The sequence below is a fragment of the Trachurus japonicus genome, chromosome 6 (genome assembly GCF_045865225.1).
Source record: "Trachurus japonicus isolate A0001 chromosome 6, Traja_1.0".
Lineage (NCBI taxonomy): Eukaryota > Metazoa > Chordata > Actinopteri > Carangiformes > Carangidae > Trachurus > Trachurus japonicus.
Genome location: NC_140912.1, coordinates 5,478,777 through 5,531,372, shown reverse-complemented (window position 1 = coordinate 5,531,372; position 52,596 = coordinate 5,478,777). Strand labels below are relative to the sequence as shown.

The following is a 52,596-nucleotide window of genomic DNA, read 5'->3' as shown; positions in this document are numbered from 1 at the left end:
GAAATATCAAACAGAGTAGGCTAATAACGTGACACCAATCATTTTAATACGGTTTTATCTACTTACCAACAACTCCACCACTGCTTCCTGGCTCGCTGGCGAGTGGCGACCATGACTTGCTTGCCAGAAAGACGTCGTTGGTGTAGACACTTGTCACTCAAACATGTCTGACCAATGGGGAAGCACCCGCCCACTGCGGTACGTTTGTGTCAAAATGATTAAAAAAAAAAAACGACTTCAAAACTTTTTTCACTTCATTCAAAAAAAAAGAAAGTTCAATCAAAAAAAAAAACACTTCAAATGATTTTTTTTTTTTGCATTTAAACAGTTTTTTCTTTGATTGAAAATATTTTTTTTTTGATTGAAAATGTTTTTTTTTTGATTGAAGCAACTTTTTTGGGATTGAATAATTAAGACACAAATGTCCTACCCATAACATGGTCCAAACACAAAAAAGATTACTTCAATCAAAGAAAACATTTTCAATCAAAAAAAAAGTGTTCAAGTGCAATTTTTTGAGTCTCAAATATTTTTTTGCATTCAAAAACATTTTTTCTATGATTGAAAAGGTTTATTTTTTGATTGAAGTGATTTTTTTATTGAAAATATTTTTTGTTTGTTTGAAGCAACTTCTTTTTTGATTGAATTATAAAGACACAAATGTCCTACCCATAATATGGCCCAAACACAAAACAACAATACTTCAATCAAAAAAGTTGCTTCAAACAAAAAAACCTTCACTTCTATCAAAAAAAACATTTTCAAGCAAAAAAAAATAGTGTTCAAATGCATTTTTTTGAGTCTCAAATATATTTTTGCATTCAAACACTTTTTTTCTTTGATTGAAACGGGTTTTTTTGATTGAAAATATATTTTTTGATTGAAGCAACCTTTTTTTTGATTGAATAATAAAGACACAAATCTACCTCCATATTCATTCCCCCTCTCTCTGCCTCCCCCTTTCCTGTCTATCTCACTGTGCTATCGAATAAAGGCAAAAAAGCCCCAAAAATATACTTAAAAAAAAAAAAAAATGGCGATGCAACATGGCCGCCTCGGTTCGGTGCGTCGCCCACTGATGTATTTGTAACGACTTGTAACAACTCATTCTAAGGTACGAGAAAGCTTTCATTTGTATGCGGGTGTGATTCAACTTAAGTGAAATACGCAAAAGCAATAATTGATTTTTGCTGATAAAAAGCCAAATAAGTTACATACTGGGGCTTTAATATTTTTGTTCTAACTTCTTTAGATGTCTTATGGTGTGTCCCAAATCGCGCACTTGTGCACTTACACTTAATATTTTGAGTGCATAAGTGCGTTCACACTGAGCAGTGCGCTATGCGCACTCAATTGGCGCACTCAAACGGCCAGAAAATTGAGTGTGGATCGATGGACACTTTCCACACTTAACGGCCGCCATCTTGGTGACGTGGCGGAAACACGTCACTACTTTTCAAACGGCAGCGGTTGCTTTGAGCAGCGACGGAGCTGACACCGGCGTAAATGTCTTTAAAAAACACTAATAACAGCACAACAACAACACTAACACAATAAAACACAACTTAATAGCTCGTTTTGATCGGCAAAAAGCGCTGTCAAGTGTCGGCGATAGGGCTCCAACGGCCGGTTGCTATGGTTGCAATCAGAATTTAAAAAATAGAAGAAGCAGCTGTCGAGTCATTTCCGGTAAGTGCGCAGCAGCAGTGTTTGATTTGAGACGGTACTAACCTGTCGAAATTTGTGCACTGCACAAGGCAGTGCACTGCTTTACAGTGTACTGTAAAGCAGTGCACTAAGAGAAGTGTGCGATTTGAGACACCATCTTGAACCCCAAGAAGCTCAATCTAGGTTCTAAGAACAAGAAATGAAGCGAATCCTCAAAATTGAGGACTTTTCTTTTCTTCAAAAAACTAAATTATATATATAAATAGCTGCAAATTAATCTTCTATCGATTGACTTACAGTATTGATCTATTAACTAATTGCTATGGCTCCTGTCAGAAGCGGTAGATGAATGAATATTGGAACTCCAATTCATTCATTCATCCCTGCAGTAGGGATTATTACAAAATACCAAATACAGAGAGGGACTTCACAAGAATCTTGAAAACAACTTCAAATTGGACATTATTTTGTGGTTTATTAAACTTTTATTTTCCTTAGACGTGATACAAGATGAGAACCGTAAGAATGTATTACATGAAAGACAAACAAATTGATATTTGATTCAATATGTGTGGACAAATTAACAAAGAATCTAAACATAGACTGACATGTGCCATTGTATCATTATGACGATAATGTAAAAATGACTTTTGTAAGTCATTACAGTCATTACAAAAGTCATTTTTACATTACAATTATGTAAAAATGGCCGCTTATTCAGGCATGTTGCCATAAAAAAATTTTTAAGATTATGACGGGACTGAAAAGGATGTTGAACATCAGTTGTAGTCATTTGATAATAATATCACTGCTGAAGGTGTCGGTGCAGGGGAGCAGTATTTGTCTTTATTGACAAGAGAACAACACAGTTTGTGTTGCTGTGTGCTCATTAATAGCAGATGCCACACTTACCTGGCAGAGAGACAACGCTGTGTGTTTAGGGAGAGGATGATGACACAGCAGCGTACAGGTAACTCATGGTTTTTTTTAGCAGCGTCTCATCAACCTCTTGGCCTTTGACTGGGTAAGACGAGCTGGGCCGACCTGTTGACCTGCTTCTTTTAAACCTGCTGTGTGTGTATGATTTCATATAATCTGTGCAATTAAACAGGATGCTGGTAAACAATGCTGTGGAAGGAGGCCAGCTCCAAACTTGGCTCAGCCATAAGTCAGACGGTTTCAACTGAAAAATGAATAACTTCATGCTCTGGCAGGAGTGCAGCACAGTCCATGGGGGTTGCAGGGTTTTTTTTTTTTTCCAAAGAAACACTTGTGTTTTATATTTGCGCCTTGCCACACATTCTTTTGTGTTCATGGGAGAGGAAAAGGATGAGACACTGACTTTTGAAGTCTTTCTGTCTTGTCACGTAAAGCATTCCTCATAGATAGAGTAGGACCACGAAGACAACCAGTCACCTCACTACATCCTCCTTACAGTTCAAATTGGGTTGAATTTGACTAAATTCTCTGTTCTTGCTTGTTTCCGTGCATCTGTGTTCACCCATAGCACAATCTCTTTTTTGTTTGTTTTTGCCTTGCTGCATTTATGTGTGTGCATGAGCAACATGCTATTTTTAAACACTGGCATTTAGGCTTGTAATGACTGTGACTCCCCTGCACTTTTCAGTGTGTGTGGTGGTGGGAATACCGTGCATTGTGGTAGTGGCATGTATTTGTGTGCAGACTTTTATTTGCATATAGTTTTTTTTTTTTTTTTTACATGTATCTATTCATAACCTCTAACTTCTAAGAATAAAAGTACAATTGGTAGGTCAGAGTGGCACATGGTTCACCTTTAGCTGTGTTGTCAAAAGATATTTATATCTGGAACGATCAATTGAGAAAATGGGTTTGATTTCCCTGCTGCGGCCTCGGGCTCGACCTTCCTGTGGGTGCAGAGTCAACCTCAGTCAGATGCACTGATTGGAGCCAGATCCTTTGTCCCAAATTCCGTCTCCTTGCACCCTTGAACCTCACGAAATCTCTAAACTAAAACCTTCAGTCATTGGTGTAAGTTCCGCATTACACAAATCCAACTCTAATGTGAAATGTCAGGAGGGTGATGTGGAGAAAAAGTGCCGGTGGACGAGAGAGATGACGTGCAGGTGAAATAAGGTTGAAGGTTAAATTCCACCAGTGAGGCAAAAGCCACTCTTTACAGTACTAGTCACTGTAGTTGGTGTGAAGTGGAATGCTGCTGTTAATTCCTGACTCTCTGGACCCACTTTTGGTGTTTTTCATTTTTATGAGGTGAAGGAGGACATCTGTTTATGTCATTGACCCTTACAGGAATTCCCTTGGAACCTTTTAATCTTCCATAGAGATGTTTAATGCGAAGATGCGGGGATGTGCTATTTTTGTCTACTCTCTTGCCAGATGCTTCACTGAACCATTAATACGACTGTATCATACCCCAGAGGTCCATGATTTGTCATATGCGATACTATGAAGGGAGGTAAATATTCTGCAGGCATTTTATTTTACTGTCCCACAAGTACCCCCCCCCCCCAGCTCCTCAGCCTCCACAGAGAACCCTCTTCTTCCCTGAATTCCTAGCACTTTCGAACCCTATATATTGAATTCCTTAGACGCCGCTAGACACTTTGTATCACAGATGCTCTGGTGCTTGCCCCCCCCCTCCCTCCTCCAACACCCTAACTCGAGACCCCCCCTCCACCTTCTAAACTGCTGCTCACACACACACATACCCCCAGCTATGGATTCCAGATCGGGAATTTAATGCATTTCTGTTTCGCATCACCTCCCAGGAATGCGGCACGCGTGCCACAAGCCTCATAACCTCAGGCTGATGAGTGCGAGGATGTTTAAAAGAGAGAGGGATGATGGGATACAGACGCTGCTGGGGGTTTTGGGGGCTGAGGGGGGGCTGAGAGGGATGGGAGGCAGGGGGGTTGACAGAGCGCATCCGGCGCGGCACTTGGCGTTAATGACAGGCCATCTTGTTGCATAAAGCTATGTTAGTGCAGCTGAGGTATGCGCCCAGCGCATCTGGAGCACAGATTTTTGGGAACATATTCTGTGTGTGTTTGTTTGGTCTGTCCCGTCTCACTCAAATTAACAACTGTTGCACGATACAGAGGAAGTATGGAGTGAATTAACTTAGTTGGGGATCTTTTAGGGATCTTTTAGGGGGGGGTGTTGATCTAAAAGAGGAGATTTTAAAGGATGATCTATTTTGAATAATGTTCAGATACTGTTTTCGGTTCTTATTTATGCATATTTAATTCTGTCGGGGGAGATCATCGTCTGTTCGTTTCATATAAGGAGAGTCAGTCAGTTTTACAGTTCATTTTCAGAGTGAAACTGTGTGGAGCATCTTTATCATATGAACATATTTCAACAGCAGCTTCATTTGTTTTACATCATTTACAGTCTTAAGATACGCCATGCATTATAGTCCCACAGTGATCAAACCAATCCACTTATTTTACTCCATCACAGTGCATCCACATTGATTTACATGATAATGTCGTCCAGGATATTAAAGGGCTGGGTATCCAACAACTATGTGTGTGTAGAATCAGGGACCAAACAGATTTATTTGCATTCAAGTAACACATATTCAGAGTCAATTTTATACCTTTATAAAGTATCATAAAGTGTTATCTGTAAAGCCTCTAGAAAAAAGAAAAAAAACTTCTGCAGAGACACCGCTCTGAGGGTGGATATTCTTTGCCAAACCTGCTTCATTATCACTTGGCAGCTATTCAGAAAATCATTTTCTGGGTCCAAAAGCCTGAGCTGTGTGAGTCTGAAAACCATTCATGTTCCTTGACCTCCCTCCCTGCCCTGGTCACCTCCAGTCTCCCTCTTTCTCCCTCACAATACACCTTCAACCTTGTTGTTATAAACACTCTACAAATTTGGTCTCAATTTTGAATCCACTTCACCTTGAAAAACTTCTCTAATCGGGCCCCTGTCTCTGACAACCATATTTTTATCCCTGCAAGAACAGACAGTACCTTCAGCTCGTGGAAAAGACTCCAAATTTAAAGATTTTTACTTGCAATTTCTCTACCTTTACCCATCTCTCCCAAAAATTCAGCCTCCCCCACTCTAGTCATTTTCAATACCTTCAGATACAACACTTTTTTTGTGTGTCTACACGAAAACGCTGGGGCGGTGTTTTCAGATTTTCCCACTTTGGAAACCGTTTCTTCGCCCCCCTAAAACGCTGTTTCTGTCTGGACAACACGCCAAAACAATAAAATACGTATGCGGATTAATTAAATACGTATTCATGTGGACGGGCTCTTACAGACATGTCTGTGACACTCTTCGGTCAAAATACCCCAAGGATCCTCTCTAAACAGCCCTGTTCAGAACGGCTGGTTTCAGTGTCTGTCCCTTTAAATGCAAATGAACCACTGCTCGCCCCGCCCCCTCTACTGGTACCAGTACTCACAGGTAGGGGTGGTATTATGCAAAATCAAAAACTAATGACATCATTGTATGGCAACGGAGGGAACAACTCATAAAACCACATGGATTTCAACCTGAGCCTGCACATTACAGATTTTTTTTTGTCAATTCTCACATTTTGGGGGGCCAGAAGGCAAGACAAACACCTAAATATATGTTTAAGTGTTTAAGTGATATTTCCGGGGAGTCGTTTAGCTCAGTTGGTAGAGCAGGCTATTAGTCCTCGCCGCAGCAGACCTCGTATCGAATCCTGACTCGGGCGGCCCTTTGCTGCATGTCATTCCCCCTCTCTCTGCCTCCCCATTTCCTGTCTGTCTCAACTATACTATCTATTAAAGGTAAAAAATATTTCCATAATATGTCCCCTTTAAAGGCCTTATCTCGAGAATTTATGTCCTCGACATATCTTCTTTGAGAGACAACCCCCTTAATAGAATTAAAGAAAAATGGGAGGGAGAACTCTGGTTCTGAGGCGGGTTAATGGGAGCACATCATGTTTAGACATTATACAATTTAAGGTTTTCTACAGTATCCATCTCTCCAAATCTAGGTTAGCCACAATTTATCCCAACATAGATCAGAGTTGCTGTCGATGTCACATATATTTTGGCCATGCCCCTCCCTCGCTGATTACTGTACGGGTCAGCAATTTTTAGAACCCTCTCAAAGCACTAGAGCTCGGCCTGCAACCTAATGCTTATTCAGCAATGTTTGGAATAGCACCATGACAGGCAGATTTTCAGAAAGACGTAACAGCCTTCAACACTTGACTTGCACGTAGAAGGATTCTGCTACATTGGTTGCTGTGGATGAGCAACCTTATGCTCCATGTAGGTCTAGAAAAGATCAAATACAGACTCACGGGTTCCAAAGACCGTTTCTACTCCACCTGGAATCCAGTTACGTATCTCTTTCATCAACAAACTAAAAACCCTCCCTGACTGTAATAATCATTCATAATGCCTGATTTGAAGGGATGAAACACAATGACAAGCAGCTCAACACATGCAGCCACCTTTTTCTTTCTGTTACTTTATGCTTATTATACCTGCCTCTCGATGCACCATCAGGGACTCTTTGGGTGGGTGGGGTCAACTTGTATGCTTGTTCTGTGATAAAGCAAAAAATCATACTGTTCCATATCTCCGTCTATATTACCACTGCTCCCAATAAAAAAGAAAGTTAAAAATAAGTGTTATCTCAGTATCAACAATAAAAAAATCTTATGTTGTATCAAAAATATACCAAACCATGCCCAGCCAGTACCCAAGTTTAATTATTAACAGTCATTAGTGAAGGGTTTGTTTAATTATTGACACATTAACTCAGTGGGGACATACTGTAAGTTTGGTGGGTAGGTTTCCTTTATTTCCTCATCTCCCCTAACACTGACCTTAAATGACTACAGATTCCTCTTTCTCCAGATATTACAGCAAATGTATTTAAATTTAATTATTCATCACTGCAAGTATATGAACCAGTGAATGATAATACATGCATCCTATGCAGCCAGGAGACAGTGATCAGCTTTATTTTGGAGAATAGAAGTTCTAGACGGTGAAGTCATAGAAATCAGGTCAGTGTTTCACCACTCTGTCCCCAGATGATGCACAGTCAACACATTTACTACTACTGCCTCTGACGCTCGTCTTCTGCCATCAGAGCAGCGCTGCACTTCTCTGACCTCTTTGTGCAGAGACGTGGTGTTTGTGGCAGTGCAGCGCCCCCTGGTGACGCATGGCTGCAAATGCTGAAAAAATGAACAAGAAATGTCCATCAGAGTCCAAGATGAGGTTTTGTCCCATCAGCTGCCCACACCCTTAAAGCCCCAGTGTGTAACTTATTTGGCTTTTTATTAGCAAAAATCAAATCTGTCTTTCATAAATACGTATTTCACTGAAGTCGAATCACACCCGCATACAGATGAAAGCTTTCTGGTACCTTAGAATGAGTTGTTACAAGTCGTTACAAATACATGTGGGCGACGCACCGAACCGAGGCGGCCATGTTGCATCGCCATTTTTTACGTTGAGTGGCAGCGTGACCGTAGGTAACCACGGAAACTCACCGGAGCTGTCGGCTCGGGGAGAAAGTTTTCCAGGTAGCGCCTGTTAAAACTGTCACCACTGTGTAGTGTGAGGAAGGACGGAGGCACTGGTGTTGCATTCAGGTGCAGTCAGGCAGACGGCCGTCGGCAAACCAACCGGATGTCATTTTACTCCACGAGAGAAAGACGGTAAAACGTGGGTCAGGTAAACAATACCACATCTCCATGACAACATATTGTCACGCCTGTATTGTTTTGCCTCGTGCTGGCGGATCACTTGTTTACATAGACGCTTGTTTATCCTGTTACATGCAGCATCTGTTGTCTGTCTGACATCTGCCAGATTTCACGTGAATGCAACATCAAGAATACGTCGTTCAGATATGCAACCGCACCGCTAGATGGGGGGAATTCCTACACATTATACCTTTAAGACATTTAGTCTAGTGACACAAAAGAGAAGAGGGAGTCTTCATTATTGAGAGGTTGAAACTGCTCTTCTTTTCTGATCATCAGTATCAAATGACAATGTAAATATATCTATATTTAAATCCTCCCTTGTTCCAGTGGGCCGTATTCCTCCTTCAAGCTCAGCTCCTCTACCAGAGGCCTGGGAGCTTATCCTGGTTGTTCCTTGGACTGCACTCTTCTGGACAGAGACCTCAGATGTTGTTCCTGGAATCTGCTGGAGCCACACTCTCCCAGTTTGGGGGTCACAGCCCAAAGTGTTGCAGTTACCATGGGGACCACTGTTGCATCCATTTTCCTCATCCTTTCTAGTTCTTCTTTCAGCCCTTGGTATTTCTCCAGCTTCTCATGCTCCTCCTTCCTGATGTAGGGTCACGTCCTTCACCGTGTGTCCATCACTAGTATGTCCAGTTAGTTCACCATCACCAGTTTGTCCCATAGTCAGTACAGATGTTCCTGCCTACTAGGCCAGCCACTTTTATGGCGTGTGTGTGTGCGCATGCGTGCGTGCACTATGGTTCTGATCTTTAGCAAGGAAAATTAAAAACACACAGAAAGCTGTCGTTAAAATATTTACAAAACCCTTTTATTTCATGTAAAAATGCTCTCAGAGAGTTCAAAGTCAAATTGTCACAAAAGAGAGTTTGGAGAAGTTTCAGTAGCTCAAACTTTTTTAAAGATAGAACAGAAGGCTAGATATGTTTGACCAGCTCCTTATTTACAACAGTAGACTCCTTCAAACCAAGTGTTGAACTGGTCAGAGTTAGTGACGGTAAGCACAAAGTGGAACACAATAATGACATGGAGTTGTGTGCACATTTCTACTCATGACTCAGAGTAAGCTGCATCTTTAAACTCAACAGGCTTCCATTATGTATACTGTTAAGCACAGTCATAAGCTGTGTCTACTTTAATGAGGCTGAGTAATAAATAGACTGGTAGCTTCTACACTGACCTGCTTCTTAGTGGACAATGTTAAACCAGCAAACGTTTAAGGAGGGTCTGTATTAGAGTTATTTTAATGCTCCGTAGCCCAACATGACTTTTATATACTGCATCAGTGGTGGTTGTTAAACATCAACTATTCAAGTGGACTTCTGCCTGTACAACACATTTTAAATCCTGTACACCATTTGAGAGAACTCTTACCCACTGGACCTGATACTCACTAGCAGTTGTTGTTCCAGAAGCTTTCCTGGTGTTGTTGCCGTTTCATCCACTATTGGATCCTTCTAAAACAGCTGGAACTTCCTCCTTACAAAGTGAGGAGTGACTGTTGTTTGAATCTGTGGTCTACAATGACAGAGATGTATTTAGAGATACAGTCTATAAGTTCTGTGGCACCCAGTCACTCAGCTGGTAGAGCGTCTACCTTCACCGTCACAGATCTGGATCAGGGTCTTTGCTACACGTCACTCCATCTCCCCTCCCTGCTTCCTGTCTCTCTCACTGTCCATAACAAAGTCTTTAACAGTAATGCCCAAAAAATAAATAAAAATCAGGATTCCATTGACATGTGGTGGTTTCTACGTGGCAGCATTAAGGATTCATGAAAGCGATTAACATAATTGATTACTCAGTGCCACCATATTATATAATGTGCCTTACACTATCCTTGAAAATCTCACATTTTGATTCCACTGAAACTCGTGTCACCAAACTGAGTTTCCAGCCACTACATAGAAATGTGATGTTATAGACAATATGCCAGCAGCCTTCTCCGGCCCTCTACTCTCAGTCTAGACACAGACAAGGTTCAGGTCTTGCAGCGGCTTTACTGAGCCTGGTTCTTCATCTCTTGCCATTTCTTCTCCCTCAGACTCAGCTCTGCGTCAGAAAAGGCCGCCGGGCCCCAGTTGGTGATCCTCGCCTGTCCCTTTGAACCTGGAGAGGACAGAAAACAAAACAATCAAGATCAGGGAGGACATCAGTGTGGATGAACACTGTGAATGAACACTGCCATAGATCACCTACTGACTGGATTACTGAAACACAGTCCTGTTTGGTTCGCCCAACATTGCTCTGGACAGACTCTAGTACGTACAGAACTCAGCTGCCTTTATTTTTATTTAATTTAATTAATTAATTGATTGATTGATTTTTCACTTTAAAGTGACCGTAGGTTTCTTGAAAGGCACTATACAAACTGAAGTTGTTATTATAATTATTAAGAGTAGAACCATGTTCTAACCCTGGAGTGTCTGGTTATAACAACACTTTTTCATCTACAGTACATGAATACTTTTAGAGGTCTCTGTTGTAGTTATTTCAATAGCCACAATTGTATCTCCAGCCCACAGAGAAAGCCTTTTACCACTCTATTATAGAGTGGCAGATACATTATTCAACTAGTGCAGAGAAGTTCTGACCCGGTCTGGTGTTTTACCTGGTTGGATGAGCCGCAGCAGTCCCTCATGTTCAGCCACCTTGTGCTTCCAGGTCTTTGTGTTGTTGGCTGCATCTTCCAGCTTCTTCATCACCGTCTGGCTCAGACACAACACACAGCGTAGGTATATCAACAAGAAATAATACAAGGTGAGTGTGTTTTTTTGTTGTTGTTTTTTAATCTTTCCTTTAGTGGCATGTAAGATTTTAGTAGAACACCTTTTGATAATTCGTATTAACATGACTGTGGTTTTCTGCTGCCTCTCATCCAGCTCATTATTACACCATGATACTACTTTTCTTTTTCAGGAAATGCACAGACTGAGTTAAATATCAAGTCATATATTGCTTTACCTTAGTCACTGAATCAGCATTTAAATAACAGCATCTACATCTAGACAGCGTTAGAACACACTGTTTGATGTGAGGGTCTAAGGACAGAGGATGTTGTCATGATAAAGCCCTCAAGACAAACTGTTTGTAAAAATGGGCTATACAGATAAAATTGCCTTGCCTGTTTACATCATTATATTATTACAGCTGTATGGTTATCATAAGCTGTCAATTGCCATGAAAAATAAACATATCTTGTAATTGCATCACGTTTGAAATATCTTTCTTTTTGATCATTTATCCTCTACGGCAGTTTGTTGATGTTAGTCATAGATTGATACTAGTGACAATAAGTGAGTTGTGTTAGCCTGCAGGGTTGTACTGCTCCTCTCTCAGCTGACCTGGTACTGCTCTAGAGCTCCCTGCCTCTCCTGTTCCAGATGGTCCAGTTGTTTCATTGCAGCCTGCAGGGCGCTCTCTTTAGCCTGACGTTCTCTCTCCAGCTCCTGTTTCTCAGCCTCTGTTTCTGAGATGGCCAACTGCTGCCGCAGGTGGATCTGCTCCAGCTCTGCTCTCTTAGTGGCCTCCTCCTCCAGTAACCTACACACACACACACACACACACACAGGGGAGAGGAAGGGAGAATTCTTCATATACAGTGCCCGTGCAAAAAAAAGTCACACACTCTAATATTCCATTAGACCGACTTCAGCTTTGTTTATGGCATGCACTCACTGTGGCATCGTTTCACTAAGCTTCTGCTACGTCACAACATTTATTTCTGTCCAGAGTTGCATACATTTTTCAAATATTCTCAGTGGGGTTCAGGTCTGAACTCTGTGTTCACATTGGACCACGTTTCTTCCTTGAAGATGATGGTTCCCTACTATCCTTCCAGTTCTTAATCATGCGTTGGACAGTTCTTAACCCAGTTTTAGTCTCAGCCGTCTCCATAGATGTTTTATTTGCTTGATGCCAATAATTTGACCCTTCTGAAACAGATGAACATCTTCTCCACGACCACAGGATGTGTCTTCTGACAGGGTTGTTTAAGACATGAGACTGCATCAGTTAGGGTTAAATAAGTTGTTGCCAGCCGAAACATAATCAGTACATACATACAGTAATTATCCAATGGGAGGCTCTTACTGTACCTATTAGCTTAGTTAAAGAGATAGTTCACCCAAAATAGACATTTCACTCATTATCTACTCACCCTCATGTGGACTAAGGGCTGGGAGAAGTTTCAGAGTCCTCCGTGGCTTCTCTGAGTTACAGGGGGTCTCGGTGTAGCAGTGCATGTCCATATAACGGTTGCAAATGGATACCAACTGTCTTCGTAACAAAAAGACACATCAAAAAACAGTAGCAGAAGAGCTTCCGCTACAAAACAAGCTTGAAATATAGACTTATTTAATTTTTTTCGGAACAATTTCGCATTTCGGGGCTTCAATACAAGACGGACATTACATACGAGCAGCATGGAGGTATTTGGATGTTTTTTGGTGTGTCTTTTTGATACGAAGAAAAGTGGTATCCATTTGCAACCGTTATATGGACATGCACTGTTACGCCGAGACCCCCTGTAACTCAGAGAAGCCACGGAGGACTCTGAAACTTCTCCCAGCCGTTAGTCGACATGAGGGTGAGTAGATAATGAGTGAAATTTCTATTTTGGGTGAACTATCCCTTTAAATCCAAGTGGTGACGGGTAGTGTATGTGTACTGTATATATAAATACCAGGCTTCTCATTTCCACAAGACTGTCTTTGTCTTATAACACAGTTATGTTACATGCTGAAGGATACAATACTGTAAACTGAGGGTGTATCCATAGATTTCTGAAGCTATTATACATTGAAACATTTTAATTTATGTAAATGTAAATTCAATGACGCAAATAATTTATGAATTTACAATACCTTGTAGTGATACGGCAATGTGTCAGAAGGTGGCGCTGTAGTACTGTTGTGTACTAATTTAAGGCTCCAGTAAATGTAACTACAGACTGCTACAAAGCAAACACAGCAGCACCTTGTAGAATCCGGCAGCATGCTGAACAAAGCAGGAAACTAAGTTGGTTTAGTTCATGTTTTGACATGAACAACTTTCTCATCTCTACTGCTCATCCTCCCGGTCTGGGACAAGAGTCCATTACTTGTTATTGCAGGTTGGTGGAGAGAGACTTGGTAACAGTTCAGTAGGATCATTCCACCTCCACAATGAACAACACTGGAAACTAGCGGCTACACTCACAGAGCTGTTAGTCAAACGTGAGGTGGAAAGTTAATGTCAGCAGAGAGGAAGGAAGGACAGGGGAGGAAACATGGTGGGGAGAGGGAAGCAGAAGTTGAGTGTCCGTCCCTGTGTGTGTATGTGTGTCATAAAAACTGGGTTTATGTGACAGGTCTGTAAGGCAGTTTACCATGCTGTAAATATCAGTAAAATAATAAACTGTCTCACATCTGGGGACAAGCCAATAAGAGGAGGCTGCAGAGTCTGATGCTTATCTGAGCCATGACATCATCACCCTGTTGATACTCATGATCTAGCAAACTGTCAGAGCCGTGGGACCGTGGACTACATGTTCTACTAGTCTACTAGGGCTGCTCACCTCTCTCCACAGCCAGCAGCTAAATAAGGCTTCATTACTTTGAAACATATACTGTTTTTATGAAATATTAAAAGACTGATTATTATATATTTAGTCTGTTTGTTGTAACAGAAGAGAGTTTGGTTGAACACAGGGAACCTTCACCCTCAGCAGTCATCTGAATGATGACCATACACACACCAGGGTTTTCCCTCCAACTACTCCTGATGGCGAGGTGGCACTGTTGAAACTGAAGGTGAGCTGAGGTGAAGTAAGCAGATAACCTGAAGATTACCAGCGTTGATGTGAACTACACATAGTTACTAGTAACTCAACAGAAAGCTGTCTGTGTGTCGTCTGAGTTTGAGTTGATTAATAAACATGAGGAAATGCTTTTAGAATTAACCAGGCGCTGTGTAGTCTGTAATTTAGTTGAATCAATGAAATTAAAACACATTTAAAAAAAGACAACTCACATATATGTTTCTGAATGTATTGGCAAGTGAATGCATTCTGTCATATTACAGATAAGCATTACCATCTTTAGTTGAGACTACAGCCTAATGTATATGTTATAGACATGTCACTGTTGTCACTGCCCCCCTCAACAAAAAAGCAGCAGGTTTAATATTAGATTGTCTGGTGGTTGAAACAATGTGTTTACCTGTTCAGTGTTCATGTCAGATGACTGAACAGTGAACCACACAGGACAGAAAACGACTGCAGCACTCCAACCAACCGCGCCTGCATCAGAGCCTGACCGATAATGTTTTATGCGTTTAAAAATATCAGATCAGCCAGTACAGTATTTATTTTTTAACATGAGAAAAAAAATTGAAATTCTTTGTTATAGAAGATGGCATGAAAATAACTGAAACAGTTTCCGCTGTCATATTCAGCTGGTCGCTAATAAGAATCCCTGTAAATTGACAGTGGTTATAGTCAGTTAGTAATAGTAAATAGAGTTAACATTGATGCTGATGCTACAGTATCTTGGTTTAGACTGAGACAAGTCATGGGTATATTAGCAGTATGTTGTTTGACACTTAAAAGGGCCTCAGAGATGACATCATCCAGGTCAGAGGTTAGTCAACCTACAGACCCTGGATGCTGATAACAGCTAACCCCGGACTGAGAGGGGAATAGCACTAGCATATCATAACAAAATATTGGTGAAATGAATTCGCTGCAGATAATGTGTTATTTAGAGGCTGCATTCCACTGCCCGATAGACTACATTGCCACCCAGCAGACTGGAGTGTGGCTTTTCCATGGACATAGGTGAAGACTCTGATCGCGCAAGTGGGAGGAGGGAGAGAGAGAGAGACGGCAGCTTGATTGGACGTAGGCAGAACTAGACATGAAGGCATCTGATTGGTTTTTCCTTTTCGGAGTGAAAAGCATGGATTGGTCAGAGTTTTGTCAGTCCTGCAGCTGCCACAGAGGTCTGATTAGGACCATTTCACCCAGTAACAAAACATGTTTCTGAACAGGATTACCAACCATAACTTTTACACTATGATATAACACTAAAGGCTAAATAGTCTAATAATAATAATAAGTTTGGAATATTTTCAGAGCTGCTTTGTGCCGTCGTCACACCGTCTTGTTGACTGACCTTGCCTGCAGCTTACGGACGGTCTCCTCATCTTGTCTGGCGCGCCTCTCGTCCTCCAGTGCGTCCTCCAGTTGACGGTACATGTCCTCCAGCTCCCGGACCCTCTGCAGGTACTGCTCCAGCTCAGTGGACTTCTGGGCCACCTGCTCCTCCATCTGCTGCCGCACCTGTGAGCGAGGAATCGGATTAAATGGATTCTTAACAACCAGTTGGATGTAACAGGTGGTCCAACATCAGATCACCCTGTAACTTCAGTCCTATACCATTTACACCCACCAACACAGGAGCATTAGAAACAGGCAGGTTATATCGGGGATGGAACAGCTCATGGGAAAAAGAAACTCATCCTGTTTGGTTCACTCATCTCGATTTGGAGCATGTGTGTATTGTTCAGTTCGGGGCAATTTCATATGCATTGTCAACTGTATCCAACAGGCAGAAGCAGAGGCAGGCAAGAGGCAGACATCTGTCTATCACACCGCAGAATGAAACGACTGTCAATCAAGAGTCAGAGTAGAAGAGTATGCATAGTGTCACAAGTGGAGGATTTGACGGTTTATTCAGGAAATTAAGGCACTTCCTCTTTAATTTGAGGGCGCCACAGAAGCCACACCCTTATCTGAAAGTTTTCACAAAGGAAAATTACCATGTGGGATTGTGTCACCAAGTTTGAAGCAAAGGAACCAATGTGTATGAGCTAAAGGTACTTCCTGATGGGAACATGGCTACCACGCCACCATTGGCACACCCTTAAATTTATTGTCACACAACAATGTTCACACCAAACCATCATAAACCTGAAGTATTTGTAACCACGTGTGAGGAGGGTGACAACAATTTGCTGAGAGGATTAAAAAAAGAGAGTAGAAATAGTGTTTAATTTTGCCATGAGGCAGTGATGTGCATATGACCAAATATCGGCATGCAGATGTGTTCAGGGGAGGACTTGACACAAATATATCACAAATATGGCCATTTAGGACAATGCAGGCTGGAGATAGAGCCAGGTGATTTTTCTTGGAGAAGGGTCGACATCTGCCACACATAGTGAATGGCCTGTCCTAAAGTCACCCTCTGAAGTAAGAGCATTTCTGGGTTTGTCTTCTTACTACAGATGTTTTGTGCACAAGCATGCACCATAAATATCACCATAAATATGGATGCATCTAACTGTGGAGTTGGTGCAGCAGTGCTTTCTAGCTGCTAGATGCTAGTCCTGTTCTGACCTGCACAGAGAAAGCTGTGCTCCCACACAGGGAAGCTGCAAAGAAAACTATGGTGGCAGTTTTCAAAACGTGTACTGTGTAATGACTTGGTTAATGTGCTATGTGCATTTGATGTGACATTTTGTGAGGTGTGTAGAAAACCTGTTCCACAACACAGAGCTCAACCCTAACCCTAATCCATACAGGCAGAGAGAGCATTCCAGTGTGTGCATAGATATTGTTGAGCTGCCTCTCACTTCACAAGGACACACAGTACAGTGTGTATGGACAATATGAATATGAATTACTTCATTAATCCCTGAAGGAAAATTAATTTGTCTGTCAGCTCATCGACCATGTGCAGAAGAATAAAAAAAAAGCCTGATGAAAGCATGGGGGGGGCGGGTTGGCAGACATAATGTACTGTATGTATGGCAAACAAACACTGCATGTCTCCAAAAGTTATCAGGCAGGTTTCCAGGATGCCAAGTAGCCTACTCATTTCAATGTAACAACTGCTGAACTGGTGTCAGAAAGGGGGGGAAAAAAACTATCATTATCAGCCCTAATAACAACATCCTCTGTCCTTAGACCCTCACATCCACTGAGGAAAAACTCCCAAGAAAAAACAGGAGAAGCCTCAGAGAGACCTCACCCAGGACGCACAGACGTGACAAGAAAACAGTTTACAGCATGGAATACAGGGTTTCTGGTGGGCAGGCTGGGTCAAATACAGGGAGAGCAGGGGGAGCAGGGAGAGCAGGGGGAGCAGGGAGAGCAGGGGGAGCAGGGAGAGCAGGGAGAGCAGGGAGAGCAGGCCAGCTGAATGGGAATACCGGCTGGCAGACTGGTTCCTGAGCAGGGAGGGCAGGTCAGTTCAGAAGCAGAGGACCACACAGGAACACAGACAGGTGGCCCAGCTTGTGGACACTCCCCTGGTCTACAGCACAGTCTGGTCCACTCCCCTTACGTCTCAGACAGGCCCAAGATGAGCTTGTCCCTGTCTGCTCCTCTGTTTCTCTGCTCGAGAGACCGTCAGGACCCTCAGGTCCCACCAACACAACCAAAGACAGGATGCATCTCATACAGCACCGACTAGGACATGTGACTCATTCATCTACCAGTGTTCTGGACCAGACACCAGAGCATTGCCTTTAAATTGCTTTGACTTGTTCTAACATCATTACTCAGTGGAGGCTGAGGAGCAGAGACCACCTACCGTTTTCTCTCTCTCCAGGTCCATTCTGTAGCGGTCCTGGAGTTCAGTTTGGGTCTGAAGACGCCGCCTTTCTTCTTCTGCTGCATTAGCCGCTGCCTCCTCCAGAGCCTGGCCAAAAGAAAAACAAAGGGTTGTTTAAAAAGGAAAGATCACAGGAAAAAATTATAAATTCTATTAATTATTATTATTATTATTTATATAAATTATAAATTATAAAAGCATCTTCTCTGTTCTTAGGAGGACGGATCAGAATTTTCATCTTTAAATTTAGATGAAATACATATTCAATGGAAGATTTAAAAAAAACACCTCAACTGATGCCACAGGACGAAATACCATGTGCTTATCTGAGGTATCTCTAAAGAGACAAGCTGAGCAAACAATTACCCGAGGCAAACATGGTGCAGAGAAGACAGCTGTAGAGAGGAACTGAGCACCAATGTGTGGTTCCCACTGCTTAAAATATGTATTGCCTAGAAACACTCTCATTTAGTGGCTCGGTGGCTCACCTGTGGTTACCATATTGATCTATTCCTAACCACAGCAGCTTGCTGCATGTCATCGTTCATGTTGTCCCCATTTTGCTTGACTGTTTGTGGTGATGCGTTTTTCCTTTTGTCCTGTGTTGATGTTGAAAGCTCACAGAAACCAAACCTCCCTGTTTATCACAGCAGGCACAGCAGGTGAAATCAGCCTTTAACTAAATGTAACCTCATGTTAACTAATGTCACTCCTCTGGTCAATGAGTGTGGCCTGTGTCAGTCTTCTAGCTGCTGCAGTGCCTGCTGCATATTTAGAGTGAATGCATTCATTTTCCTCAAACTTTTTATTAACATTTCTACTTTTACCCTTCAGATATGATGTAGTTATTTTTACTTATTCTTCCCTTTAACAGATTGTAACTACTATATTATTCTATTTTTATCTGAATTTTCAGATATTGTTTCATCCATATTAGTAATGGTTCAAAAATGTTTTCAAACTGTCAGTTTTAAATAAATCTGAGTAGACTTTAGCCTTTCAATTTATTCATACTGATCTTCAACAATTCAAGTAATTTCAAACCATTTCATACTTTTCATATATTGTTTCATCTCTTCAAGATTTCTTCAGCAGTTTCTTAACTTAATTCAGCATTGTTTCAACAATTTATTCAGCTTATTCAGCTTCCAGCTTTCAGCATTCACCAGTATTTCCTTCAGGAAATGCGTTCTCTAGTTGTGTGTGTGTGTGTGTGTACACGTGCGTGCGAGCGTCCCTGAGCCTCTTTATCACTGTGACCATGGCTGTGTGTCCATTGTGTATTGATACAATCAGCTATGTAAGACGGAGACTTGCACCTCAATGCTAGATTGTTGTGGACTCATCCCCCACAAAGACAAACTGTTATCCTCTGCTGCACTGATGTGAACCACTTTGACTGACTGTTGCTGCATGTCACTATTTGACTCCACTCTGCTGGTGGCTTCACTGTGCTGCAAACCTCTCAACTGTGGCCTTTGTGTTTTCTGCTCAGCTGACAGATAATGTGTGGACATTTATAACATTCCTCAGCTCACAGGGTCAGAAAAATGCTCTCAATCAACCAGTTGGCTAAAGATTGGACAGTCTCTCGTAGGCTGAAATAAAGACAGGGAGGAGTGTGGCCTACCACCTGACTGACAATCACAGTCTGAAATTAAGTCAATATTGGACTGACTCTTTCAGTGAATTACAGAGCTGTTGTTCACAGGTGTGGGAAAGGTTTCTGAAGGTAATCGATCATCTGACAACTATTTATTAGGTAATAATACATTTCTGTTCTCAGCTTTAGCAGACTGACTGTGACCCTTCCTGGAAAAACACAGCTTGAAATACAATGAGGTGACGTCAAGAAGGAGTGGCAGTTACCAACCAAAAGTAAACTGCATACATTAGTTTGTACATAAGAAGTTAAACAGTATTTCTATTGTTGAATAAAAATATAATAACTTTCCAGAGTACAGTCCTGTCAACATCACAAACCACTTTGAAGTGTTGTGGTGTCTGTTCAACTCTGGATCAGGTTTCCCACTCACTGGACCTGAAGTGAATGAATAATTAAAATGTTTCAGCTGAAAAATGTTAAATACAGTCTGACTACAGTGTAACTGGCACTTCCCGTTCACACAGTGTGAACAGGAAGCAGCAGTTGTCACCAGGATGAGGTCAGGCCACACGACCAGTCGGCACTGATACCAGACTGAGTGTGGAGGGTCAGGTTTAGGGAGATGAACTGGACAAGCATGTGTGATGGAGACTAACGTTCAATCCACGTTCCTCTGTTGACTGCAGGTGACAGACCATTCATCAGTCCGGGTGGAGCTGACCTATTACTGGTATTCATGAGCTGGCAGTGGGTTTCCAAAAAGGCCCAACTACTTGAATTGTTGTGGTGAACACATTAGTGTGTGGCTGAAACCAGCAGTAAGTTTCATGTAAATGATACTTGTCATTTCTAAGATCAGGCCAGGGTGCTAGATTGGATGCCATCTCTGAGGAATGTTGTCCAGCCAACTGGCAGCAGTGGTGCCAGACAGGAGACCAAACCAGTGAAGACACGTCTGAAGGGAAGAATATTTATATACAGTATTTCCTTCTAGGAAACACTTCCTTATTCTCACGCGCAGAAAAAACCAGCTCAGGCAAATGAGTTCTTTTTATTTATTTCTTTCTTTCCTTCTTTCCAGATTTATAAATTCCTCTGGGGGAAGTCCCTCATGTTAGTTTCCTCACAGACAGTGAATCATCTGAACACATCCTGGTGTTTCAGGTGAGTCAGCATCAGTTTGACACACACACACAGACACAGCTTCAACGGTGCACTTGTGTAATCTAAAAGTGCCTGTTGTGTGTCCAGTATCATTTTGCTTTCTTAATGAGAGGAGTCATCAGCCTCCCCAACACTCCTGTGTAACCTTCCTGTTTTTATCACTGTTTTATGAGCTGCTTATCTTTCTGTGGGGTTTCCGTTTGTTTTAGCAACAACCTCAGTCTCTTACTATAAGTTAAATGTACTTAAATCAAACACTTAAATCATAAACTTAAATCATACACTTGTGGAATCTAGTGCAATGCAACAGCTCTGCCATAATACACAGTGTTAAACTTTCTTTGACATTGCTGTACTGTAAGTGTGAATGACATCAGTGCTAAACATACAACTAAATTTAACACCTCGGGGACCATATCTGGCCTCATGAGGAACTTCACTGCTTTGACTGTGAGGGTTGTTAGAGATGTTTGTCTTTGTTCTTTAGGACTGTAAGCTACATCCTGCACTGTTTGATGACATCTTAAAGCCCCAGTATGTAACTTATTTGGCTTTTTATTAGCAAAAATCAAATATTGCTTTCATAAATACGTATTTCACTGAAGTTGAATCACACCCGCATACAAATGAAAGCTTTCTGGTACCTTAGAATGAGTTGTTACAAGTTGTTACAAATACATAAGTGGGCGACGCACCGAAGCGAGGCTGCCATGTTGCATCGCCATTTTTTACGTTGAGTGGCAGCGTGACCACGGAAGGTGACCACGGAAACCACGAAAGGTAACCACGGAAACTCAGCGGAGCTGACGGGTCGGGGAGAAAGTTTTCCAGGTAGCGCCTGTTAAAACTGTCACCAACCGGATGTCATTTTACTCCACCAGAGAAAGACGGTAAAACGTGGGTCAGGTAAACAATACGACATCACCATGACAACATATTGTCACGCCTGTATTGTTTTGCCTCGTGCTGGCGGACCACTTGTTTACATAGACGCTTATTTATCCTGTTACATGCAGCGTCTGTTGTCTGTCTGACGTCTGCTCGATTTCACGTGAATGCAACATCAAGAATACGTTCCGATATGCAACTGCACCGCTAGATGGGGGGAATTCCTACATATTATACCTTTAAACTAAAGCTATAGGATCACATAATGTGGAAACCCACCTCTACATGCCATGATAAGTGGACACTGGATTGTGTCTATATGCTATCTACCATGTTACAGCTCTGTCGGACCATGCAGGATAAACTCTGAAAACCAGACTACAATAACCTCATATCCACACTGTGCCACTTAGCCCTGCTCTCCTCATGTAAAACACACTCCACCACCCTCTGTCACAAAGGAACTGACGTTTCCTGATCAGGCTGGATGCACATGTGTTTGTCTGTCTTCTCCTCACCTTCCTCATGTTCTCCAGCTCCAGTTGCTTGGCCTCGTTGGCCGTCTGCAGCTCCCTCATCCTGAGCTCCAGCTCCTCCTGCTCGGCCTGCTGCCTCAGCCGCAGGTCCCGCCGTTTTTGCCGGGCCTCGCGATGCGGTGCGGGGCGGCCCTGACGCAGCAGACTCACATAGGTCTGAATGGCTGAAGGAAACAAAAGGGGAAACAGAAATATGATGTTGTGATTTCATTCAAGGTTATGCGTGCAAAAATACAAATAAGAATGGTGGATCATCAGTGAGGAACTGTGGACAAGCATGGGCCCCAGGGCGGAAAGCTGGAAAGCTAAACTCAATTCATACCTTACGTAAAACCAATTTCAAAAACTGAATGATTTTTAAAGTAAAAATGCCAAAGTGTCTCTGGTGCCAGTTTGTTTGTTTTTCTGACAATAAATTCCATCTCTTGGTTTTTTTCAGCTTGTTTCAGTGCAACATAATTGATTAATCAAGGTAATCAACAGATAAACCAATAAAGAAACTTTCTTTAGTGGAATCATGTAATAATGAATAACTTGGGCTTTCATTTCTCTTTATTTCCTCCTTAGTAAAATCACTGAAGCTTGTGTTTTTGAGAACTGGATGTTTGGAAGTTCTGTGAGTTTAGACTCAACAAAATCTTACAATGGGGAGTGGGACATAATAGGGAGACCTCACTGGGGCTTACAGCAGCAGCATTAAATAAGACTGATGATCAGATCAGTGATAAGAGGAATGATGCTGTGATTGTTGGTTTTGTTGTCAGTCCTCACCCTGGATCCACTCCTGCTTCTTCTTCTTGTCTGATGCACTGATTTCAAAGCTTTTTAGTGACGACCTGATGAGGAAGAGGCACTTCTTCCCCTCCTTGTCTGGTAATGGCTGGAGAGAAGAAAAAAAAAAGAATCCAACAGGTTCACCAATACACCAATGTGTGTGAACATGAAGAGTTCACCACAATCAGTATCTTGTGTAGCAAAATAATATTCACCAGTGCTGCTCAACAATAAATAAATAAAGTCTTGCCTATTGAATCAACCAGCAAGTCTGGTGTACTACCTGGTGTACTACAAACATCAATGTGTAGCTGTTAACAATATGATGGGACTGAAACAGCCTCGGCCACAGACAGGTGAAATTCCTCTTCTGTTCTGAGCCTGGTTTCAGAGTTTCAGATATCCAGCTGATCAGTGTGAAGAGCAGCAGGTTCTTACCTCCACCGTGCAGTTTCCATCTAATAAGATGTTTCCTTTCTTTTCGGCCAGGTCTTCACTAACATAGTAGGAGATGGAGTCTGGCTTCAGCCTAAACCAGCGCTCTGTCCAGTTCTTCCTCTTGTGACCCTTCTTCATCATGTAGCCCTGCAGAGAGAAAGATGGGTCAGTTCAACCAACAATTACTCCAACACACAAAATCATCATTTACACAATGGATTCTTCATCTGATGAAGACCTCGTGGAAGAGGGATGGTGGAAATGTTGTGTTGTAAAATGAACACTGTAGCTGTGTGAAGATGGGCAGTTGTGTCTTTCTCTAGGACACTAAAACAACAATGTGTTGTTTTTACAAAAGACAAAGATGCTTGTTACAGTCTCTCTCACGGTGATGACTGTTACTATTGTGCAGCACAAGGAAAAAGTATCAGGTCCTCACATTTGAGAACTCGGAAGAGCAATGTTCTTTTCCCACCATGACACACAGTGGAAACTGTATATTGAGCATTGATGATGTTTTTCAGAATCATATCCTCATGATGTCAGTTCATGTTATCCTGACAATGTGACCCTCAGCCCCAAGCCCACTGCCACTACCTGCACAGGTGAATCTTTATAAATAGTTAGGATCTGGTCACTATTAAAGAGCAAAGTGTAGCCTATAAAATGATCATACAGTTGAGTCAACAGAAATATAATCCTGTGGAATGTGGTTTCAGCCAGGCAGATTTACAATCTACTGTACAAGTAGCGGGCAGATTGTAAATCTGTAACCATGTGAGTCCACCTGAACCAGATACATTCACCCATGAAAACCTGGAAGAGAGGGGGGGCCAAGTGTGAACTGGGTGTGCCTCCCACCTGCTTGAGCACGTCCAGGATGAGCTCTTGGTAGACCTCGTTGATGCCCATGGAGAGCGTCTGGCGGTCCATGCCTTTACTGAACTGACCCGAGCCCACCAGGGTGATGAGGTCCCAGGCTGTCAGACACTGCTGCCGCGAGTCCAGCTGCAGCTTGTAGTCCTCGAAACGCTCCTCCACCCAGCTGCCCCCCATCGCCTCCGTCAGCTTACGCAGGAAGTACTCGATCTGTGTGTAGAGACAGACACAGAATAGTACACAAACGCAAGAGCAGAATTACTTTCACAGGGAAAAAATAATCTCAGATTTGTCTTTGAAACATGGAGCAGGTCATTTCTGCTCAGAGTTGACACTCTCCGGTACTTTCCTACTGCTCATATCTACATGCACTTGTTTACATTTCTCAAGCAAACGATCTTCCTATGGTTCAGCTCTGACATTTGTTAGACCCAACAATAAATCTCCCAGCATAAAAGAACAGGAAGCTGGACACTTCCTTTTCTGCTCTTGAGCAACAGACATTTTCAACTAGTCATTTACTGAAGCTGCAACACCCCACACATACCGTACATACATGATGTAAATGTAATCCTATCATCTTAAATTGCAGGATTTTAATCTGTGGTGAAGATATCACTGCAGGCTCTCTCTCTCTCGCTCTCTCTTATTATTATTATCTTGTTGGACTACTGCCCTGGGCCCAGTTTCTGAACTCAGTATGTCACAGTAGGGTTAGGGGACAGGCAGACCACCCACCCCTTAAAACTGTTGAAGGGGCCTGTCTGTGCATGGGTCCTGTCCATGTCCTGTGGTTTGATGAGACCAAGACAAACTTATCTGGTTCAGATGGTGTCAGGTGTGTGTGGTGGCAACCAGGTGAGGAGTACAGGGACAAGTGTGTCTTGCCTACGGTCAAGCATGGTGGTGGGGGTGTCATGGTTTGTGGCTGCATGAGTGCTACCGGCACTGGGGAGCTACAGTTCACTAAGGGGAACCATGAACGGCAACATGTACTGTGACATACTGAAACAGAGCATGACCCCCTCCCTGCAGAAACTGGGCCCAGGGCAGTAGTCCAACATGATAACGACCCCAAACACACCTCCAAGACCACCACTGCCTTGCTAAAGACTTCCAACCCTATTGATCATCAGTGGAACATCCTCAACTGGAAGGTGGAGGAGCACAAGGTGTCTGACCTCCACCAGCTCCATGATGTCACCATGGAGGAGTGGAAGAGGTTTCCAGGGGCAACCTGTGAAGCTCTAGTGAACTCCATGTCCAAGACAGTTGAGGCAGTGATGGAAAAAAATGGTAGCCACACAAAAAATTGTCACTTTGGGCACAATTTGGACATTTTCACTTAGGGGTGTACTCACTTTTGTTGCCAGCGGTTCAGACATTAATGGCTGTGTGTTGAGTTATTTTGAGGGGACAGCAAATTTACACTGTTATACACGCTGAAGCTGTACACTGACTACATTGTATCAAAGTGTCATATCTTCAGTGTTGTCCCATTAAAAGATATAATAAAATATTTACAAAATAATGTAAAAATGTACTCACTTTTGTGAGATACTGTATGTGTGTATATATTTTTTTTCATGTATATATACTGTATATATAAATACATCAAAAGTGAGCTGTCTGAATCCCTCCTCCAGTAATGATAACTACTGCCCACTATTTCATCAGTCAGAGTCAGAGTTTGTTTCATGTAATCCCTCAAACAGTCCATGGTGTGCTCTCCTCTCTGACAGTACTCCAATAATTATTATAAGTCTGCTGAAGTTGTGTGATTCTATGTGGTGCACTTACTGAAAATCAATATGAATGTTTATTAGGAAATAAATAAAATTTGAAAAGAAAAGGTGTGAACGTGGGTCTCAGAGGGTTAATTCACTCCTTTTGTATCTGTATCTGGAGGTCTCTCCACTAAGCTGCTCATGATTTAGTTCCAATGAGAAAAATACTAAACATACAGTGTTGGAGTTGATGCTGGTACAAAGTTAATCCAGGTGTTCAGTCCACTCACCTCCTCGGTGACGATGATCAGTGGGTATCTGTCCTCTGACAGGAAGTTGAAGATGCACCAGATCTTGTAGGCGTCATCGTTGGAGATGAGCAGCTGCCTTTGGCCCAGGTTTTTCCTGAAGCACAGAGTCCAGCACATTTTGTTGAAGTCCTGACGGTCGAAGTTGTCCTTCACCTGTGGCAGAGCACAACAGCAGCTGTGGTGAGTCAGGGACACAATGTAAAACTGGTGCTTGCACCATAATATCTGCTACATCTGCTTCAGTAAAATCATGAAAACAAGAGCTTGGACTGAGGTTGTGCTTCATGGAGGTATCCCTACTACTAAAGTAAAAGATTACTCATTAGGTTCATATTATGATCATTAAAAACCAAGAGAGGAAGTACTAATGATTAAAAAAGCAAAGGGTGGAGAGATCATCTCACAAAAACAAGTGCAGGCAGGACGCTCGTCCTTCAGTTACCAGGCTCCTTTACTGTGGAACCAGCTCTCTCCATGGGTCAGAGAGGCAGACACTTGAACTACATTTAAGTCTAGGCTTAAGACCTTCCTGTATGACAGAGCCTTTAGTTAGGGCTAGTCCAAGTAGCTCTGAACCATTTTATAGCTACGCTGCTATAGGCTTAGACTGCTGAGGGACACATCTGGTTACATGGAGCCCTCTCCTCTCTTCTCCTCTCCTCTCCTCTTGCACATTTTAACTGTCATTATCATTATCTGTTGCCCCTTGTAGTTTGGCCTTAGTGTCTCTGTGTTTCCACAGATCCACCAGAGATGCATCTCTCTGCACCAACCACCGCCTGCATCACCTCCTTTCCCACCGGCCTGCTCCCTTCCCATGAACCAGTCTGCCATCCAGTCCTCCCATTAAGCTGGCCTGCCCTCCCTGCCTCCCTCCCACCTTGTCTGTATACAACATCTATGTCACGTCTGCCCGTCCTGGGTGAGGGATCCCTCCTCTGTCTCTCACCCTGAGGTTTCTCCTGTTTTTTCTTGGGAGGTTTTCCTCAGTCGATGTGAGGGTCTAAGGACAGAGGATGTTGTTATGATGCTGTGTAAAGCCCTTTGAGACAAACTGTAAAAATGGGCTATTCAGATAAAATTCCCCTTCCCTTGCTTCTTACATTTCTATATGTTCAAAGACCATTTTCAATGTGTGTCACCTCCCAGAGCGACAACTAACCCTGCTAACACCAGAAGAAGTAACACCCCCACCCCACCCCCCACCAGAGCTACAAAGAGTGGAAAGCTCTCAAAAAGGTACAATCAGTGCTGTGGAGGGAAGTGTTTTCCTTGAGCCGGTGAACAGCAGCATCTCCATGGAGACCCCTTCCGCCAAAAAGCAAGTCATCAGGAAACCCCTCAAAAAAAAAAAAAAAACCTTGCCCGCTTTGATTAAAAAACTAACCTGAACATGAACTGAACCCAGGAACCGTCCCAGTTTGTCAGTCACATTAAAAGATAGTAACAGGTGAAAATAAGTGGATTACACTGAAAGACTTGAGCATCACTTAAATGCTCATCTTGGCATGTGACGTCGGCAACAGTGCTCACCACTGCAGCACCCTGCCACCCCCTCTCACAGGCTGAATTTCCCATGAACCTACAGAATTCATGGGCTAAATGTTCATGACTGAGTTGGGTCATGGATACATCTAATGACAACAACAGAGAGGTAAAAATAAAAATAAAAGTCACTTCAGGACAGAGCGCTGCCCAGTTTGATGGTTATTGGACAAAACCAACTTTTACCAGTTTGTCTCAGTATGGAAAAGAGTAAGCTCCATGGAGATGTTGAGATGGGATGATGTCAGAAAGGCAGAGACACCGACGCCTGTGGAACTGAGGCCCAGTCATCATTATCATCATCATCTTCAGTGTCATCCAGTTTGTCAAATCCTCAAACACCCGAGGGCCTGGACTCATGCTGGTCAACAATGTGATTGTGAAATTCAACTGGTTCTATTTTCCTGACGAACATTAAAGTTGTCCTTCAAATTCAACTGTGATTCAATCAAAAGCTCCAGAACCTGCAGACCTCTGGGTCAGTGTGTTGGAGAACGGCTCCTGGGCCTGCATGATGAGTACTGTATGGTGTGGTTGAACAAAACTTCTCAGTGGATTTTGTGTTACAATTGTTCTCTTATGAATACTGTGAACATTGCCTCTCTTCACTCTGAAGAGAGGCACTTTGCCCCTGGAAATAAATGGGCGACTGATTTGACGGATTATTTCCACATCAAAACAAACTTTCTGCTCAAGTGCAGCTACTTTGTGAATTTTATCCTGAATTCACTCAGGTCGTTTCATTATTCCCATTTTCTGAGCTGAGAAAGACATTTGGCCCAAGTGAATGACTGCAGTGAAGTAGTGCCCTTTTCTAAGGCTGCACAGGATCTGATGTAACGCTCTATTGTGCTAATTTAGGGTGAGTGCCTGTGTGGAAACCTGGGCCGGATGTTAAAGTGATAGTCCACCCATAATGAATATTAGAAATGCAACTTCACTATGTACAGGTCAACAGAACCACAAACTATTGTGTGTTTCTCAGAATGGTGATGACACTATACACTCTTCTTCAACAGTTTCAACAAATACTAATGGAGGTTCTTGCTGGTGGCAGAGAAGTGGACTTGATCTGAGATTTGAGACAGGGATTCAAAACAAACAAACTCATCTAGGATTTGGGACTTTTATGATTTGTATACCTTTTTTATGGATGTAAATGTGAAGACCTGACCTGAAAACTGAAGACATGGCTCTGAAATATGAAGTGCAGAAAGTTCATATACTGCAGGATTCACTTGCGTTTCTGTTTCTATACATTTAATTTTCTATATCTGTATTTGTTTGACAAAGTACATTAGGCCACATCACATTATGATAGTCAAGTTAATTTTACGGTTTTACAGGCCAGGCAGACTGCAGCTCCCCCTGTCCTTAGCCTCAAACATGAGAAGGTTTTTTTTGTTTTTTTTTTACTTACACCGGGAACAAACTGGAGAACATCTCAGTGTGAGAGAGGAGGAGAGTCTGTTTAGGTCTGGACATTCAGTATGATAACACAGTTGTGTCTGATTGGATCAGTCTTCCATTCAAAATACTTCAAAATAAATACGTAACTGAAGATGTACTGTTTATTTATGTGGAATTCAACTTTTTTTTGCCACTTCTGAAGTGTGACTAGAAACCATCTCCCATGATATGAATGTTGTGTTTTAAAATGTGAACTCTGATGAAGTAGTAGGCAGCTACCTCCTGTCCTGTCATTACTCAGCATGATGAAGGTTGTGTTTGGATGGCAAACTGTTCTGCATCGTCCTGCAGGATTTAAGGAATGTTTAAAATGAGTCAGCGGGAAGAGGGGAGGGGCGTGCAGGGAACAGTAGTGAACTTGTGAAAACTGAGTTTTCAGAAAGAGCAGCTCTTTGTCCACGCTCATCTTGATTGTATTTGTCCTCACAGCTCACTGACTCTCTCTCTCTCGCTCTCTACCCATCACTCCCTCTCTCTCAGTCTCTACACTTCAACAATAAGAGCCTTGTCAGCACGGCCCCCCCTCCTCTCTGCTGCCACATGTTCATTAGGATTCAGGAGCCAAACTCCAGTTCTCTGCAACAGCATCAACTGCTCACACACATATTTCATCTTCCAAGACAAATAGACAGCTCACTGACAGTCAAACCACATCAGCTTATAACCTGAGGCTTTAGCTGCTGGTGAAATATTCACCTACAGTGAAGGTGAAGACGTGATCTGAAGTTAAGATCAAGATTGCATAAAAAGAGGAAATGAGAAGAGTTGTAAATGCTCCAAAGCACAACATTACCATAATAAACCTGCAGGTGCTGGTGGGGTGGTTCATGCCCACCAAACTTCAACAGTTGTGTGGTTAAAGTGTCGACACCTGGCCGTTTGAAGACTTTATGTCTATATGGCTGATTGGACCAGAGAGACCACAGTGAAAGTATTGTGCCTATTCTTTTACTAAACTGGATGATGTCACAACACATATGAAAACCTTCTTCGGTTTCTCTGTTCCCTCAAAAGTCACAACTATCAGGATGGTTTGCATGTGGTCAGCTGTGTCAATTTGCACGTCAAGGTTCACCGAACCCAAACTCAACAGAAAGCAGCAGTTTTAGTTTTCTTCTGAAACCACAAGAACACGAGAACATCAAAACATGAGACATGAGGAGAAATGCAGAATGGTGTGAAATGTCACCTGACCACAGTGAGCTGATGTTGCAGGACCACTTCACTTTATTTCAGTCTATCTAGTAGTTTTTGTATCTCATCTTAATGCATTTGGAGTGATAAAGGACTCCTTTCAGATACTCCCTCAGATAAAGGAGGTGACTCCTTTCAGAATACCTCTGTACACTGACTCAGTGGAATGTCTGTGGAGCACAGCTGAAAGGTTACTGGCACTACTACATACTATACACTATTATTTGTAAAACACCGTCGCCTGATGTGCATCTCCAAATAATTCTAACTACACATGGGGGCGATGCAGACTGCAAGGGCTGCTACACATTATGGTGGTGAATTGCACAGCAACGCATTCCCTTGACGCAGAACTTCGAAAGGTTGCATGACGGCATGAAAGAAGTGGCGTAGTCACAGCGGGGATGCAGAAGCACAAACCAAGAAGCACAAACTGAGCTTAAGTTGTTGCAACTCATCATAGTATGACGTTGGCATGTTTGGTTAATTCAGAACTGTACTGATTACATAATAATAATTATCGCAATGATCGTTTTGAACATATTTCTATTAAAGCAGAAGTAAGTGATCCGGTCGTTTTCGCTAATGCTGCATTCCAGGCAGGCTTTTGAAATAGTAAATTACAGCTTCAAGTCACAACTTACGACTTTGTAGCGTTTCAGGCAACCCACTCGTGTTTTTCCGACCTGTTTTACCGGTGAAAGTCACTATAACGGCCACTCGTAACTTCCGACCGGTGAACTCGTACCAGATCGAACTGGTACGACTTCACGGTCGGAAAAATACGAGTTTCCTTGAACGCACCATAACAGTCCTCGTCGCTACGTCACCACATTCACGGCGTTCCTTGGCTGCACACACAGCCCTGCATGCCGTTCTCTCTCCTCATTGGATAAAAACTGTAGGATACGATAAATGTCTTCTCCTCGACTCAGAGCAGAACAGAGGGACTGAGAGACCCGTGTTTCAGTCCAAACACTCTATGTAAGTGATTGCTGTCGGAAGATATAACTATTTAAGACTTATATTAACACAAATATATCACTTACTTCTGCTTTGAAGAGGAACTATGCAAGATTTTTTTTACCTTAATTAAACAGCTTGAGAGTGATTGTGATGGTTAAATCAATGACTTGTACCTTGTTTCAGGGAGAATGGAGGCTCTCCATTGAAAACCAACCAAGCAAGATCAGAGCCTCCGACCCAAGTGTCCCAGCTTTTGTCTCAGCTGCAACACAATCACGCCCCATAACCTGTAATCTCTTGTTTATGACAGATAAGACTACACAAATATACATATTGTAACATCGTATATGATCTACCGCTCCATGGATTGCTTTCTCGCCAGTTTAGTTGAAAACAAATACACATGGCCGGGAGGAGAGTTAGCAAAACAGTGAAAAAGCGACCGCACTTGTATAGTTCCCCTTTAAAACACACACACAAACGTATTATACATAAAGACACACACACGTATTGACATCATTTTCCCTTTTAAATATTTTTTGCCTGTACTTGATTTTGCGTGCCTTGTGGAACAATGACGTTTCTCTCTTGCTGGAAGTGGAGAGCGTGAAAGATAAGGAGCGACTTGAGGAAGTGGTCATAGCGACTGGAGACAGAGGCATTCAAACTTTGACTTGGTTTCACAACAGACCATAGAAGTGCAATGCACAGTGTCTGTGATCAGAAGATTTCATCACTCGTCAATAACGTCAATAACATTTACGAAATAACATCAAGTGTTGACGCTCTCACACTGCACAAGAAAAACCACGAGAAGCCTGTTGACATTAATGAGAGCACCTGAATGAACGTATGAGAAACACTGGGTCCATCATTCAAGAAGTGTGGCTTTGTTGGAGTTGGAGTCAGTCAGAGAGACAGAGACTGTGAGCAGACAGAGGCCCAGATGACACAGGAGAGGGAAGACGACTGTCACCATTGTGACAGCAGCTAACTGTCGTGTTCAGTGCTCAGAGACTCATAATAAAGTTAGTGTAGTTGACAGATAATCCACAGGAATGAGGAGGGAATCAATCAACAGTCCTGTGTTTGTCTCATATTCCCTTCAATAGAAATGTATTGTCCAGAGGAATCCAGCAGGTCCTCACATCTTCATTATGATGGTCTCTCTTCTTGGTATGTCTTGTTCCTGAGGAATGTTTCACTTGACCAAACAACAAAGTGCTGAGTCTGTGCTGCCAAATCAACAGCCCAAGTGGTTGAGGGTCAGGTTGCTAAGTTACACCACTGTGGCACAGCTGCGGCCCTCTTTGTAAAGTGTTAGATTCCCTGGGTTTAGACATGTAGAAGGCCCTGGAGGAGCAGCACCCTCACACAAAGCTTACTCAGCCTTTGTGATTGTTCTACAGCTCAGACACAGACTTTGGTATGTCTCTGTAGACGTCTGCACCGACAACAACAACCTCAACAACCACTTGAAAATGCTCTGGTCCAGGGGCATCCTGACTAGGCTTGGGCGGTAATAATCAGTTTATTACCATCATTTAAAAAAAAAATACATATAGGGGTCTGATATATTACCTACTAAATATTAATATCTTACTGACTAAATAATGAGTTTATGTCCAGCACCTACATGTGTGTGGTTGAGTTTTCAGTTTTACTCCAAAAGTATCATGTTTTTCGTTCAGGAGAGGTGACGTGATCATGTGACGCTCAGAGAAGAGAGAGGAAAAGACGGCATGTTGCTCATATAGTGAGTTGGTCCTCAAGAAAAACACAACTTCTGTAAAAATCTTGGCTAGATTTGAAGCACTGTTGTGTGTTGTGTCTCTTGTAGACTTGTGCCGACTGTTATAAAAACACACAGATACGCTGCCACAGCTGAGCAGCGCTCCAATGAAAGTTAGATCTTCAATAGGGCTCGAAAGGTCACATGATTACGCAATGCATTGTGGGCCGTAAGCGCCATTTTTACGGGCATTGTTTACGTTGCCATGGGAATCCACTGTAGAGATCGCAGGAGAGCGAGAGAGAAAGTAAACTAAATGCAGCGGGCCCTTGGAACATAACAAGTTTTTATTATAAATAACCGGTGTGAAAATGTTGTGAACACACCAACATGTGTCATTTGATGGAGGAGAAAGGATGGTTTGGTCGTTTAGACGGCAGCTATCCAAGCCATTCGGCGCCTCCTCTTGGTCAGCTCTGAGACCCGAGGTCCTTGGCTCTGTTTCCAAGAAGGAAACTAAAAAAATCTCAGCCCATCGATCTTTTTGCTGTTGTGATCATGTGACCGATTGTGGCAGTTAAACACATAACAAGTCTGCACCATCTCACCGGAACAAAAAAGAAAAACACTACTGAAAACTCTCTACTGAGGATACTCTTACCAAAGACACTCCACTACAACCACTTTCGAAATGCCTGCAAAGCCCACAATGCATTGCGGTTTCCCCACCCCGTGACGTCACCCTTTCGAGCCCTATTGTTGAACTCATTTTATAAAGAGCAGCCAAACACCAGGCTGAAGAGAGAGGAACAGCAGAGCTCCTCTGTGCAGCTGTAGCGCTGACACCTTTTCTTTTTTTTTTTTAGCAGCGCAATCCACATTTTGTTACAAGCTATTTGTTGTTAATAAAAGTTGTTAATGTTGGTAACATGTTTTGTTATTGTTTCAGTATTCTCATGTGGTGTTTGGTAGCTGTTCCCTTTCTGAACGACATGTTGGTGACTCCGTCTGAGCTGTACAACATCATTTTTAATTGGCCACTGTAATAGCGTAAAGCGTGGTAAAATGTGGAGGAGGTTTAACAGTATCTGTATTTGGATACCGCCCAACCCTAATCCTGACCCATGAGTCCAGTTTGTCCCTTCACTAATCCACACACTGTATCATCTAGCTTTACTCCCACCTTTAAAAACACATGCACACAAACACACGTGTGTGCATACATACAAACACAGTTTCCCTGTGTGACTAGGTGGAGTTTCCTCAGGAGTGAGAGCAGCTGAATGTACTGACCAACGCCCTCGCTCCCCCTGGCCCAGTCTCCTTCACTTCAGTAGGTGGGTGGGGTGGTCGTGTGTGAGTAAACTGTGTGTTTGGATTGTTGGGGGGGGGATTTACGCATGCCCATGACATCATGACTCTTTTCCTGAACGTAAATCCAGAAGTTACATTTCCTTTAAGAACAGTCCTTACCAACAATCACTGTGCAGCTGCATTGAACTTTATATTCCAATATGAATTTGGGGAAATGTGAATGTGAAAGACTTAGACTTGGACTGATGAGCTTTGAATGTAAATATATTTCACTGAAAAAAGTTCATACAAAAGCATTGTAGATACTGTCAGATACTGGATGTGAAGGCAACTCGGCTGTTAAACACTTCATACAATTTGCTTTCAATCCAGCCGATATCTTCCAAAGAAATAACACAGAACTAATGAGGAAACTTTGAAGAAAAGAAACTAACTTTACTCAAGAGCTGCTGAGACTTGTGGTCGACTGGACATGGAAAAAAGAACTGGCACAAAATGACACATTCATCATTTCTTCTGGGGAAAAACTAGACCATAAGAACAGTCTTTACTCTTGACATATCTGACCGCTACACTATAGGCTCTTAATGTCTCTCTGAGGGAAAAGTGCTGTTATGAAACCGTTTTATCAGTGCAGGTCAGGCCTGGAACCTGATATCATGTGTAAAAAGGCACAATCCCATAGGCCGGAACATACATATGAATACACATTACACTTTACAATAGCGACCAGAAGCAAAACACAACAGATACATGACATTCACAGAGACAGATCAATCATCGGCAGCTCCTCTGATAAAAGTAACACTTATTTTAAAGTAATTTTATAATTTTCCATCAACCCTACATATTCAGCCTCATGAGGTAATGGACACAAGAGCTCTCATTGGCCAGATTCCTGCTGACAAAAACCAGTTGGCCAATCAGAGTCTGGTTGAATGTCATTAAGTGTTTGGTTGCAATTTGTTTGAACACTGTAACCTGAACCATGACAATATGAAACCCAATGATCTCTAGACTACATATGAAAACAAGAGATGGTCTCTATTAATGCAGTTAGTGTGGCCTGGCTCTGGATAAGGCACAGAATGGATTTGTTTATTGAGCAATTAAAAAACATTTATTTTTTCCAGAGCTGCCACAATTAGTTGATGTCGATAGAACATTTTTGAAATCTTTTAAATATCTCTCTAGTGTCACTGGCCTTTGACACCTTGCCACAATCAGAGGTTAACGGTTCCATTATTCTTAGGAGAGTTCTTATGACAATGCACGATTCCAAACCTTTCACTATGGCAACCACCATTCACCAACTGCAATGACATCACACCCTGAGAATTCCAAGCAGCCAAAAGAAGTTGTATTAGAATCCACGGTTGTTTGTGACATCACAAAGGGAAAGGGCATTTCACTTGTCATGATGGCCAGTCAAACAATCAGCAGAGCTCCATTAACCCTGGGAGGCTGGAGCTGTCACCACAGAGGGACAGGCAGGCGGCTCAATGACTCTGTGTTCGATCACTGGTTTTGTGTTGCTGGCTGAGCTCAACACACGACAATAACCACACATGAAAGACCATGACACCAGCATGATGCGCTCACATTCAAGCATCACTATCAATGGACTTGGATGGATTTGCTGCTTCACTTAAAAAAATAATTTGATGGGTCAGGGCCTATTTGCATATTTACTTTGCAGTTCATCAGTTATGCCTTGGTAAAGTTAATGCAATCGAACCAAACAGAGCTGATCACACGCCTGTAAGATCATATCAACATTGACTATCATGTCAGATCTTCTCTATCTGGGTTTCAGCAGTGGAACCATCAGCCTAATCTAAAGCCGTTTTCCCACTAAAATTAGCGGGTCGACGCGGGTTTTTTAAACGCGGGTCGACCCGCTAACAATCGGCATTTGGCCCCTTTCCCATTGACCAAAATGAGCCGAGTCTGACCCCCCGCTGAGGGATCAGACAGAGCATAAACCAGTCGCCCCGCTCTCATCCGCGGTGCAAGAGACACACACAGTCATGCCACAGCCGCCCGCCGCGGAGTGTCCGTCCGCCGAGGCAGACTCTCTGGCTGGCTGACCTGGAGCACCAGGACCGCGGAGGACAGAGAGTCTGCTGCGGCCGGATGACGGACGTCCGCGGCACAACACGTCAGTTAAACAGACTGTCGCTTCTTTTCTTTTCTTTTTTTCTATCGTTTTTGGTCAGTGTTCTCTGATCTTTTGATCCCAGTCTCGGATGAGAGCAGAGCGGAGCAGAGCTTTGTTTTGGTACGTGATATGAGATGCGACCGGCGCGATGACGTAGCGTCACGTAACGTTCAGTGTCATCACGTAAATTAGCGGGTTGACGCGGGTCTGGCGTTCCCACTGCAAGCCGTTCGGAGCCGAGCCGATTAAAGGCGGTTTTAACCCGCGTCGCTTGCCGGCGCCTTTCCCACTGCCACCAAAAGCCGATTGTTAGCGGGTTTAAACGGGTTTTTTGGCCAGTGGGAAAGGGGTATTAGTGGGCAAATCAAACACTTAAAAGGATAAGGTACAAAAGTGGAAAAAGTACTACAACTTATTTCAGGGCTGCTGTCAAGTTGTTGTTCTACTCCTGATCATGTCTCACATTCCATATCAAGATGAAAAGTCACGAACAACGAACTCCCCTCAGAGAAGCCGTGTGTCTCTCTGTGAGGCCACAATGAGTCACCACCACGCTCAGCTCAAGGAATACATGCTCATTTACTGAGTTTTCACATCTACTGACCAGATTTGACGTCAAGTTTTCTTGTTTTGACTCTACATTACCAGTCCAATCAAGACTTGAAACTACTGTATCTGCTACGCACATTACAAATGTAATGTTTCAGTGTCATCTGACTGCGCAGATGTTGACAGCTGTTGCTCCAGTAAGACTCAGTGCTGATGATGACTGACCTTATCCAGGATGAACTTGTTCAGGTACGGCATGTATCCTTGGTTGGAAACAGGACCCTCATCGTCGTCTTTAAAGTGCTCCTCCAGCGCCACGGGGTCATGTGGGATCTTCATCACTGTACATAGGTTATGGGACAGTACCTGGAATGGATTGAAAAAACAACAACTCATATTTATGATTGTGGTGAACAGTGAGTGTCCAAATGGGACCCTTAGTCACCTATTTAATCAAAGCGGTCTGTGCTCACACCGAGTATGTTCCTGCTCACTGAGGTGGAACACTGACATTGTTAACACCTGTTTTTGGGCGTGTCTGTCACTGCAGCCATGATAAGCTTAATACATTTGCATAACTGGTAATTGTACATAATGCAGATGTCCAAAAACCTACATCATCCATAATGCAGCTCAGTGGGACCTTACCTGTACTGCACATAACCAAACCTGTTATATCCTGTCAGTCATATGTTCTTTAACAGTGCTCAGCTCACATTTTTCATGTATTTTATTAATTTATAATATATCTTGTTTTCATTTGAGCCAGCCTGATATTATCCTGGTATGACAAGCCCAGTTATAATACAGAAGGCTGAGGCCCTTCCCAGCTTTCTGTAGCTATTACAGTATAACTGGGCTAGGCATGTCAGGATAACATAAGGCTGGTTTAAAGGGATAGTTCAACATTTTGGCAAATTGGCCCATTGCCATAATCGCTATTTGTTTATTTTGTTTATTTTAATTGGATCCCCATTAGCGGCTGCACAGCAGCCACTAATCTTCCTGGGGTCCACCGTAAAATCACATAAAATGTGAAGAAAAGTAAAAATAGAAATACAAATAATAACAATAGAAAAAAGCTTACATTAATGATAATAACAACCATTGCAGCAATAATCAGAGATATAATAACAATAAAGTGAAATCAGGTAAGAATAAAATGAAAGAGAAATAATAATCTAATTCATCAACTTGAAGACAAAAAAAAAATAGAATAAAACAGTAACACCAATCTTAATCATCAACATCTGTGAGTATGTATGTGTATGTATTTATATGTGTACGCTTATGCCCATTCGTGTGTCTTTAACATGTGTCTACCTCTGGGCTGTTAGGTGACATTTCAATAGCCTCTTAAAGCCTAGTTTTGTTTTTTCTTTAGTAATGTGTTCTGGCAGTGCATTCCATGATGACATTGCTCGATACAACACTGTACTTTGCATAGCCTCTTTTTTAGCTTTAGGCAGTTGGTAACAACCTCTTGTGGCATGTCTGGTTTGATAAGCATGTGTGTCAGAGCTTAAGTCATAGCAGTAGGTTCATTACCTTTATTTGTCGGTGTAATCTATTTTTAGAACCGCCAAGCGCAGCCGTGAGCTGTTCAGAGCTACGCTACGGAGGCTAATGGGATTTCTTGGTTTCCATCATCAAACTCATCAAATACACAATCCAAAAACTCTAAAACGCTCTGGTGGACAAGTTGTGACCTGCACATTCACCACGCTATGAGATAATAACAGAATGTTATGAGACGGAGTTGTTTTCAAGGTAACAACAGTGTTGTGTATTTGATGAGTTTGATGAGGGAAACCAAGACATCCCATTAGCCTCCGTAGCGTAGCTCTGAGCAGCTCGCGGCTGCGCTTGGCGGTTCTAAAAATAGTTTACACCAACAAATAAAGGTAATGAACCTACTGCTATGACTATAGCGATTATGGCAATGGGCCAATTTGCCAAAATGTTGAACTATCCCTTTAAACATTTTATTAATCAAGGGGAGCTCCCTGTGGATGTCTAGTGTTTGTGCCCCTTTCTCTCCACTCAGCCTTATTTAACTGAAGTAGGTGAACTTCCTGCTGAGGTTAAAAATAATCTCAACATGCATGAGTAAAAGCTTTATTATTTATTTTAACTTTCCTGGTCAGCCTGTTTAGTAATATGATATTACACTAGATCTGAAGTGTGCTAAGCATGGTGAGATTATTTTCAACATCAACAGGAAACGCATTTCAGGTAAAATAAGCCTGACATTATCCTAGCATGACAAGCCCAGTGATAATACAGAAAAGCTGGGAGGGGTCTGTGCTCCCCAGCCGGATCTCTTAGATTACACATATAGCCTATGTAATTTCCTGTAGTGTTTTGCCAAGCAGCCGCATGGTGCTTCTTCATGTAGACGTGGGAAATTAATGTAGAAAGAGTGTGACGTTTATTTCCAGTAAGAAAAGAGGGAGTTGAAGCTGCACTGCATTCTGGATCTTTTCTCCCTAGATTTGCTTTGTTTTTTAACCAGTGAACATCATTAATGATGAATAATGTTTGAGCAATAGAAAAAAAAACCTTCCATATAAGTGTATTTTGTGGTTTTGTTGTCTTAGCCCTGAATGCTGACTCGGCCTGATCAACAGTAGGCTACTAAGTCACACCGCTATCCTCTCTGGAAGTCACTACAGACCTGACAGGCTGACATAATTATAGATAAATACTTCTCTTTTTATACAAACAGATGGTTAAATGCTTAATGACATCCAGGTTACACATTACTTTAGCATTAAAATAATAACAGACCAGCTCTGTAGGCAGGTTGTTCATATTTTCTTGGTTTCTGAAAACCTGTTTCCTAAATATCCAAAATATTTAGAGCACAAATTAATGATGGTCATCTATTTGAAACCTTAAGTTAAAATGAAGAATTTCTTCTAACATCACTTTCCTACATCAGCTCTTCCTGGTTTAGATGTATGTGCTTTATGTAGGCTAGCCTACTATTCATATTTGTTGTCAAACCATTAACAGTAAGTTCCCATTGACTTATATCCTTGTACAAACTATGCAGTAAATAGGTGTAATGGTTTAACTGCAGTGGTTTGTGTTTTCATGGCGACGTTTTTCCTTGTAATTAAATTTAGCTAGTTGCTTAAGTTTAAGCTCACAGAACTCATTAATGAGCTTCCATTAACAGGTGCGAGTCAAACCGAGGCGCACTTGACTTTCCCACCAACCTCAGAGGAACAAAGATGTTGAGGACTAGAGGTGACTGACAGGACAAGGACGGACAGACAGGACAGTCTCCATATCTGGGGCAGAAAAACCCCAGTGGAGTAAAGATACCATGTTTTTGTTTGTTTTTGTTTTGTTTTTTCTTTACCTTGAGCTGAGATTTGGAGACTTTCCCGCTCTTGTCCACGTCCAGCGCTGTAAACGCGTGCCATATTGACTTTAAAAGTTCGTCACGTAGAGCCATGGTGTTGAAGAGACACTTGTCCTCTCTCCTGTCGTGATTTGTCTTCTCTCTCTCCGCGTTGACTTGACTCGGACTCTTCCTCTGTCTGTCTGTCTGTCGCCCTCTCTCCCAACTGTCTCCGCAGGGCGCGCGGTGAGGAAAAGTCACATGCCCGCGCGCGGCGGCGGCGGCGCGTGTGGCGGATAGTGATGATGGCGCTGATCACAGAGCAGCAGCACCGCTCAGCGAGAGCAGCACACACACACCAGGCTGAGCTGCAGGACACACAGCTGCTGTGTGTGTGTGTGTGTGTGTGTGTGTGTGTGTGTGTGTGTGTGTGTGTGTGTGTGTGTGTGTGTGTGTGTGTGTGTGTATGGGGGCGTCACACTGGGTTACACACATAGCCTACACATTTTCAGAATCATAAAATAATATTTAAAGCACCAGTCATAGTAGTTAATGCAAAATCTACATAGCAGGTTGTAGTTTAGCTCAGTGGTTCCCAACCTTTTTCTTAAGGGACCCATATTTTTTACCATTGAAAACTTTGGTGACCCCCCACCCGATGTAAAATAAAATAAGGAACATCATAACTTCTTTTACATCAGTAATTTAATAACAGCATGGAACAAACTATCAGGAGAACCTGTGTATGATTACAACATATTTCTTCAGAACTTGTACTTTTAAAAACATAATTGTGTTTTTAAAAGTACAAGTTCTGAAGAATATATTGTAATTTTACACAGGTTTTTTCTCATTGTTCCATGCTGTTTTTCAAATTCATTGTGACTGATATTGCCCTGCTGTATTATGTATTTAATGTTTTAAAACTGTTGATATTCAATCATCTATTGATATAGGCCTATAATTTATTTGTTTATCTATTTAACGAATAAATGTTTAATGTGGCCCTTGAATTTAGTTGATTTTGTCACATATATGAATTAAATCCTTAGCCTACTCATTTATTCAACATTTTAATTACATTAAAATTATTAAACCCCTTAAAATCAAGAGGGCTTCACGACCCCCCCTGGATCTTTGGCGCCCCCCTTGGGGGGTCCCGCCCCCCAGGTTGGGAACCACTGGTTTAGCTATCTAATCCCCCAAATAAATGCATTTTAACTAGCTTTCAGTTCAGTAAATCTCGTCAGCTCTTGTCAACCAGCATGTTTTCCCCTATTCTGGGTTATAAACTGTTTTTTTGTTTTTTTTGTCTTGTGTGGAGCGGGGTAAGTTGCCCCCCTTAAGAACCATTTTCTCTGAAAATATAAATAATTTGAATGTCATGTAATGTACACAAGAAGTATGCCTAAATTACCACATTTAGAGGGTAATCAAATCACACCAGACTACAACTTTGTTATTATAAAACAAAATGTAAAATCTTGAAAGGGGGCATTTTCTTGTGGTTGTGGTGTTGATGGTGATGTTGTTGATGATGATGATGATGATGATGATGGTGGTGATGGTGATGGTGATGGTGATGGTGATGATGATGATGATGATGACGATGATGATACGATGATGATACGATGATGATACGATGATGAATGCCACTTATGCACTTTATGCCGTGCACTTTGAGGGTAGCCACTTTACATATTAAATGCACTTTATGAGGCAGCATAGAATGATTATGGGGATGATGATGAACTGTGTAGCTATTTTACTGTTGTGGAGTTCATTAGCTGATTAGAGTGTGACACCATTAGGTTACAATAGCAGGCTTTTTCACCATTATTCAAGAGTCTAAATTTTGGGTTTTCATTAAATGTAAGCCATAATGATTACATTACAACAAACAAATGCATTAAATATTTCCGTCTGTGTGTAATGAATCTATCTAATAAATACGTTTCATGATTTGAATTGAACTCCAGTAAGTTAACTTTTCCATGATATTCAAATTTATTGAGATGCACCGGACCCATCATGGCATAGTGAAGTTGGAGACATAGATCTAGGTTAATTTCTGTTTAAAATACCAAGAGTTCACATACATCTTAATAAGAAAGAGGGTGGCTATGCGTTGCAGTGAAGGCAGACTACGTGGTCTCTCTGCATACTCTCAGACAGCAGCATGTATTTATTAATATTAAGTGAAACCAGCAAAACTGCTCAGTGGTTGCACGTCTCCATCAACCACCACGTTTCAGGAAATATAGTAGAGGAAATAAGGTTTCAACACATCAACAGATGTAGATTCAACATATTTCTATTGCACCTATTCACATAAAATTTCGACAAGATATCGATATAAGTTTCAGACAGATGTCTCAACTCCTTAATTTTCCTGTACGCACCGTTGGGGCCATTGTCCATGATTGGATGAACATCACTCAACCAGGCATAGGAGCCCCTCACAAGATTTCTGACTGGGTAGTCAGAACATCAGTGGAAGAGAAGCCCCCTCGTGCAGAGCTCCAGAAAGACCTGGGGGCAGTGGGTACAGTGGTCACCAAGAAAACAATAGGTGATGCACTCCACCACCATGGTCTCCATTCATGATCAACCTGGAAGACTTCATTTCTGAGGAAAAGGCATGTTGAAGCACGTTTGAAGTTAATGTGCTCTGGTCAGACTAAATACAGATCAGGCATTTGGGCAACAATACAACACGCCACGTTAGGATAAGGAAAGGGTAAAATTTCAGATGTCAGATCTTTTTGATTATAACCAATTCAGAACATTTGCACTAAATTTTCAAAGATTCCATTCATAAATTCTGGGGAAATCTGTGTTTTATGAGGTCACATTAGTTTAGTGGGTTTATTTCGGTTGATTTTTAACTTGTAGAATCAAGTACACACACATAGATAAACAACAATATACGTATATGATTTAAACATAATTCAACAAAAAACTATAATTCTTTTTGTTCCCCTAAAGAAAAAATCTGAAACAAATGTACCTTGACCGAAAAGGTGCAGCTGTAGCTTCATCTTATTTTGACTATACCCATCTTACAACAGTTCTGTCAGCTCATTTTAGAAATTGAGAATGAACAAAACATACATATGGTAGGTAGTTTACAAGCATACTGGTGTTCATAATTCAGTTTGACATTAATTAATGTGATCTTTAAATACATTTTTGAATCTATTTAGTGTGTTACATATTCTCATCTCATTATTCCATAGATTTTATTAATATCGATATTCGTTTTACATTTGTTCCTGCCTTTGTTTTTGTGAACATACAAATCCCTTATGAATTCATATCAAACCCCTTATGAATTCATATCAAACCCCTTATGAATTCATATCAAACAACCTCTGGAAGCATATTATTTACTCTATACGTTATTTGAGCAGTCCACTAGACTAGATCACTGAATTTACGGTCTGTAAATTGATGAATAATTTGTTGATCATGATCATCACTGCTGATTATCATTAATGATTTTCAGCTCATCATTTCAACCCAAAGGATGTGAAACGTGTGAAGGGAAGTTCCTTCTACATCAAAAACAAACGATCACACTGAACAGAACAGAAAGTGTAGAAGGTGAGAATTTATTGAAAGAACGTATGTACATGTTACAACAGAATGGTTAGGTTACAAGAACAAAGATGATGAATGCTTTTCTAACAGAAGACAAGTCTCACGGAAATGAGAGGAGAAAAAAAGAACAAAGAAAAAACATGAGATTCCAAAGAACAGGACAATGATTGTTCTAATGCTACAGGCAGGGTTGGCAGCACCAATCAACAGGGAAAGAAATCACCATGGATCCATTCTACCCTCACACATAACTGGTTCGCTCACTGGTTTTGGAGACTTCAAACAAGATGGATGATTTTCCTCAAATGGCAAGAGGCAATTTCCATTCAAAGAATAAAGCACATTAAATGGGGGTGAACTCCTCTGCTACTTGAAAATAAAAGCCAATGACCTCTAGAACGATCCAACCTGAAACCGGCCTAACCCTGATACATAGAAAAACATCAATAGCAGCAGGTTTTCTTTCTTTCATTCTTTTTCCTTAAAAAATGTGGTAAGTTCCACATGTTGCCTCCAAAGTGCTCCATTTCAAACACACAAATCGTCAGTTTTCCAGACCCAGCATCAGGCGTTTGACAGGCAGTAAGGTGCACATGGTGACGACTAGTACATTCACACTGAAGAGTTTCACTGCAGCTTGGATTTGCTGCCCACAGGCTCCGGCTTCGTCAAAGGAAGTGCAAGGACAGAGACAGAGAAGGAGCCCGACGTCTATACTGAAGGAATGACAGAGTGTAAAAGGTACAGTAACTACCTCTGAGGAATGACTTCTTTTCCTACAAAGTACAACAGCAAAAGGGAAGAACTCTGTTGGCAACGTGAGTCTATGGAGATGAGTTCAAGTTCCTTGTGGCAACAGTCTAGCGCTTCAACTGGGCTGATGAGCCCAAGGCCACGACTGGCAGGATTCTCTTCAAAAAGAAAATCCCGAGACCGTTTCAACTGAACAGGTCTGAGTAAAGGTCCGTTAGCTAACTTCCTGTCGGGGTGCATCAAAGTCTCAGTATATGGTGAGGCTGACCGATCGATTCATCTTCTTTCCAATGAGTCTGGAGGTTCTGGGGTTGGACTGGACCGTGGAGCGGGTCAGTACCCTGTCGGTGGACAAAACCTTCTCCTCTGCTGCAGCCCGGGCCATCTGCGCCTTCTTCAGCTCCCTAAGAAGACAGAGACACACCATTTAGCATTTAAACAGACCAGAATTAGGACCACATATTTTCATGTCTGCGCTACAGCTGACACTAAACCATTTCCACTCGAGAATGATTTGTCAATTATTTTGCTGACAGATATTTTGCAACAGTTTAAACCTCTAAGATATCTAGTTTCCCATCATACACGACCCAACGCTGCTGTGTACTTACTTTTGTAGCAAAGCATTCTTGAACTTCTCAGCGTTGAGTTCAACTCGGAGCTGATCTGCACTCATTCTGGCAGCAGTGAGGAGCACCGGGTGTTTGATGAGGTCAGAGGTTGAAGGGCGTCTGGTTGGGTCGGGGTGAATCATCACCTGAAAGAAGAGGCAACATGTTAGTCAGCAAAGAGAAAGCAGCTCAACTCATGAAAACACAAGGGAAGTAGAAATCAAGGCTGGTGGATTTAAGTGCAACTTATCAGTAAGTCATGCAGTTATGAGCTGAAGTCAAGATTACTTTGTTATATTTTTCTACTGCTTATACTGATTGTCACTAGGGCTGTCAGAATGAATTTCGCTATTCAAATAGAATTCTAATTATTTTAAAAATGAGAAAATTTGAGGGGGAAACTGACGTTCGAACATATGACTAGTTCAGCGTAGCAAACATGTGGATAAAACAAACTGTTTTGTTGTTGTACATGACATAGAGCTGCAGCTTCAAATTTACAAGCAGAGTTTTTTTAAATTGTGCGTCAGCTGGGACGGTGCATCTATGTGTTCCCACACTATACACACCTTTTTCAATTTTCAACGCACCACTTGCGTGCCGATCCATGGAGAGAGATCGGACCACTATTTATAATATCTTGATTTCCCTTCTTGAAGTTTTATATTGAGTTGGTAAAAGTGTTGCTTAATGTTACATAATAGATTTGGTTGGAATGCCCTCTAGTGGATGCAGGACATAATAATAAGCAGGTGTAAGTGTATATAATGAGCTAAAATAAAAAGCATTCAAAGTTTGAATATTTAACATAAGAAGCATCAGAAATTCAAATCTGATTTGGAGGATAGATTGAATTGTTACCTTGAGGAGATTGAGAAACTCTGGGGAAAGCACTTGAGGGATTGCAGGCAACTTTCCCTGTCGTATCTCGTGCCATTTGTCTCCATTTGTTGGAAGAGGCTCCGCCCCCGAGGCGCTGATGACGGTCAAAGCCAGAGCAAAGATGTCCGCCTTCATCAAGTTACTGTAGTCCTAAAGATAAAACAAGGGAAGTTAGGGACCGTGTTTTTAAACTGTGCTGGTTCAAAATGACAAGCAGCTTTTGAGTAGGAATACAAACCTCTTGTAAAACTTCATTGGCCAGGTACCTGCTGTCTCCCTCCTCCACCTGCGGGTTGTTCATTCTCGTCACATGTCCCAGGTCACCTGAAGAGGAAGCACATCCAGAAAAGAATTTAGTTGCAAGGCCGACCACATCATGAGCATAAACACAAAACATCAGCCAAAATAAAATGGACAAAAAATTTAAGAAGATATTCAAATTATCAAATGCAGACTAGAGACAGCTTACCAATTTTGTAAACAGCACTTGTTGTCAGACCGTCGTCCTCATCACATTCGTCACAGTTTGCTACAGCTTTCCGTGAAATAAAGATGTTGCCTAGGAAAGACATTGACACATTTATTATTTCTGACCAGAAAACAAAAGACTTTCATATAAATTATAGATTAAAGTAGGAATAATATTGCCAACAATTATAATTAAAACCATTCGTCACAATATTGTTGCCCCCTCTATGCATCTTTGTTATTCCTTCCCAACACTATAACAACAACTCATATAAACCTTAAAGTATATTAATATAATTGACTAAGGATCTGCAGAAGAAAATTGATGGACAGATTCACAATTCATTAAACTGTTTATGGTTGCTTATGAATTTTTGAAGACAAACAGGAAATCCCAACTCAGTATAATGTAAAACATTACAGTACTTACTGGGCTTAATGTCCATGTGTACCAAAGATGTCGAGTGGATATACTTGAGTCCTCGTGTGACTTGTAGCAGCAGGTCTTTCAGCTCGAGCTCCGACAGGTAGCTCAGTCGCCTGTAGTTCTCTGCGATGACGTCGGACAGCGTGCCACCGTTGCAGTACTCGTTCTGGATGAGCATGTGGTCGTCCTCGGCCCAGGCCGAGTAGTACCGCACCACATGGGGATGCTGACCCAGCACGGCGTGGGCGTAGACCTCCCGCAGCGCGTTCTGCCTGTGGAGGAAGGACACAGACCAGTTTAATGAAGGCAACTCTGAGACTAGTTTTGCAGTTCAACTGGAATAAGTGCTTCCACTATACAAAGAACTAGCCTGGAAGGTCAAAATCAGGTTCTTCAGGACACCGTTAACAACTTTTGTCTCCAAAAACCATCCCAGCAACAAATGTTGGAGGAACTGTGATATGGTCGGCGACCATGCTAATATATTTTGGGACTGCAAAAAATACAAATATTTTGGAAAAAGGTTAAAGAAATCCTTCCCATGGACTGTTTCCTGACCACCTGTTTACCACAGAACAATGTTATACATGTTTTGTTGATGAATGCATAGTGATTACTATTAATTGGATGAAACCCTCCCATGATCGCTCAGTGGATACAGAAAGTAAGTAGATATATAACTGCCCAGTTACAGCTAAAAGTACCCGTTTTTATAAGACGGTGGACCCCAGTTATTGATGATCTTGCCTAAGACTATTATACCTCAAAATTAACTGCTGTTATTTTACTTGTTTTGTATTTGTTTATTGGTTTTATTTGTTGTTTTAAATATTCCTTTTTTGGAGTAACACAACTAGATAAGGTATACGTGCTCTACCTGTATACAGTGCTATCTCTGCGTGACAGATGAGACCCAATCAAGATGATTCTTTGTTTTGTTTTGTGATGTTAATTACCTGTTTATGCGCATTTAAGTCCCTCTGGTATTTCTGGTAAAACTGTTTGTACTGACTTGTCTGTCCCATCATACAAAAAGGCATTTGTCATCTACTTTAGATGCACTCTGTACTGACAGGGAAAGTTACATTAAAACATTTAAGTCTTAATTGCAAAACAACATTCGCCTCAAATGCTGGTAGTTTAAAGCATTAGATGCCATAAAGTTTATGATACAATTTTTTCACCTTTGGAGCATTTTTCTTGTTAAAACTTTACAACTTTGGACAACCAAGATATGAGTTTTGGAGATTGTTATTAATCCAACTTACTCATCTACAGATCCTGCCAGAGGTTTCTTCGACCTTTTGATGGCATAGATGCAGCCATCTAGTCTTTTCACACATTTGAAGACAGCACCGAACTCCCCACAGCCAATCTTTTCCAGCTCAAGGAACTCGGAGGCGTACCGGGACATCATGTTGCTCTCCATCATGGTGAGTCTCTGTTGGCAGAGGAAGAGTTTTAACAACACACTTATTATTAATGTTTGCATTCTTTATGAAATCTCTGTTTCCAACAGGTCTCCGTCAAATCAAATCATGAAAAATACTTTCCACTTTTTTCCCCCCAGGCAACATTTGCATAGTAACTGAAACCTCCTCAATGAACCAGTTTTAATTGACACATAAAATGACTTTGTTTCTACATGTTAATCTTAAACCTACACCAAATGTTGCACAATGTTCCCCATGGCTCTGTGTGGCATTTATAAAATACTTGTTTATTGTTTTTATCAACTGCTTCTTACAAAGAACACACAGAGTGAAGCTCATGGTATTTCCTAGCCAAGTCTTCTAAATTTAATAAACAGTTTTAATAATAAGCACCTAATGTTTTCTTTCTCTTTCTTTTCTCAGTTTTCAATTGTTAACTTATTAACATTAAGCATTATGGACACCTAATTGAACAAAAATAGTAATTTTGAGAAAAGGGAAACAGTGGTGGTATATATTCACTGTTTTCTGTCATCTCTAGGCTATATGGTAAATCAACTATAAAAAGTTTCAGATAATATTTCCTGCAATGTAACAAATGCCTACTGAAAAGAAAGCCAACCAACTATATTCCTGATGCATGTGAAAGTGTATCTTGTGATGAATGCTCATAATAAACTTCTAATACCTTGGATGGTGGGAGGACCTCCTCTTCTCCTTCACCGTCACTGGCCTCCATGTCCTCTCCACAAGAGCTGAAAGATCAAATACAATAGTGGGCAGCGGTTAGCATTCTGTACAGCAGGGGGCAGCACTTGAGCTTTACAAGCACATGGCAGAGTTCACCAGTAACCATGAGGTCTTGGTTCCCAGCCAAAAACCCCTGGCCTTAGTCAACGGCTTTAACGTATCTGGTTAATACAACAATGGGTTAGATGTGTGCACAAGCCGGCAGCTACAGCAGCTACAGGTGCTCTTCATGCATGTAATTAACTGTTTTCTCATTCCTGTTATAACAAAGATCTTCAGTTTTCATACACCAACTGTGCAGGGTGAAAAACAACACTAAAATACTGACTGCAGGAATTTTAGTAAAACGCTACAATCTGCTGGACTTCTGAGGTGCAGAAACTGCAACGGCACAAGCACTAAGTCATTTCTAGCAAAACAGTATCAAGTCTTTCAAAACATCTGAGACGTACTCATTCCAGTGTGCCCGCTTCCTGTTGTTCCTCTGCTGTGTGGCAGACTGGATGAGGAGGGAATCCGGGGTGAAGGGGTTAAAGTTGACCTGGGGTGTCTGCTGTTTCCTATTGCTGTCTGTCATCAATTTTCCTGAAGGCTCCACATTCTTGAACAGGGCAACTCTCCTGCTGGCGGACCCTGAGCCGGAGCCCCTGGCTTTGGACAGCAGACTCTGAAAGGGACAGATTTAGATGTGTTACTTTGAGAGCAACTGCAATGATGACAAATGCAAACTTTATCTAAAAATAAACTCTTGTAGGATATCTGAGTTTAAAAGGCAGCGCTATGTAATACAATGATCACTGAGACATGCCTGGACAGAAAATTCCAGGTTAACCGAGTCATCTTGCTGGCTGACTACAGTGAGAGCATTATGCAATAACTACAGTTGCACAGTAAGTGGGTCAATGGGTCGTTAACTGACACAGCAAAGTTATCCACAGAAATAAAAGGAGAAAAAAAAGAACATTTCTTTGCATATGCTCATATTCACATATTTTCTTTGCAAACCAAAACCTGACAAGATCCACATTGCAGGCGGATCAATGTTTCAATTATGGTGCAAACTTTTAAAGTTAACTTTGGAGGCACTCGGAATAAACTAAACCAAAGACAGTATGTGAATTTGAAATGTGTTTTACTGCAAGATCATACAAGCAGTTTATATGGCTGCTTATGCGATCAATAGGAACCTTGCAAAAAAAAAAGTAAATTCAGCCAATAAACTCGATTTTAAAATGTTTTTTTTTAGTATGTAACATGTATAAAATATGTATAAAACAGTGCAAACCTTTGGTGTGTGCGGTGTGTCGAAAAGCCGAAGTTTCCTGAAGGTTTTGTGCGGAGGTGTGTCGGGACAGTCCGGGATCGGGGAGCTGGATCCTTCCCCGTCGTCCTGCACGTAGGACCGCTCCGGGGAGGCAGCGAACAACCGAGAGCTTTTCCTCGGTGACGGTGAACAGTTGGCAAAGATCACGCTGCCCGGGGACAGGAGGTGAGACGGCGAAGCGAAGCCCTCCTCGTCGTCCCACAGCTCCACGTCGTCGTCCCCCCCGGACTGGTTCAGGGGGCTGCTGCTCCCGTCCAGACGCTTCTCGGCCGACTCCCGGCGCATCGGCATGGGCGAATCCATCTCCGTGAAGCCGGACTCTCCCCCGGTGCTGTTGTTCACGTCTTCAATGGGCTCATCCTCCCCGTCGCTGGACGTGAACTGTAATTTTTGACGAATCGGTCGACTTTTCGGGGAGGGGGATCCGTGCCGATGGCGAATGTAGCTCGACATTTTCAGGATTTAAACCCCGGCTACGTAACGTCGACGGGGGGAAAAAAATCACGCGGTTGTAGCCCCCCACTACTACTCGGCAGTGGCGTTTCAAGCTAAAAAATACACAACCTGGTCAATTTCTAACTACCTTAAAAGAAAGGTACTGACTATAACAGTGTCCAACAAGTATAAAAAGGCGTTCAATTTACCGTTAACATCCTACAAAGAGTCAACGTTAGCAAACATCTACACGCCCATCCAGCGCAGACAGAGCAATGGCCCCGGAGTTACCTTGTTTTCAACGTTGGAGAAAAGTCCGCTCAACTAAAAACAAAGAGCTCAACTACCCGGTCCAGTCGGGTATCGGTATCCGTCACTATCCTTTCGGTCGCTCACCGACACAGAAATGCGTCTATCCGCAATTAAACCAAACCAATGTTTACAAAAAAAGTTTGAATGAGTCAAGAACGGGGTCTCTTCCTATCACGCGCGTGGCAAAAGACTTCCCGCGACCGTTGGTCACGTGGGTTCCGACGGCCAATCAGGTCGCTCTTCGAATTTTTGAAAGATGGGCGTTCCAGAGAGCGTTCTGGGCGGAGCCATTCGATCGGTGGCACGGCAACAATCTGGCGCGAACCGAAGAGTCACACACAATCACCTTCCAGACAACGCGTCTATTGTCTCAAGTCGGTACCATCCAAGAAACAGCGACAGATGAAAAGACAGAAGTCAGAACTACAGTGAAGCCGTCTTCCGCCCAGTCTACAAGACAAATTACATCTCAAAGCAGTCTACAGTGGGTCAAATCTCAGACCATGGTTAAAACCACACTACGCACACACAGGTTCGCTCCATGCAGGTAGAATTATGAATGAAATGTCACAAATGGTCCGTTAATATTCCCTGAGGCCAAATTAATATGTTCAACCTGTAAGTATTTACACTGGAGAATCTTATGAAATAATTTCAGGTATTTTCATTTAAATTAAATCCTAATTCATGAACGTTATTCCCCCTCAGGATCCATCCGCCCATTCATTCTAGACTACTCGTGGGTTTCTTGGCAAATAAACAACTATGTGCGTGGGGGGATGGGGGGGATTTTTGCACCCTTGCCTCTTGGAAATTAATCAAGTAATGATTTAAAAAACATTAACAACAACAAATAATTATCACAAGTTATTTTTAACAAGATACACCACTCTTAACTAAAATTCAGTCATTTTCAAGTGATGAAAAATTATTTTCTAACACACAGGAAAGGTTTAGCTCTGATGCAAAGACATACAGCATCTCTATACCAA

At 42.0% G+C, this 52,596-nt stretch overlaps 2 protein-coding genes across 2 annotated transcripts; both read right to left on the bottom strand.

Moving 5' to 3' along the window:
- Positions 1-9,185: 9,185 nt before the first annotated feature.
- swap70b (switching B cell complex subunit SWAP70b) lies at positions 9,186-40,798 on the bottom strand. The gene is made up of 12 exons (XM_085778451.1): positions 40,625-40,798; positions 37,480-37,620; positions 26,303-26,476; positions 24,268-24,495; positions 23,407-23,553; positions 22,966-23,074; positions 22,177-22,358; positions 17,980-18,087; positions 15,556-15,722; positions 11,746-11,944; positions 11,013-11,109; positions 9,186-10,510 (listed from the first exon to the last, which is right to left on the bottom strand). Exons 1-12 carry the CDS (start codon positions 40,718-40,720, stop codon positions 10,401-10,403), a joined length of 1,758 nt encoding a protein of 585 aa, XP_085634577.1. The 5' UTR covers positions 40,721-40,798; the 3' UTR covers positions 9,186-10,400.
- A 3,401-nt stretch (positions 40,799-44,199) lies between these two features.
- wee1 (WEE1 G2 checkpoint kinase) lies at positions 44,200-51,812 on the bottom strand. The gene is made up of 10 exons (XM_085778432.1): positions 50,819-51,812; positions 49,986-50,200; positions 49,472-49,538; positions 48,619-48,791; positions 47,354-47,622; positions 46,925-47,014; positions 46,694-46,779; positions 46,435-46,605; positions 45,574-45,719; positions 44,200-45,366 (listed from the first exon to the last, which is right to left on the bottom strand). Exons 1-10 carry the CDS (start codon positions 51,308-51,310, stop codon positions 45,210-45,212), a joined length of 1,866 nt encoding a protein of 621 aa, XP_085634558.1. The 5' UTR covers positions 51,311-51,812; the 3' UTR covers positions 44,200-45,209.
- Positions 51,813-52,596: the final 784 nt, after the last annotated feature.

What these genes read in the sequence shown, in the direction of transcription:
- swap70b (XM_085778451.1), bottom strand. Translation starts at nt 40,720, where the DNA reads ATGGCTCTACGTGACGAACTTTTAAAGTCAATATGGCACGCGTTTACA. An exon ending in GAAGCAGGAGTGGATCCAGG is followed by an intron (nt 22,359 to 22,965) that starts GTGAGGACTGAC and finishes TGTTTCCTTCAG; the next exon opens with CCATTCAGACCTATGTGAGT. An exon ending in GTCCGTAAGCTGCAGGCAAG is followed by an intron (nt 11,945 to 15,555) that starts GTCAGTCAACAA and finishes GTGTGTGTGTAG; the next exon opens with GTTACTGGAGGAGGAGGCCA.
- wee1 (XM_085778432.1), bottom strand. Translation starts at nt 51,310, where the DNA reads ATGTCGAGCTACATTCGCCATCGGCACGGATCCCCCTCCCCGAAAAGT. An exon ending in ACACATGGACATTAAGCCCA is followed by an intron (nt 47,015 to 47,353) that starts GTAAGTACTGTA and finishes TGTCTTTCCTAG; the next exon opens with GCAACATCTTTATTTCACGG. An exon ending in AAGTGCTGTTTACAAAATTG is followed by an intron (nt 46,780 to 46,924) that starts GTAAGCTGTCTC and finishes CTTCCTCTTCAG; the next exon opens with GTGACCTGGGACATGTGACG.